We start from the raw sequence: 55,163 nt of genomic DNA, 5'->3' as shown, positions 1-55,163 counted from the left end.
TTAGCTACTAAGGCTTAGGGATTTCTAACCCTTCCTCGTTCTCAAATCAAGAGACTTAACTCTTGAGATGAGGGGTGAGTTTACTAACTTCAAGAGATGGTTACAAACCTCCCGGGGCTGCCACACAAGTTGGCAAGCTCCACGGGCGATGCTCTAGCCGGCAAGGAGCCAAGCTCTAAGAGTAACAAACACAACCACCGGCCAAAATGTGAACCAAGTGCTCTTTAGAGTTGGGGAATTAATGGAGCTGCTCTCTAATTGAGTTTTGGACTCTTTTCCCTCAAGTATTGATGGAGAAATCAATGGATTTGCTTGGGGCTTAAGGTCAACAATGGAGGGAGAGGGAGAGAGAGCTCCTGCTCTGTTTTGAGCGTGTTGAAGCAAGGAAGAAGAGGTAGAGAGCCATTGGGGAGGAAGGGGAAAGATATATATACTCCCCAACCCCCAACGGTCACCGCACCCAAGGGGTCGAGCGAGATGGAGCCTATGGCCTCAAGGTTAGGTGAGATGAAGCCCACGACTTTGGGTGAGATGGAACCCGCGTCCTTGGGGTTGGGCGAGATGGAGCCCGTGGCCTCGAGGTCAGGCGAGACAGAGCCCGTGGCCTCGAGGTCGGGCGAGATGGAGCCTGCGACCTTAGGGTTGAGCGAGACCTTTTAATATGTCTTGAGCTATCTGGAGAAGTCAGCATGGGCGCTAACTTCCTTATGTCGTGACTCAAGTGCGGCAGTGCCGCACTGCGATAGTGCCTCTCTTCAAGTGCGGTAATGTCGTACCACGCAAGACAACAAGGGTAATAGTGAAGTATAGACTATGTTGGCTGTGAATCTGAGGATGCATGTGGTTGTTTGAGCGCTTGGTAGCACATGTTAGCTTAAGCATTGTGTCCCCCTTTATAGTATGACTTTTCCTATACTCAAATTCAAAATATAAAAGAATTTAAATCTCCTTTGAGTTTGAAGCCATCTACATTTATAATTGGGGCTCCTCCATTTCATGTAGCATCCTTGAATATAAATTCTTTGCTTGTTATATCGATAAATCTTATTAGTTCTCTAATTGCGTGGTTATTATCACCAAAACCCACAATTAGGGCTTGATTGCACTTTCAATCTCCTCCTTTTTGTGATTCATGACAACCCAATTAGAGCTTACAAAAGATATGAAATAAATACTGAGATTTTTAAGCCATGGGTGTAAAGCCTCCCCCTAAGTATGTGAATAGAGAATTGAATTCTCAAATTGGCATAAGAAGCCAAGATTCACATTTTAGTGAAAGTGGTGGGGCTCCCCCTACATCCATGCACCTATGGGGTGCTGCATACTGTGTCAAGTATGTAAAACATGATGCAAATGATAGTTTATGCACAACATGGTTTGATGTTGTAGCTGGGTGCGGCACTGTCGCACTTGTTGTAATAGCACAGATCAGAACAAACACCACACAACATGTGATACATATAAAGATATACATTCTACCACAATTGTATCGCAAGTGACAGCATAGATTAATATATGTCCATATCCCACACATATAAAAAGTACTTAAGTAGCATTATTGCATAAATTGAGTTTTTAATGGACTCTCAAACTCACACCTAATGAAGACTACTCTAAATGGATACAAACATGACTCTAGCTGCAGCAACCTCCATAGCATCGAAAAAGTTGTTGACCCCTCTAATTTCTCCTCTTTTGGCATAAGGCGCCAAAAAGAGAAGAAAAGAAGAAAGACCAACACTCACTCCTCATCCTCTTGGATGGTGTCCCAGTCGATATCATCGCCACCAGCAGCTCCACTAGCACCTGCAACGTCCTCCTCTCCACCATCATCATCGTCGAAGGAGGAGGAGGAAGAAGAAGACATCATCGCCCTCCCTTGGTGATGAGTGGTCGAAGTGTGGTGCTCATGCCTGGTGCTCCTCCTCATGGACTGCAAGGTGGATCTTAAACTGGTGTATGGATCAAGCTCTGGATGCTCCTCCTCCTCCTCCTCATCCTTTGAATCTATGTCGAATAGGCTAGGGAGGTCATCAAACCTCGGCGGTGACTGAAATAGAGAAAAAGGTGGTAGCCCTGCATGCTCTCTAGCCTCCCAGTTGGCTTCACGGTTCTCCAACCGGTCTTGATATGCGGTCCTCACTGCATAAGTGCATGTGGTGAAGATGGCCTTGATCCACTTCCCAAATTTCTCTATCTTCTTTTCCTTGCGAGGCCTAGAGCGGGACGACTTAGGCACGTCCTCAACTGATGGAGAGTGTCTCACTGCCCTGCTAGTACCTGCTCCTCGGGTCTTCTCAATCTTGTAGATGGTGTGAAGACCATCTTTCTCAAATTTGTAGCTAGAGACCCTCTCAATCATAAACATGAGATAGGGGCATAGGGTATCCCCTTTCTCCCATCCACCATGGCGTTCCTCAGCTCACGCCACATGAAGCGAGGGACATTAAACCTGTCACCTCTAGGAGCAAATCTAGCAAGCACATTCCTAACATAGCCATTAAGATCAGAGGTTGCTCCATCCTTGGGATTGATAGTGTGCTTGATCAATTTGTTTAGAATGTAATAATAGCTCTTCAGGCCCACTGACCTTCCCATCTACACTTCTCCTATCAATCCACATATGTGCAATGTCATGGATCTCAGCTCTAACCTCATCATGAATGTAAGTGAAGCCCCACTCCTCTCCAAAACCAAGGATCCGGCTAAAAGTCACAAACTCTATAATGTCGTCCCTCAATCATCCACTAAATCTCATTAGTATAGATACTATAGAAGAAAGTGGCATGGAACTTGGCTAGCACTTCCTCATTCCAATTATATCTGAAGCTCATAATATCAGTGAGGCCAAATAACTCACAAGCCTTGATCACCTTATTGAACTCTGGCTCATTCTTTGCCTTCATCTCCTCCCAATCAACATACTGCATCTTGACAACTTTTGATTTCTTGGAGTTGAAGTTCACAGATGCATAGAAGTTGGAATGAAACTCATTCCAAAACCTATAGTCAATCTCTAAATCATTTGGCTGCTCATAGGGATTGTTCTCATGTGCTTTCTCCACCATTTTTAGCTTTCTCGCATAGTTGAGCACGGGATGAGCATGTGTGTCAATAGGACGCCTCATGACTAGATCCTCATAATACTCTCTGATGTAGCTTCTATCAAACTCCTCAAGATAAGGTGGAGTATCTAGGCAAGCACCTAGAGGAATAGTGTGGCCAGCCCTCTCCATGTTTTCCTCATCCTAGATCATCTGATCTCTCCTCCCCCTACCTCTGGCAACATCTCTGCCTGTTGCACTATTGCTACCCCCTGTGGTCCTACCACGACCATGACGAGGCATCTACTTATCCCGAGGCTCTATCATCTTCCTCTTCCCCCTCCGGTCATCATCACCTCCGGAGGCCATCTTGGTTCACACGGATTGAGGAGGAAAGAGATGAATTGACTCTATCCATGAGCTAGGGCTACTGATGATGACGACATTGAAGAACAATAGTAGGTTGTTGTAATGCTGGAGGTGGCAGTGTGGCTGGATAGAGTGGCGGCAGTGGTTATGCGTGCGTGGAGGAGAAGAGAGGCGGTGGCTGGGAGATAGGACAGGAGAGGGTTACCTGGGGCCAGATAAAATAGGTAGAAAAGATGGGCCCCCACGGTAACAGCTGATATGGGCCGAATTTCTAGTTGAAATTCAAAGTGCGGCACTGCCGCACTCCCTAGATCAGCAAGATTTAGCTACTAACTAAATACCTCTATATATATATAGGATATGGACACATATCTTAAGCACACTATGATTAGCAACAAATAATCAATACAAACAATGATCATAATGCACTTATTTCTTATGATAAAACATTTTAAGCACAATATTTATACTTTTGCAATTCATTTCTCCTATCCATGCTAGTTTATCAATTAAGGTGTGCTATAGTTCAAACCATGTTATGAGAATCAAGTATATTTAGCTCACTACGCAAAGCACAAAACCTTGACTCATCAAGAGGCTTAGTGAAGATATCGGCTAGTTGCTTTTTGGTGCTCACATGGTGAATTTCGATGTCTCCTTTGGCTTCGTGGTCTCTCAAGAAATGATGTTGGATGTCTATGTGCTTAGTTCTTGAGTAGCTTATGGGATTGTTGGCTAACTTTATGGCACTTTTGTTGTCACACAAGAGTGGGATTTTTATGAAGTGACATCCGAAATCTTGAAGGGTTTGCCTCATCCAAAGTAGTTGAGCTCAACAAGCACCGGCTGCAACATACTCGGCCTCGGTGGTGGAAAGGGCTACACAATTTTGTTTTTTAGAACTCCAAGACACTAGGGATCGTCCAAGAAATTGACATGTCCCCAAAGTGTTTTTTTGATCTACTTTGCAATCAACATAATCAGAATCTGAATACCCAAGTAGATCAAACCTAGAGCCCTTAGGATACCACAAGCCAAGGTTAGGAGTATGTACTAAATATCTCAAGATTCTCTTAACCGCCACTAAGTGACACTCTTTCAGGTTAGCTTGAAATCTAGCACACATGCACACACTAAGCATAATATCGGGCCTAGATGGAGTAGATGCGCACAAATAAAGTAGAGAACCAATCATAGAGCGATATACCTTAGTATCCATGACTTTCCCTTCATCATTGAGATCTAGATGTCCATTGGTTGGCATGGGAGTTTTGATAGGCTTAGCATTCACCATTTCAAACTTCTTGAGCATATCATGGGCGTACATCGTTTGGCTAATGAAAGTTTCATCCTTCACTTGCTTGGTTTGAAATCCAAGGAAGAACTTCAATTCACCCATCATGGACATCTCAAATCTCTTGGTCATGATCTTACTAAATTCCTCACAAAAAGAATGATTAGTACTACCAAATATTATGTCATCGACATATATTTGGCACACAAATATATCTTTGCCAACTTTGTGAGTGAAAAGAGTAGGATTGGCTTTGCCTATTTCAAAGCCTTGTTTAAGCAAGAATTCCTTAAGGCATTCATACCATGCTCTTGGTGCTTGCTTAAGCCCATAGAGCGCCTTTTGAAGTTTGTAGACATGGTTGGAAAACTTGTGATCTTCAAAGCCCGGTGGTTGCTCAACATAGACAAGTTCTTAAATAGGGCCATTGAGAAAAGCACTCTTCACATTCTTTGATATAGCTTGAAGTTATGATGAGCGGCATAGGCTAGAAGCATTCAGATTGCTTCAAGTCTTGCCACTGGTGTATATGTTTCTTCAAAGTTCAAGCCCTCTACTTGAGTGAAACCTTGAGCAACCAACCTTGCCTTATTCCTTATCACCACTCCATTCTCATCTTGCTTGTTGCGGAAGACCCACTTAGTGCCAATGACATTGGTATTGGGTCGTTCCACCAAAGTTCACAATTGATTTCTTTTGAAGTTATTTAGCTCTTCTTGCATGGCCATCACCCAATCTGGGTCTCCAAGTGCTTGTTCTACCTTAAGAGGCTCTAAAGAGGAAACAAGCAAGTAATATTGACAAAAGTTTGCTAAATCTGAACGAGTTGTTACCCACTTTTAAAGACTCCCAAGGATGTTATCAATGGGATGATCCTATTGTATTGTTTGCCTTAGGCTTGGATGCTCAATGGCATCTTGTTCATCTTCTAGATCTTCATCATCATCTTGCTCAAATATGGGTTGTAGGTTTTGTCCATGAGCTAAAGTCGAATTAGCTGTTGCTGACTGTGTAGGTGCAGCACTACCGCCCTCAAGTGCAGCACTGCCATGCTCTGGAGTTGTAGCAGATGCTTGCTGTAGTGTAGCATCAGGTACGTTAGCAAAAATAGGTGTAGCAGCAACTTGAGGAACCTCCACTTTAGTGACTTCTTCTTCTTGTGGTCTAATATCACCAATAGCCAATTGCTTGATTGCTTCACATGGTGAATCCTCCTTTCCTACAACACTTGAATCAACTTGCTCTACTTGAGAGACATTAGATTCATCAAATATCACATCTACCGCAATCTCAACTCTCCTAGAGGTTTTGTTGAAGACACGGTAGACATGCTTATTTGATCTATAACAAAAAAGAAAACCTTCATCAACTTTAGGTGCAAACTTAGAGATTTTGGGTTTCTTATTCAGTATGAAACACTTGCACTCAAACACTCTAAAGTAGGACACCTTAGGCTTGTTACCGGTTAGAAGCTCATATGAAGTTTTTTTCAACTTCTTGTGTAGGTAGAGGTGGTTGATGGCATGGCAAGCGGTGTTGATGGCGTCACACCAAAAGATGTCCGATGTCTTGTACTCATCTAGCATTGTTCTTGCCATATCAATGAGTGTACGGTTCTTCCTCTCTACTACACTATTTTATTGAGGGGTGTATGGAGTTTCAAAACTCATGCTTGATGCCCTCTTCATCAAGAAACTCCTCAACTAGAGTATTCTTGAATTCGGCCCTATTGTTGCTTCTCACTTTCTTGATGGGAAGATAGAACTTCTTTTGAGCTCTTCTAACAAATATCTTCACCTTCTCTTGAACTTGGCGCTTATCATGCAAGAAAAATACTCAAGTGAAACGAGAATAATCATCAACAATAACAAGACCATATTTGTTACCCATGATACTTAGGTAGGTGACCGATTCAAAGAGATCCATATGTATTAGCTCTAATGGTTGCTTGGTGGTCATGATGCTCTTTTAGTGGGTGAGGTGCTCCAACTTGCTTTTCGGCTTGACAAGCGCTACAAATCCTATCTTTCTCAAAGTGAACATTTGTTACTCCAAGGATGTGTTCATCTTTTAGAAGTTTGGTCAAGTTCCTCATCCCAACATGGGCTAGTCGGCGATGCCAAAGCCAACCCATACTAGATTTTGCCACTAAACAAGCCTCAAGCTTAGCTTTACTTTTATTGAAATCAACTAAGTAAAGTTTGTTCTTTAATTGACCCGTAAAGATAATAGAGGAATCCTCCCTTCTAAAGACTTCCACACCCTTATCCAAAAAAGACAATTGTAGCACATCTCACATAATTGAGAAATGGACAACAAATTGTAACTCAATGAATCAACATGTAATACATTTGTAATTGAATGCTCAAGGGTTATAGCAACTTTACCGAGACCAATCATATCCCCTTTTGAATTGTCTCCAAAGACAATATTTTCATTTGAGTGCGTCATCGGGGAATATGATGAGAACATACTCCTTTCTCCGGTCATATGATTTGTACATCCACTATCAAGCACCTAACTTGATCCACCGGAGGAGTATGCCTACAAAGCAAGTTTAGTTGCTAGATTTAGGTCCCAAATTTGACTTGAGGCATTGCATGTTAGTCACAAAAATCTTAGGAACTAAATAGAAGTATTCCTATATATGTTGGTTTCCTTTCCAACATATTTTGCAACCACTTTCCCACTCTGTTGTTCCTTAAAACAAAGCATGATGTCAAGCTTTGTCGATGTGCATAAGTCTTTGGTTGATAGGCATACTTATTCTTGGTGGCCCACACTGATTCTTTAGGCTTTTAGAAAACCTATCTCTTCTGGTACACCTTCTTAGGCATAGTTTGATCATAAGCAGAATTGGTAGCCTTCCCATTTTTGCGGGGCATGGCACAGTCGCCTTTCACATCGGCACTGCCGCTCGAGGACGCTGCACTGCCGTGGTCTATGCAGGCTGATTTGTACCAATTTTACTCTTCCTCTCAAACTACACACACTCATAGCCATTTACTATCCTTCTTCCATTTGTCTTGGCTCCTTTTATGTGTCCAAGCCCATGCTTGATTGAGGGATGCCTTTCTTATTTGAATTGTGGCCCTTTTGATTCATCATTCTTCTTGTCATTGGATTGTGTCTCACCCATCCACCATTTTCCAATGATTTAATTGAGCCTAGCAATCTCCTTTCTCATAGCCTCCATGTTTGCAAGGTTAGTGGAATAGGCATTCAAATCAAGATTAAAATATTTTTCACAACCTTGACTAGTGGAGGGAGTAGAGGTTTCCTTTGCCTTAGGGAGATATGAGTTGCTATCCCAAAGAATGCCATATTGCATCTCAAGTTCTTTGTGCTTTTCATCCAAGTCACAATACTTTTTCTTGAGAGCTTTATTTGCTTTCTTTATGATAGCATGGTCCTCTTGCTCTTTGGCCAAGGCCTTGCGCAAGGATTCCACCTCACTTCTCTCTAATGTAAGAACTTCTTTGCTAGCAATGTAGAGATCCTCTTGTTAGATAAGAGTCTCTTCTCTAGATTCTAGCTTGGTTTAGACACTCTCTAAATCCTCCATTAGCTTAGTGATGAATAATTTGGTCTTTCTATTCAAATTTTTAGTTATCATATTTATTTCTTCATCACTAGAGTTATCACTAATATCACTACTAGAGATATCACTAGGAGGTGGAGAAGATTTGGTCTTTGATTTAGATTTTACCTTCTCACGCTTTGCCATAAGACAAATGTGAGGGGAGTAGTAGTCATCATCGGACATGTCGTTGAAGAGACTTGGTGTAGGGGATGACTTGTGAATAGCAATAGTTGCAACCTTTTCATCCTCCTCACTTGTGCTCTCTCTAGTTGAGTCCCATTTATGCCCAATATGAGCCTCTCTCATGTACTTCTTGCTCTTTATATGGTCGGCCTTCTTCTCTTTTTTGTCCTTCTTGTATTTGTTGTCCTTGATCTCATATGGGCACTTGGCAATGAAGTGATCGGTACTTCCACAATTATAGCATATCCTCTTTTTCTTGTTTGGAAAGCTTCTCTTCACTACCTTGTAGCCTTGTTTCTTTAGTCTCTTATGAAATCTCTTCATAAAGAGAGCAATATCATCAATCTTCTCATATTGATCATCATCATTTTCACTTTCACTTGAAGATGATGTGGTCTCTACTCTTTCTTAAACTTGCTTGCTTGTTTTGGGCTTGCTAGTTGAAGCTTGTTGGTTGATCTTGGACTTGCTTATAGAGCCTTGCTTGCTTGATTTGTTGGCCTTGAGAGCTACATCTTTAATCTTGATGCCCTCTAGCTTTGCTTGCAATTCTCCAAGTTTCTTCCTCTCATTTGCTTCTTCTCTTTGCATGTCAAGGGTTAAGATCCTCCCAAGTACATCATTTGGTGTGAAGCACTCAAACTTCTTGTCTCTAATTAGAGTCACTACGGTCTCATTTCAAGGTGAATAAGCCTCCAACATAATCTTGACAACTTTGTGATCATCTAGCTCATCACAATCATAGCCTCTAATCTTGCCCACCATTGTCATCAATCTATCAAACATCTCTTGTGGCCCCTCTCCATCCAAAATCATAAATCGGTTGAGCTTTGACATCAACAAATCAATTCTTGCCTTTCTCACTTTGTCAACCCCTTCATGTGCTAGGTGCAAAGGGTCCCATATTTGCTTGGCAACATCAACTCCAATCACTCTATTATACTCATCACCATCCAAGGTGAAGGGGACCGTTACGCCTAAGAGGGGGGGGTGAATTAGGCAACTTAAAATTCTAATTCTAAACTATGGCTTATTTTTCTAACCTTAGCAAAATCTATACAAAAGATAAACTATCTAAATGTGCAACTATAGTTTTGCTAGTATGTTGCTATCTCTACCACAAAAGGAGTAATACAATCAATATAAATGCGGAAGCTAAAGAGCAAGGTAGAGATATGCAAACTCCTGTCGACGACTCCAGTATTTTTACCGAGGTATCGAGAAGCACGCAAGCTTCCCCCTAGTCCTCGTTGGAGCCCCTCGCAAGGAATCCCTCGCAAGGGCTAAGCTCCTGGTCGGGTAACTCCGTGGATAGCCTTGGGCCTTCCCCACGTGCAAGTGGGTCTCCGACGTGCCTTCCGGCAAGCCTCTCCTGGATGCTCCTCGCCGTCTTCACTATCAAGCTTCCGACCGAAACGCTGCGGGCCTTGTTCCCTCCGGTACACGGTGGCGGCCACACCACAATCACGGTTGGTGTGATCTCGCAAGACTACAAGCCCCTCCGATGTACAACAATGGTGCGCGCAAGCACCGAGTGGTAAGAGGTATGCAAACCTCACTAAACACTAGGCCTAAACCTAGAGCAAGCGCATAAGCGGTGGTCAAATCAACCTAAGTACTTCACAAAGCACCTACGCTAATCACCTAATAAAACACTAAGCACTATGCAAGTGGAGATCACTAAATAGTGTATCAACACCCTAGATATGTTTCCTCAACTCCACACCTCTCATTTGGCCGGTTGGGGTTATATTTATAAGCCCCACTGAGAAAGTAGCCATTGGGGATGAAATCCCACTTTTTTGCTACTGACCGGACGCTGATCATGTCTTGACCGGACACGTCCGATCGTCCTGACCGTTGGAGCCACGAATAACTGATCAGACACTGCCAGCGTCCGGTCACATGCCACCAGACACGTCCGATCGCATTTTTGCTGCTCTGGAACCTTCCTATACTCGACCAAACTCTACTATCCTATGTCCGATCAATCTACCACCAGTGTCCGGTCTAGCATCCGGTCATGCCTATTGCTGAGCATCTTGATTGGAGCGTCCGGTCACTTTCCTCCAGCGTCCAGTCACTTCTATGAGCTCGTTTCTTTGCGATCTTGCGTATGGCTTGGTTTCTATCTTCATGCTTAGACTTTGCTTGATATCTTGGGTCTTCTCTTGTACTTTCTAAGGTCTTGCCTATGGTGTTGATCATCAAATCATCACGTTGCCTTCGTCCAAGTCACGTCTTGCATCCTATTGAACTACAAAGCAATCACTTGCAAATTTATTAGTCCAATTTGGTTGTGTTGGTCATCAAACACCAAAATCCAAAGTAAATGGGCCTAAGGTCTATTTTCCTTACACAAGGCACTAAGCAACACACTTGTGGATTGACCATTGAGGTGAATGATTCTCATCTCTTCTAGTGTTGGGTTCTTGGGATCAACCCGTGGCTCAAATCCATTGCAAATAATCTTCCAAATACTAGGGTAAAGACTAAAGACCTATAAGATAGGCTCTCATCAAGTGCTTCCACTTGGCAAAGTTAGTCCCATTGAAAATGAGGTAACTTGCCCGTGGGCACATTGATGAAAGACCTCCGATCATGGTTAGTCATATGAATAGAAGAATAGTTAAAGGATACGGTAGCATATTTGTTGTTGTCGGCCTTGCCCTTTCCTATCTTCTTTTTTGACACTTGGTATGACTCATCATCATCTTCATCTTTGGAACTACTTGATAAGTCACTTGATGATGCATTTTTTCCTTCTCTTCTTCTTCCTTCTTCTTCCTAGCTTCTCTCTTTTTTCTTCTTGCTTCTCTCTTGAGCCATCTTTCTTCTTACCTTTGCTTCTTCTCCTCTAACCGTTGCTTCTCCTTCTTCTCTCTTGCTTCTCTTTTTAGTTTTCTTGCCTCCTTCCTTCTTCTTCTCTCATTATCATTGAGAGCTCTTTTGGCATCGGTAGCCTCAAGATGTGGTAGTGTGGTGTTGCTTGTTGTCGACGTGCTCAGCTCGCTGCTATCCGTGTCGACATCCACCCGCTTCGCACCACTAGTTCCTCCTCTGAGCTCCATACCTCACACGGTGAAGCGTATATGAGGTAACCTGCTTTGATACCACTTGTAGAATCTCTGGTTGGCCTAGAGGGGAGGTGAATAGGCCTATCAAAACAAACACTTAAACTTTTATCAAATTCACCCTGTGGCACTGCTGGGCCAAAACAGCGGCACTACCGCACCTACAGACAACTTCGAATCATAGTTCAAAATCCATGAACGAAAACTTAGATCGGAGAAATTTCCTAGCTTACTGTAGGTACAACAATCACATATCAGAGCTAGAAGTGGTAGGAACACCACACACAAGTAGATCGACTAGAAACCCTAGAAATCACCTCAACTACAATATGTCATGCAAGTAATGTAAATCAAGCACAAGTGACACAATGATTTATCCCGTGGTTCGGCTCGCCACCAAGGCTTGTTTACCTCCACGTTGTTGAGGTTAGCCACTAAGGCTTAGGGCTTTCTAACCCTTTCTCATTTTTAAATCAAGAAACTTAACTCTTGAGATGAGGGGTGAGTTTACTAACTTCAAGAGATGGTTACAAACCTCCTAGGGCTACCACACAAGTTGGCAAGCTCCACGAGCGACGCTCTAGTCGGCTAGGAGCCAAGCTCCAAGAGTAACAAACATATCCGTCGGCCAAAATGTGAACCAAGTGCTCTTTAGAGTTAGGAAATCAATGGAGCTACTCTCTAATCGAGTTTTGGACCCTTTTCCCTCAAGGATTGATGGGAAAATAAATGAATTTGCTTGGGGGCTTGAGGCCAACAATGGAGGGAGAGAGAGAGAGCCCCTGCTCTGTTTTGAGCGTGTGAAAGCAAGGAAGAAGAGGCAGAGAGCCATTGGAGAGGAAGAGGAAAGGTATATATACCCCCAGCCCCTAATGGTCACCGCACCCAAGGGGTCAGGCAAGATAGAGCCCACGGTCTCGAGGTCGGGCGAGATGGAGCCCGTGACTTTAGACGAGACGGAACCCGCATCCTTGGGGTCGGGCGAGACAGAGCCCGCACCTAAGGGGTCGGGCGAGACGGAGCCCGTGGCCTCGAGGTCGGGCGAGACGAAGCCCGTGGCCTCGAGGTTGAGCGAGACGGAGCCCGCGACCTTGGGGTCAAGCGAGACCTTTTAATACGTCTTGAGCCATCCAGGGAAGTCAGCGTAGGCACTAACTTTCTTATGCCGTGACTCAAGTGCGGTAGTGCCTCTCTTCAAGTGCGGCAGTGCTGCACTACGCAAGACAACAAGGGTAATAGTAAAGTATAGACTGTCTTGGTTGTGAATCTGAGGATGCATGTGGTTGTTTGAGCACTTGGTAGCACGTATTAGCTTAAGCATTGTGTCCCCCTTTATAGTACGACTTTTTCTATACTCAAATTCAAAATATAAAAGAATTTAAACATTCTTTGAGTTTGAAACCATCTACATTTATAATTGGGGCTCCTCCGTTTCGTGTAGCATCATCGAATATAAATTCCCTGCTTGTCATCTTGATAAATCTCATTAATTCTCTAATTGCGTGGTCATTATAACTAAAACCTACAATTAGGGCTTGATTGCACTTTCGATTTATTGGCATCTAGATTTTTTGCGAAAAATAACTCGTTGTGTAATACTTACTTCTTAATTTCCATACTAACATGTGTTTAAATGGTCATTATGGCCACATTTAAAGATTAGATTACTTGGAATTATAAATAAACTAAAAGTAAAATCATGTTTTGTTTACACATCGAGAACTCCATTTGTCAATTGTTATCCTACCTATCCATATCCATGGATGTTATTATAGAGGTACTATGTGATTCAAAAACATATGTTGCATGTCGTTTTCCCGTGTGTCTGTGTCTGTGTGGCTCTAGCATTAATCTGTACTATTTAAACAACTTTAGCAGGCAGACAGAAACCCTAGGCTCCGTTGGGCCAGCCCATGACCCAATCAGGCCCATGCTCGGTGGCTGTGGTCCTTGGTCATTGCAGAGCTTTCTCCACAAAGCTCCGAGCTTGTTCTTATCTGGAAGCGGTTTCGTTGCTTGACGAAAAATCTCTCTCGGTGCTTTGTTTGTCCTCTCTCGTCCGGGTCGTTCCGTGGCATCTGGAGCACAGCTAATCGGTTGCTTGGTGTTTCCATGTCCACTTGTAAAACCAGGAGCCAAGCGCACGGTTTGCAAACACGACCGTACACATTTCTTTCCCTGGCTGGAAAACACCAGTACTCGGTAAGAACAAATAATCGTGGGAAAAAGTCTACTTAACCCCTCACCTATTATACTTGGTCTACTTCACCCCTTCAACTATGAAACTGTCTGTTTATCCCCTGAACTATCTAAAACCGTCTGCTTTACTCCCTGGGGCGGTTTTGCTACAGTAACATCGGGTTGCTACAGTAACGATGTGTTTGCTACAGTTCATGTGGTTTTGAATTTTCCTTTTTTATTTTTGGTGAATTTTTGAAAAATTATAGTAAATCATAGAAAAATCATAAAATAAAAAATCTAATTTTATTGGACTCCACGTGAGTAGATCTACATAGTGAATATATAATACGGTATACTTTAGTACAAAATTTTTACTGTAGCCTTAGATTAATTGAAAAATCTAATTTTGTCTGTAATTAATTGGAATAATTCATATCTGCAGCTTCTATGGTCCAATTGTGGTGAAATTTTTATGGCACGCTAATTATTGTATGCTTGAACTATAGTAAAAATTTCGTACTCATTGGACTATGTATAACTTAGTTATAGATAAATTCTAATTAATTACAGACAAAATTGGATTTTCCAATTAATCTAAGGCTACAGTAAAAATTTTGTACTAAAGTATACCGTATTATATATTCACTATATAGATCTACTCATGTGGAGTCCAATAAAATTAGATTTTTTATTTTATGATTTTTCTATGATTTACTATGATTTTTCAAAAATTCACCAAAAATAAATAAAAAAAAGGAAATTCAAAGCCACGGATACTGTAGCAAACCCACCGTAACTGCAGCAAACATGCTGTTACTATAGCAAACCGCCGCTGAAAACCGCCCCAGGGGGTAAAACAGACGGTTTTAGATAGTTCAGGGGGTAAAACAGACGGTTTTATAGTTGAGGGGGTGAAGTAGACCAAGTATGATAGGTGGGGGGTTAAGTAGACTTTTTTCAATAATCGTGTGTCCCAGAAGTATCCTTTAACAGTTGACACGAGTGTGTGTATAGTCGCAGCTGTTTCAGGCGACGCGTCGACTGAGGCCCTGTTTGATGGGCTAAACTTTGGCCTATGCTAAAGATTAGTCCTTAGAACGAAGGGACTAAAGTTTAGCCTATGGCCTGTTTGATTTACCTTATAATTCGTATTATGCAGTTTGTTTTTTCAGCCGGAACAGTATTTTTCTCTCACAACAATTCAGCCAGACCAATACTTTTTCAGCTAATTCAGTCAAGTTTCAGCAAGTCGAATGGGGTCTATGAGGCTATTTGGATCCGGGGCTAAAAATTAGCCCTATACCAAAACATTGTTCCGGCTGATTTGTTGTGAAAGAAAAATACTGTTTTGACTGAAAAAATAAGTTGAAAAAGACGGATTACCCATGACTCATTTGTCGTAATTAATACCCATGCACAGTCATACATAGAGATGGGTGGGGGCAATATGTGTCTTTTGCTCCATAGGATTACTTTTAGCCCTCTTTAACTCATATTGCAAGGGCTAATAAAAAAGGATGGGCTAAAGTTTAGATTTCACTTTTAGCCTTCTTATTTGGATCATGAAGGCTAAAAGATGACTAAAAGAGGTAGATAACTAGTGGAGGCGATAAAGCAGGCGAAGCTGCTGCTCTCCTCGATCCCAAAATAAATACTTGATTATTTTTTTAATTTAATTAAATATATAAAAATATTAATATTTATAATAGTGTAATTCGATTGAGCTTTCATAATAAAATAGCCTAGAGATATAAGTAATCAATATTATTTTTATATATATCTAGTCCAAATTTAAAAAGTTTTACTTCTCTAGAATTGAGATATATATTTATTTTGGAATGAAAGGGAGTATTGGTTATTGTTATGAATTAAATTTCGCATAACTAATAATAATAATTAAGGCCTTGTTTTTTAAGGTGAGAGTTTTTCTTCTAAATCAATAAACCATATTGGAACTAGACTATTCTATTTTTTAGTTTTCTATATAGCTGTTATCTTAAAATTAAAAAGATAGTACTAGTAAAGTTTGAAAGGTTATAAACGACGTGTGTTTGTACCTTGGTATAAAGCTTTGAAGTTTGAACAGAGTTGCTTACTGCAGGCTAGAACAGGATAAGGTGAGTGGTCCCGGTCGCGCCGTTTTTTAACTCCGGACCTGCTGGACCCTGGTGGGTGGAGGAAGGGCTGGCGGGTTCTCGTTCTACGACCGTAATTATAGTTTCAGAAATGCTAACATATACATGTTTTAAGGAGAAAAACACATAGATTTTTTTCTCTTTGCTTTGGTTGTATGTCTGTTGTTTTGGCCGGCTGAAACAGTCCGGCTGACGCTGACGGAGAAAAATAAGAACTTGTAACAGAGCATCGACGACGGGACGATGGGACCATGACCCTCCAGATGTAATGTCCATACGACGTACTACCACTAGTGAATAATGCTATACCTCTATCTACGATTTGTGATTTGTTCTTATATAAAAAAAATTGTTTTTTATGATCTGTGGATTTGTGATCTTGTGATTTGTGATTGTTTGAAGGTAGAAGAAGGCTGAACATAGAAAAAGGATGGAGACTATTAGATCTTAATTCTATGATGTAAAAAAATTTATGTATTAAAATTAAATAAAACATATAGTTGTTGAGTAGACACACAAGGTGCTGCGCTGGTGGCATGCTCGTCTCTCGATGACTGGATCCTGCCTCCCGACGGCAAATATCTCGTCTCTTGATACTGACGTGCGCTCGTTTTCTTGGCCGAGATGACGCGGTTTCTAGCTGCTCCATTGCTCCAAGGAGGCAAGGACCAAGGGCGGCGGCGCAGCTCAGCAGCACATGCACATCTACACATGAGACATGACAGCCAGCTGAAATATCCGGCCACGAGTCGGGTCCCTTTTCAAGCTCGGGACCCCGAGCCCAAATGCACGAAGACAAATCGGTTTGTACTACTCAAGAACAATAATACAATTCTAACGTAATGGCATGACCAATTATAAATAAAAAGTATCTATATTTATAATATTAAGTAAATATCATTAGATTTATTATGAAATGTATTTTTATAATAACTTGATTTAAAGTCATAAACGTGAATACTATTTATTAGAAATTTAATCAAATATGAATCGCTTTAACTAACACGCAACACGTAGTTGTATTTGTTTTGGGACAGAGGTAGTAGTTTGTTTTTTTTAAATCATAGTAGTTTGGTTTTCTGTTCATGCATGAATGAATTTTCTTTTTTTTCACACATGTCTCGTACATCAGAAGTCCATAGATCATCATCATCAGTCATCTAAATAGTGGTGGGGACGAAGCGGACAATGAGAGGAACGAAAGAACATTACTCGCATCAGTAGGAGACGATAATATTTCGCGTGAAAGTATGTGGCTCACCAGTTGAAAGGAACGCACAGTTCAGGCATATGATATGATGATGAATTTCCACATTTTCTCTGTTTTTATTTTTAGAATAAGTATAAACTAGAGTGCTACCCCATAAACGGTGGCGGAACCAAAAGTTTTGAGTAGCGGGTCGGCCAAATATGGTCGATCCATCGTAATGCACATGATGTTGTATTCTGTAATCACATTTTGGAGATAATAGCACAGTTAGATTTTTTTTTCACTTGACATACTTTAGCATACAAGCCATCAGCTAATGTAATTATCGTTGCTTCTATTGCAATCTCTTTCTCCGGGTAAATAATATAAAATACCTTCCTGTCTAGGTTAAACATGTTTTTTTTTCTTAAATGCATTAAGACAAAACAAAATGGACTATGCGCGATGGCTTAACGTGTGATTCACATGTGTCCTGTCTGCCTGACAGGCTGAAATTGCTTGGCATGTTAGCTAGCGTGATGCATTCCTTGTTGCAGGCAATCTAGGCAAAAGTCTCCCAATAGTCCATGTTAATGCTATGGATTTTTGTCTCTCTGTTTTGCCTGTGGAGCCATTAGAGAAGACTCACCCCCTGCTCGGAACGGGGGCAGCAGTGATGCATGCACCGCCGTTGCCCATCGAGGCCATGAAGAAGAAAAAAAAGTCGCAAGAGTTCATTCCAGACATGGGCGGCGGCAGGGGTATGCACGTGTGTTCCATGGAATACCTAACTTTTTGAGACAAAAACAAATACATATTATACATATACGTTTACAGCTATTGTAAAAGTTGCAAAGTTAGCCCATAAGCCCATCTAGAAGCCCATGATGTTACAGAAAGGCAGAAACTCCTCTGAGTCCCGTCCCTGCACTTCGCTTCTCCGACGGCCAACGGCGGACATTGCAGCACCAGTGTCTTTCGCCTCTTGCTCGCATCGGCGGGAAGCCTGGGATCTACGGAAGGACGGAAGCGGTGGCGGCTAGCGGCGTAGGCACGTAGCAGCATGGCAGCCTCCCCTTGGCGCCGGCAGCCTGGCACGCCGCCGCCTCGACGTCTCCCCCTCTACCGTCGCCGCTCGCCCCTCCCCTTCCTCGGTTTGGTAGTTCCCTTGCCCTGCGGCGTTGCGTGAGCGGTCCGGTCGAGGCGACGAGCACGACCTGCGCGACTGCGGAACCGTTGAAGTTGAAGCAAGGTGAGCACAATAACACAGCAGTATCATATCCATTCTTCAGAGTTAAAATTTAGGATTTCGTTTTCTATTTTTTTGCATTGGATTCTTGTAACATAGATGATGAAGAAGGGTGCTAGCATATTTGCATTGTGGAAGAAAGCTGCAAAGGCAAAGAAAATAGCTTCCACATCCACACCAAATCCTCCTCCTGTTGAGGCTGAGAGCCGGTCCCTTACTGAGAGCAATCTGCAGCTAGCAATTGTGGAAGCACATGATGATGGTGAAGCAAATGATGAAGCTCGAGCTCCCCAACCGGACACGGAAAGAGTTCTCCCAACTCCAATAGTAAAAGATGATATCATTAATCAATTCCAAAAAGGGGACCCTAGAGCTATATTTTAGTAGCTTTGATGTTTTGTAATCTTTCTTAATTATTAGAGATAATGGCACTATGCCACTGAAAAATTGTAAAAATGACACTCGAAAGATTGACTCTTTGATTATGATGACACTCGGGTAGATGACAAGTGGATTTATCTGTGTCTATGAATATGGGTCCAGTGTTAAATCTGCAAACGACCGATGTTTTGAGTCTCATTTTTATAAATCGCCCGCCTGCCACTATATCCAGAGGTTATACTTTGTTTATTATTGTTGCATATTTGTATTGAATTTTTTTTATGTACGCGGAATACCGGTCATGAAATCCTGCCTCCGCCACTGATTCCAGGAATACGGATCTCCGGGTGTCCATCCCCGTGTATCCGCGATGGGCTAGAGAGTACAGTACTATTCGACTATTCCTCGCTGGACGGCGGCGGTTCTGTCTGCATCTCAACTCCACGACCGATTCTCGAGAGAGAAAGGAGAACCACGCGCGCCGTTGCTCCATGTCCCGCCCGGGCGGGCCCGAGTGACGCTCTGTTTCCCCCCGACGCAGACGCCCAGCGGCCTAGCACGCTGCATCTGAGTGACCGAGTCCAATCAATCACCGGAGACGAGAGAGGGAAAAGGCAGGTGGGAAGGGAGGGGAGGGGATTCCATTCCATGATTGGGATTGGGAGCACCGCCCGGGGCTTCAGCCGTCATCCGTCAGGTAATGCGACCCTCCCCCTCCCCTGGCGATCGAAAACACGCATGGCTAGAGGCCTACAGCAAATCCGACTCCGTGCTGTCACAGTAGGAAACGGTTAAGAGACGAGACCTGAATCGTTTGGGGGCGTTGGGCTAGTGACGATAATGCCATGTGTATTCTGCAGAGTTCGTTCTCGCGGGAAATTAACGATTCTGCGATATGAAGGTCTAATCGCTTCTATATTTTCGTATATTCCGGATCCTGCTTAGATGCAGGATTGCAGCTACAGATTAAAGGGAGGGCTGAAGCCAATGCAGTAGGTTCATAGGTTGGATGGTTGGTTAGTTCGTTAGGATAAATATGTATTCAACCGTGGTAGTGGCCTAGTGGGTGTATTGATGATTAGCTTAACCAGAAGATCAGGAATCTGTTTTGCGTTGAATGTGGTTGGGTACAAATATATATACTATCATCTATATACATCTTCAAATAATTACAATTTTCTCTGTTTCAGTCAATCAAAACAATCGAAAGAATGATATCAGGGTATATCCTATATTTCCCTTTCTTTGTAGGCATTTTCCCACCCAAAGTTATAAAAAAAAATGGAAGAAAAAAAACCACAACTCAATCTGTGCGCTCCTATAAAAAATCTTCAGTTCTCTGTAACTTCACAAGTAACTGTACCGTTTTACTCTTTATATCTGTAAATATCAGTCAGTCTGTGAGCTGCTGCAGAAGAAAGTGAAACTGAGAATTCTGCCTTAGTAGTGGGGGCGGTTCCACATCGGATGGATCAATGTCACCCATCAGTCGAGCTATATCATCCAATGATATTGGTATGCTGCATTTTCATTCATTTGGGCGTTAGATGAGTCATAACGGTTGCAGATTCAGTTGTGTTATCTACTGCATGCATGTTCACATCTTAGTACTGAACTACTGATCATACCTTGAGTCGTCATCTAGCAAGAAAGAACTATTTGGAGTAGTTATTGAGTCATCTGTTGTCATCGTTCTCATCTTTCCAATGACCTGAAATAAAGTTGACTCTTGTTAAGATGTTCTCTTTAGCAACGCATAGATACATTTCACGCATTCAGTAAGCTGAATGTACTTGGAATTGCGTATATGTTTAATCATGTGAAGTTAGCAGGCATGCACTTACCTCTTGAGATAGACGTTGTGCACCATACTTGTCGTCCCAGAACATCGTTGCTATGCGATATATTTGAGTTATGCTCAAAACCTGTGAAAACACAACATTTCGTACTTGCTAGCTTGAAGAAAATCTAAGCACTTATAAGATGCTTTCTTTATAGCTTACAGGGCAAAGCTCATTTGTGATTTCCTCCAGGGTTTTGTGTGACTTCTGATGCAAAACCTGTAATATGAATTCATTTAATAAGTAGACAGATCAAACTAGTATAACCGTTGAAATAACTGCATGTTTTCAGGCATACCAGGAACCCGACTGCCTGCCTAATGTGTTGCAATTCATCCCAGGATGTCCCTACATACTGCATTATGGACAATATTTCAATTTAATTAGCACTCTCTTGCTGATTATAATTTCTGTCTTGTTAAAATTACCAAAAAAAGAGGAAAAATATTCACCTCTTCAGTTGTTCTAGAGCACCACTGCTCCAGGTCTTGTAAACCAGCCTTTAAGAACTCCCCATTGCTAAAAGAGCAGCATTCCCGACGAAGTAGCAAACTAAACAAAAAGGGTAGAAATTTGATACAGTACAGAATCAACCATGTAAAGCATTTACCAAGGATATTTTGGTGACCCATATGAACTTGTGCAGTCAAGATGTGCTAAGACTTGGAATGATATATAGCAATACCTGTTGAAGAGTTGCACATTCAAATATGCAAATACTTGGCTCAATGTTTTCCTTATTATCACCGGTGGCACCTACAAAATTGAAATTATATTCAGCAATGCATTTGTGCAGTTCCCTAATTGTAAGACAGCTGAAAAATATTAAGATAGACTCACATAGTTATTTTTCATCGTTTCCAGTGTATGATCCAGGCACTTAACAATGTTTTGCCAATGTAGACTTGATGCTTGCCTAGCTAGTGCATTAGAGTGTATGCTTTTTAGTGATCCCCGAGATGGTCTCACACGGTTAGCTCTTGGAGCCTATGAAAATCGACAATTGTTAGAAAATTCTATTTCCTCATATCCTGGTAATGGAAATGGCTTAGTTGCTGTACCTGTATGCACATAGTCAAGAATGGACTGATTTCCTTCTTCAGGTTATCTCTGATTATCCCATATATCTTCTCGACATATGCTGTCAACTGTTGCTTGAACCGAAGTGCTGGATATTTTGCCTCTACCATTGATGCAGTGTCAGGCCTTCCCACCATTCCACTGTATCCACTAGGTATGCCTAATCCTGATGATGTCCTGGCACTCTGAAATGAAAGTTATGGGGTGTAAGCTCATGTTTGATGGATAAGTCTCATGTGTGGCTGGTCTTTGTGGGGCTATGATGTTCACATGGTCATGGTCCTTGTAGCTGTTTTTCTGTTTTTAGGACAGCATCTTAGACTAGAGGACAGCATCTTAGAGGACAGCATCTTAGACTAGAGGACAGCATCTTAGACAGCATATTAGCATCTTAGACTAGCATCTTGGCATATGCTTGGCTGGCTAGCAGCCTATAAATATGTAACCCCAACCCCTTGGGTTGGCATGGCATTTGTGTGAGCTTGTGTGAGAAATAGACAAGAAAATTGCCCCAACTCCTAATGTCATCCTCTCTCGATGAGAGTAAGAATTCTCCTACTACCAAGAGTGAGAATTCAGCGACTAACAAGTGGTATCAGAGCCGTATTATCCTGTAGCCTGAGCATCTCTTGCTCATCTTCTCTCCCAGCCCCACAACAGCCCCAGCTGTTGGCAGCAGCAGCTCCTCCGGCCGCTCCTGTTCACTCCTCTCCCAGCTCGTCTGAAGCAGCCCTCTCCCCACGCAGCAGCCCCCTGGTAGCGCGTCATGTCCGCAGGGCAGTCTCAGCGCTCGGTCGCCTCGAGCACGCGGCGTCGGCAGGAGGCCGAACTTGCCGCGGCAGAGGAACGCGAGCGAGCGGCGGCAGAGACCGTTGCGGCGGCGGCAAGGGCGTCGAGGCTAGCAGCGGCGGAGCTGGCAGCAGCCAGAGCGGAGGCGGAAGCAGCGGCGGCGGCGAATGCAGCGCGTGCGGCGGCGGCGGAGGTCGAGGCTCTGCGCGGCAGCATCGGCAGCTCCATTTCCGCTGACGACACCGCCGACGCGGACCTCGAGCTGCTAGAGAGGGAGGCAGCACGAGCGCGGGCAGCGCAGTGGACAGCCGCGCACGTCCACGAGCGTGGCGGCAGCCCAGACAGGCGCGGACGCGCTGGCGGCGCTCCTGGAGGAGGCGCGCACGGCGGTGGCGCTCCTGGAGGAGGCGCGCACGGCAACGGTGGCGGACGGGTCGATGGAGAGCGCGGCCTTCACAGGCAGCGTGGCTCTCTCTCCCCGGATCGGTACCGACGGGTCGATGGAGAGCACGGCCTTCACAGGCAGCGTGGCTCTCTCTCCCCGGATCGGTACCGTGGTTACCACGGGCTCCAGGCTATTGTCAGGGACGTCGGTCCCGGCGGTGGGTGGCCTACCCTCACCAAGACCAACTACGTCGAGTGGGCTGCGGTGATGAGGGTAAAGCTCCAGGTGCGGCACATGTGGGAGGCAGTCCGGTACGGCGACGTCGACTACGACCTAGATCGACGGGCGCTGGATGCTCTCATCGCTGCAGTCCCGCCCGAGATGCAGTTCTCGCTTACCAGCAAGCGGACTGCCAAGGAGGCTTGGGACGCCATCGCTGCGGCACGCATCGGCAGCGACCGCGCCCGCAAGTCCACACTGCAGGCACTTCGCAAGGAGTGGGAGAACCTGGCTTTCAAGCTAGGTGAGGACGTTGATGACTTTGCTCTCCGTCTCAACACTCTGTTGCAGAAGATGGTGCAGTTCGGCGACGACACCTACGGCGAGGAGAGAGCTGTCGAAAAGCTCTTCCGCTGCGTCCCCGAGAAGTACAAGCAGATGGCTCGCTCGATCGAGTCGCTGCTGGATCTCTCCACGATGTCGATCGAGGAGGCGATAGGTCGCCTCAAGGTCGTCGATAGTGATGAGCCACAGTCCCTCTCATGGCCCATCACCACTGGCGGGAAGCTCCTTCTCACTCGGGAGCAGTGGCTTGCCAGCCAGGGTGACCGGAGGAAGGGGGAGCCTTCTTCCGCGACAGGCGGCCGCAAGCGTGGCAAGCCACGCAAGGCGCGCAGAGACACCCAGGCCGGGGCGCGAGGACGTGCCGAGGGTGATGCCCGCGGAGGCGCCCAGGGCGGCGCCGCCGGCAGGCACAAGCCGGCACGAGACGACGCCTGCCGCAACTGCGGCCAGCTTGGCCATTGGGCCAAGGACTGTCGACAGCCACGACGCGGCCAGGCCCACGTCGCACAGGCGGAGGAGGAGGAGCCGGCTCTGTTCATGGCACATGCCAGCATCGAGCTACCTCCAGCGGCACCGGCCGCAGCGGCTCTCCTCCACCTTGACGAGCCAAAAGCACACGCCCTCCTCGGCGACAGCTCCGGCAACGACAAGACTGACGGGTGGTGCCTCGACACCGGCGCCACCCATCACATGACCGGTCGACGGGAGTTCTTCACCGAGCTTGACTCTAGCGTCCGAGGCTCCGTCAAGTTTGGGGATGCCTCCGGCGTGGAGATCAAGGGCGTCGGCTCCATCATCTTCACCGCCGTGTCTGGTGAGCACAGGCTGCTCACCGGAGTCTACTACATCCCCGCGTTGAGGAACTCCATCATCAGCTTGGGACAGCTGGATGAGAACGGTTCGCGCGTGGTGGTTGAGGACGGAGTCATGAGGATTTGGGATCGTCGTCGTCGCCTTCTTGCCAAGGTATCCAGAAGCGCAAATCGACTCTACATCCTTAACGTGCAGGTGGCACAACCCCTCTGTCTCGCTGCTCGTCGGGACGACGAGGCGTGGCAGTGGCACGAGCGTTTCGGGCACCTTCACTTTGAGGCCCTGAAGCGGCTCAGTGCCACGGAGATGGTGCGAGGCCTGCCGTGCCTCGACCATGTGGAGCAGCTCTGCGACGTCTGCGTGTTGACGAAGCAGAGGCGACTCCCCTTTCCCCAGCAGGCGAGCTTTCGAGCCAAGGAGAGGCTCGAGCTCGTGCACGGGGACTTGTGTGGCCCGGTGACACCGGCCACACCGGGAGGACGACGCTACTTCCTGCTGCTCGTCGACGACCTCTCCCGCTACATGTGGGTGATGGTCCTCGGCAGCAAGGGAGAGGCTGCGGACGCCATCAGACGCGCACAGGCTTCTGCGGAGGCGGAGTGCGGCCGCAAGCTGCGCGTGCTGCGCACCGACAACGGCGGCGAATTCACGGCGGCTGAATTCGCGTCGTACTGCGCTGACGAGGGCATTTAGCGCCACTACTCCGCGCCGTACAGCCCGCAGCAGAACGGCGTCGTCGAGCGGCGCAACCAGACGGTTGTGGGGATGGCTCGGGCCCTCCTCAAGCAGAGGGGGATGCCGGCTGTCTTCTGGGGAGAGGCGGTGGTGACGGCCGTCTACATCCTCAACCGCTCGCCTACCAAGGCGCTCGACGGCAGGACGCCGTACGAGGCTTGGCATGGGCGCAAGCCGGCGGTCTCCCACTTGTGGGTCTTCGGCTGCCTCGCGTTCGCCAAGGAGCTTGGCCACATCAGCAAGCTCGACGACAGGAGCACTCCGGGAGTGTTCATCGGCTACGCGGAGGGCTCGAAGGCCTACCGCATCCTCGACCCGAAGACACAGCGTGTGCGCACGGCGCGCGACGTTGTGTTCGACGAAGGGCGAGGATGGGCGTGGGACAAGGCGGTGGACGATGGCTCGGCTCCGACTTACGACGACTTCACTGTCGAGTACGTCCACTTCGAGGGAGCTGGGGGAGTAGGCAGCTCTTCTTCGGCGAGCGCGTCTACCCCAGTCCCCGAGCCTCCACCGACCCCGGCGCCTGCTACTCCGACAGCTCCACGCTCTCCAGCCAGGACCTCGGCTGCGATGAGTTCTTCGCCGGCTTCACCACAGCTGGCAACGCCACGCACTCCAGCACCGACAGGCACCTCTCCGGGCACGTCTACTCCAACACCAGCTCGTGTCGAGCATAGCCCGGTTGAGCTCGCTACTCCGCTCTCTCACGACGAGGAGCGCATCGACGCGTACCACGACGGCGAGCCGTTGCGGTACCGTACGATGGAGAACCTTCTCGGCGACCAGTTGGTGCCGGGACTGGTGCCTCATGACCTGGAGGACCTGGAGGCGCAGTTGCACCTTGCGTGTGACGACGGCGAGCCTCGGTCGTTCGCAGAGGCCGAGAGACACGCGGCATGGCGCGCCGCGATGCAGTTGGAGATGGATGCGGTTGAGAAGAACCGCACCTGGGAGCTTGCTGACCTTCCTCGTGGTCATCGCGCGATCACCCTTAAGTGGGTGTACAAGCTGAAGAGGGATGAAGCCGGTGCCATCGTCAAGCACAAGGCTCGCTTGGTGGCACGAGGTTTCGTGCAGCAGGAGGGGGTCGACTTCGACGACGCCTTTGCTCCCGTGGCACGGATGGAGTCCGTGCGACTCCTCCTTGCGCTAGCTGCCCAGGAGGGCTGGCGTGTTCATCACATGGACGTCAAGTCGGCGTTCCTTAACGGCGACTTGAAGGAGGAGGTCTACGTGCACCAGCCGCCGGGATTTGCGATCCCCGGCAAGGAGGGCAAGGTGCTCCGCCTGCGCAAGGCCCTCTATGGCTTGCGGCAGGCACCGAGGGCGTGGAATGCCAAGCTGGATTCCACGCTAAAGGGGATGGGCTTCGAGCAAAGCCCGCACGAGGCGGCCATCTACCGACGGGGCAATGGAGGTAATGCCCTGTTGGTGGGTGTCTACGTCGACGACTTGGTGATCACCGGCACTAAGGATGCGGAGGTGGCGGCATTCAAGGAAGAGATGAAGGCCACCTTCCAGATGAGTGACCTGGGGCCTCTCTCCTTCTACCTGAGAATCGAGGCACACCAGGATGACTCTGGGATCACGCTTCGACAGACCGCCTACGCCAAGCGCGTCGTTGAGCTAGCTGGGCTCACCGACTGCAACCCAGCTCTCACTCCGATGGAGGAGAGGCTGAAGCTGAGCCGCGACAGCACGACGGAGGAGGTGGACGCTACGCAGTACCGGCGTCTTGTGGGGAGCCTTCGCTACCTCGCCCACACACGGCCGGACTTGGCATTCTCCGTCGGCTACGTTAGTCGGTTCATGCAGCGACCGACGACGGAGCACCAGCAGGCTGTGAAGAGGATCATCCGCTATGTTGCGGGGACTCTCGACCACGGCCTCTACTACCCGAGGTGCCCTGGGGCGGCACACTTCGTCGGGTACAGCGACAGCGACCACGCCGGCGACATCGACACCAGCAAGAGCACGAGCGGGATCCTCTTCTTCCTCGGCAAGTGCCTCGTTAGCTGGCAGTCGGTCAAGCAGCAGGTGGTGGCCCTGTCCAGCTGCGAGGCCGAGTACATAGCGGCCTCCACCGCTTCGACTCAGGCGCTCTGGCTCGCTCGACTGCTTGGTGATCTCCTCGGCAGAGACACTAGAGCGGTGGAGCTCAGGGTGGACAGCAAGTCCGCTCTGGCCCTGGCAAAGAACCCCGTGTTCCACGAACGCAGCAAGCACATCCGGGTGAGGTACCACTTCATCCGAAGCTGTTTGGAGGAAGGGAGCATCAAGGCGAGCTACATCAACACCAAGGACCAGCTTGCGGACCTGCTCACCAAGCCCCTTGGGAGGATCAAGTTCCTTGAGCTCTGCTCCAGGACCGGGATGGTTCAACTCTCCCACAAGACGACGCACAAGACTTAGGGGGAGAATGATGGATAAGTCTCATGTGTGGCTGGTCTTTGTGGGGCTATGATGTTCACATGGTCATGGTCCTTGTAGCTGTTTTTCTGTTTTTAGGACAGCATCTTAGACTAGAGGACAGCATCTTAGAGGACAGCATCTTAGCTAGGACAGCATATTAGTATCTTAGACTAGCATCTTGGCATATGCTTGGCTGGCTAGCAGCCTATAAATATGTAACCCCAACCCCTTGGGTTGGCATGGCATTTGTGTGAGCTTGTGTGAGAAATAGACAAGAAAATTGCCCCAACTCCTAGTGTCATCCTCTCTCGATGAGAGTAAGAATTCTCCTACTACCAAGAGTGAGAATTCAGCGACTAACAATGTTTACCATGTGAACATCAGTCCTCTGTACTAAATGAAAGTTGACTAGCGAAATCTTGACGAGAAAAAAAATACATAGTACAAAACACATTCTATCTTTGAATTTCAATGGGAAGCTTGAACTATGGCCTCAACCACTATGGCATTGTGCTCTACTAGTCTACCAGTGGCCTTGGCCTGTATGGTGGACCACGAGGTCAAACTTGACGTTGCAACCTCAGATAAGAACCTTAACTCATTCTAAAAGAAAGTCTGGATGGAGAACTTACCTGCACCATTCTACTGAACAGACTGCCTGTTGTGGGCCGGCTGTGATTTGTTCCTTTACTTGATGAACTGTTAGCTTTGAGAGTGTTTTGTAATAAGTAGAGGAGAGTTGATGTTGTCGACAACCAATATGCAAGCTCTCCAGAACTTTCTGCTCCCTGTAAATTAATGTACTCAGGTGATGAGTTTCTCAAGTACTTGCTTGCCAACATTGTCTTACTTCAATGAAAAAGTTAAGTGGTATACAATGTGAATAGCAACCTCAACTGATGACCTAATTGTTTGGATGATACGATCAAATATGTTAGTCTTCTCTGCTTCAAATGAATGCCAGTGTAGGAGTGATTTGTAGACAATGCATGCTGCAGCGGATTTTTTGTCGTCAAATCTCCTGTCTTCTATCAGACTTTTAATCAGGGCATCGTGGTTTTCCTGTGAAAGGATGAAGGAAGAACAAATGGTGAGAAATCAATCTTCAGTATGCTTCATTGTCTGTGTTTTTGATTCACAGAACTTGTTTTTTCACATTAATGCTAAAAAAAATAAAGCAGGGACCATACTTGCTGTCGATCCGTCAATGATTTTTGTTTGCTTAGATTCTTTACAGGAGGCACAACCACCTGCTCCTGCATCGTAGCATATGTCCACATTAATGTGATATATGGATGAGATTTTGCAGTATCTTATATAAATGTTTGCCAGGTAAAACTTATAGCACATACATTGACTGTTTTAACTTCTTCAAGCTGGTGTCCCTTGTCAAGTTCCTGAATATGAGTGAGGTTTTAGACAATTAAATGCAAATGTTTTTACTTATCAAATAGTTAATGCTCCCAAGTAGTGTTTTTGCAAAGTTCTCTTCAAGGAAATTTACCTCGATTACTGTTGTCTGATTAATTTCAGGAATGACCACTGCCTGAACAGCTAGTGCAGAATTACTGCAGAGAAACTCGATCTCTGACTCCAAGGTGGCAATCTTGCTTTCCAATCTAAACATATCATTTTTTTAGTTTGTGAGGCTTTCTCATAGGTCATAGGACATGAGTACAGCCCAGAAAGGAAAAAAATGTGAACGTGAAGTATGCATATTGTAGAATGTACCTCTCTATCTGTTTTGATTTATCCTCATCAGCTGATGTAACAACCAGTGATTGTTGTCGTAGAACCTGGTTTTCAGATTCCATACTGGATAAACTTGCTTCAAGCCTGCACCACATTGTGGAGGTAGTATGTGGGCAGCGTTTGTAATATAAACGATTTAGTTTTACAAAGAAGAAAAATTCTTAGTACCTTTCGATCAGCTCTTGAAGTTGAGCAACTTTGGATGCTTGTTCATGTGTCTCCTGTGACAGTTCATCAGACTGTTTTTGCAACTCAAGAAGCTTATTTTCAAGATCCTCAGCCTTCTGTTTAAACGTACTTAGTTCATCCTGGATCCAAATGTGTATGTGAGAACTTTTCTAAAGAATTAAATTATGAATCTTATATCTGAATAAAAATGCAGAACTTAATGGGGATTACCTCAAGTTCTTTATTTTGAGTTGTCAACTCCTCAAGTTTTGCATTGTCGACAACTGGCACTTCTACTATCTTTGGTGGTGCCTGTTCAATCGCTAACTTCGCAGCTTCTTTCTCCTTTACTACTGCTGCATGGGCTTCCTCGAGATTTTCTTGCAATTTTTGCAGTGCAGATTGTAGCTTTTCAATTTCATGGCCCTTGGCTTCTTCAAGGTCAGCCTGCCGGCAAGACATAGTAGATAAACTCATTTTGGACCAAGTAACATACTAAACACTGCAGAAACTACTATATTGATCCAAGTGAATTACCCTCAAACGCTTCTCGACGTCTAACCGCCATGTGAGTTCTTCTACTCTCTTTTCTAGCTTGTCTTTTGCTTCTTTGAGTGCGCCGGTCTCTCTTGCTTCCTGTTTACATGGTTATGCTTACTTTATGAGCATTAACAATGAATGATGTGCTTGTGTTGAAGATGTGTAATTGTACAGACCATTCTCAGTTTCCGAAGTTCCTTTCTTGCAATGCGTGCCCTCCACAAGCACTGAAGAATCAAAGCAGCTCTCTTTTGTTGCTTGTAAGCAACATAAGCTCTGTGTTGGCGCCATCGAGTCTGTGATTCAAGGAACTGTTAATTATGGTTTTCCTATAAAAACTATTTGCAAACCATGATAGGCATAATAGTGCAAACCTGGATAATTATGGATGCCTTGGTCTCTCTTCGGAACCTGTGTTCGTTGCGAGCTGCCATTGCTCGTAATCCTGTCTGTATTACTATAGCTGATTCATATACTTGCACGTACGCTTTTCTGGCAGAATGGGTGCGCACGTGCTTTTGTATCCTAATTGAAGCAGCTTCTCTCCTCATATACTCAAAAAGCTTTTTAGCTAGTCGTGCTGCAGGATTTTGATTAAATTGTATGTCAGTTTCAGGTAAGGCCAGTTTTGCTGACAACTGACATTGAGGGCACAAAGTGCTCAAAGCGGTGCAGAAATACCTCTCCAGAACTTCTGAGATTGAACTGAGGCTTTTCGTAAGTTAATGAATTCCTTTCGCATAAGATGTGTCTTTATACGCCTCTGGATTAGTCGCGCGGCATTGGCCAAAATTTCTGCTCTTCGAGCATCCAGCTCTGCCATCTGACCAGCTCTTAGGAATACCTTAGCTTTCCCTATCTGATATATATAAAAAAAGTCTGATTTGAGGTCTTGAAAAAAAGTTATGTCTTGAAAAAAGAAAGTTTTGTATAAGATTGTTTTATTTCCCACATCCACCCATCATAGGCTACCTGATATCCTTTCAAACCCATTCTATCACATATCGCTGCACAGGCGGCCTTCTCATCACTGCAAATGCATTAAGCCCACTTTAATCTTCTTTCAAAAAAAAATCAGTGTAACTAGTATACATATCTCACTTAAGAGTTCCAAATCGATTTACATTGTCTACTTAAATTCAACAGCTAGAGCATTATACCTGTCGACAAGCTCCGGTGCAAGCATTCCAAACCGATCAATGAACTCATCGAATGTCCTCTTCGTTGGATAACCAGCACAGCTAATCCGAATTGCTTCCAGGACACCCTGTACCACGACCATGTGCAAATGCCAAACTGATTGAGATAAAGATTCAGTAAACTAGTGCAAATTGCAGTTGTTAGAGTAGCATAGTAAAACAAATTTCACATACATACCCCACATCTCAACTGATTCAAGACATTGTAGTTCTCAAAAATGCCGGGTTTCAGTACAGCATTAGGCTTGACACATCTGATGTAGTGAGGTTCTGTTGTATTCAGTGTTTCCATGAGGGATTGCAGTTGTTGCTGCACATATATGGATTAGGGTTACTGACCATTCAAAAGTCAAACATAGAGATCTAGCTCAATATGACACACCTTAAAGCGAGTACCGATTGAAGAGAATTTGGACTGTTTAGAAGTTTCCTCAGGTAATGGAGGAAAGAGGTTTGCAACAAAAGGGCACCTTGAAGAATTTAGTAGAGCTTGGTGTTCAGCTACCACATAGTCTTTGTTCTTGTCAAGGAACTGATCCGCTTGATATGTCACCTGTTTTGTTGAACTGCTTGTTAAAAATCTGTTGCTGGTTGATTTCAATTTCATATAGTAACTGAATAGTTGCTTACATCTCCTGCGTAGTGGTTGATTGTAAAGGCTGTCCGAGCAAGTTTGGGCTTGCTGAAGCGCTTATGTGCCTTATATGTTTGGTACATCTTTTGAGCAAATGTTTCATGTGTAGACTTCGGAAACATGCTGCATGAAAGACATGCCATGCTTATATTTTCCTTCAAATTGCATGCTATGGAATGTTCTTTGCTAGGGAAAACTATGCTATGTTAATATTTAGTAACAACAAAATATACTGAAGTATGTTTTCAAATTTGTGTCAGTTTGCACATAAAGCTACATGTTTATCAAAGCTCTTCTCCATTTTTTTTTTATAAATGAATCTCTCAAAGTACCACAAGTCATACCATGCCTCATCCAGGAGTGCAATTATTCCTCCAGGTTTCTGCATGCAACGTTGAAGTGTTATTGATCAACTGATACTTGATTATTCTTCTGTATGTGTAGTCCATATACCACTTCCAATATGGTCCCAGAAATTACCTTTTCAATCAGGTCCAGCACATCCTGATTGTCTACAAATTCAACATAGCTCCAGTCTATTTCCTCCCTGGTGTATTCTTCTTGCTCCATCTTAAATACATGCTGCAAAAGGAACTCATGTGTTTGATGTTTTAGATGTTTCCATAGTAATTGAGTATTAATTAATTGTTCTCTTAGTATCTACTAATCTTGTCCAACCTGATTGAAGTGCTGCTGCAACTTCTCGTTTGTAAAATTGATGCATAGTTGCTCGAAACTGTGAGATGAGCAGAATTTAAATCCTGAATCAGCTTTTCAGTAGGTACTAAAAAAAGGTATAATAAAACTAAAAAAATGCATAGCTATATACTTGCAGTACCAGACAGTACCAAACTACTAACGGCAAACCTGTTAATCTTGAAGCTCTCAAATCCATAGATATCAAGCACACCTATTATATTGGTCGCATCTGGATCCTGGCCAATTGAGTTATTGATCTTGTCTACAATCCTGTCAAACAAAATAAGAAAATCCCCTCATTGTTTAGATGGATTCCATTACTAGTGTTGCTAAGTCTGAATTGGTAACTAAAACATCCAGCTCGTGGTCTTTACATATACTGACAGGTAGGGGTGCAAGTGGGTATGAAGTAGGTAGTTCTGGTTTACTGCATTACTTCATTTCTCTTCCCTTTTCCTTGCTTTGAAATCTGGACTTATTCATTTTATTTATGTGTTTTGGGTCGATCTAATGACCCAAATAAAAGTAAGCTTGTATCCATATTTACAGCCAACAGTAGTAGCACTTGAAATTTTCCCCTTTTTTTATGCATTCATGAACATGATATCATCATTCTTACCAGTCAAACAGTCGTGAATACACTGTCTTTGCTAAGGCATCACGACTTAATGCTGCAGAATCTGGATCAAGGGGTTTCGTGATATTTCCATCAGGTGTCACAATAACACGCTGGCAAAGGGAGTCTTCAAGGGCCTTCTCATCACACCTGAAGATAAGTTTATGCTTTAGCATACCAGAAAGATTCAGATAACCAAAATAGCTTTTGAATGACTTACATTAGCAGTTCTGCAACTGTTTTCAGGTGATAGACTGATTTATCATCTCTCAACTTGGATGAGTCAATTTCCTGCCCTTTGGAGAAGTTAATGTTTCCTAGGTGAAGGATTGCCGCTACTACTCTGAAGATTGCATCCTTGAGCAGTGAAAAAAAAAGATGAATTAGTTCTTGGCTCAGCAGTCTATTTGCTATTTCATTTCAAATCTTCTTTTAATATATGATGTACCTGTTCCTCTTGATCAATGCCAACAATATCCATAGCATTTCTAGTTTCTATGTACTCTCTTGCATCATCCACATTGGCCACTTCATAGCAGTTTGTTTGGTTCAAGTAATGGAATGATCTTGGGTCTCCCACCTTAAACCTTTTTACATCCTGAAATCAGTTGGCCATTATGAAGAAGTTGGTCTTCGGTTGTAACCACACAGTGACACAGAAACCAGAAATTGTACTTAGGCTCTGGCGCTATGCTTGGGAGTTACCTCAGGGGGTGCAGAACAAAGCATGTAAAAGCAATGGTAGTTCCTCTCAGGATCAGACACCTGACATACTCGTGATCGTTCAAGGAGGTATGTGCGAACAGCAGCCCCTGATATCTTCCCATACTTGTCGAACTGGATTTCAACAAACTTACCAAATCGACTGAAATGGCAGACATGTTTAAGCATATGGTAAAAGAAGAACCAAACAATATTTTGTTCAAGTGCAATTGCAGTTATTACTGATCCAAGAGTCCACCTTGAGTTATTGTTCTTCACTGTCTTTGCGTTACCAAATGCTTCAAGTACTGGGTTAGACTATATGAGCATAGTACAAAAATAAAGAAGTTAGTGCGGACGCTCTGATCAAAAAGGAGAGAGGGAGAAAAAAAAAAGGAGGAAATGGCAAGCTTTTCCTACCTCTAGAACCTGCTGCTCAACCGTCCGTCCCTCGGTACCGGACCTTCCTCCCATGAATGCGAGATACCTCATGAGCATCTTGGTCGTCTCCGTCTTGCCGGCACCACTCTCGCCACTCACCAGGATTGCCTGACTCTCCTGATCATTGATCAACGCCCTGAAATTTTTGCATTATTGACACAAGGAAGAACGCCGATCAGCTAGCCTTCAGCCGATGAACCGTATCGTATCTACAGAGATTATGGACCAGAACACGCAGACCTGTAGCAGGCGTCTGCGATCGCGAAGAGATGCGGGCTGAGCTCCCCAAAGCTGGCGCCCTTGTACTGCTCCATCATGTGCACGTCGTACAGGTGAGGCAGCCGCTGGAAAGGGTTCACCGCGATCAAGATGTTCCCGGTGTACGTCTGTCAGGTCGACACGCGTACGGTTTGTTAGCTGTAGCGGAATGGAAGCCTTGAGCAGTTCGGGACAAGGACAAAACCAAGTGTACATACTACTACCTCCGTCCCTAAAACAATACTTTAGGTTCCACGAAAAGTGATTTATATTTCACTAAGTTTCTAGTAAATAGTATTCACCATTATGGCTCTAAATCAATTTATTATGAAAATATATTTCATAATTAATCTAATTGTATTAATTTGATACTATAAATATTTATAATTTTTTTTATCTATAATTGGTCAAACTTGATATACTAAAACACGACACTGTTCCAGAATTGCATTCTTCTGGGGACGGAGGTAGTACCTCCGTTCCTAAAACAAGTGTCGCCATGTAATCATGTTGGTGAAACTCTTTTAAATTTAACTAGATTTATAGAAAAATATTAGCAGTATTTGTATCTTTAAATAAGTTTATTATGAAAATAGATTCAACGATCTATCTAATGATACTAATTATGTATTATAATTTTATAAATATTATTTTTTTACATGTATTTAGTTAAAATTAAAAACATTTAACTTCTCGGAAGACGATAACGATGTTTATATTGGGACGGAGGAAGCACGAAGCTAAGGATCCCCATCCCGGATGGCAAAATTAAATTACTCACGTATATCTCGTTAAGGCCGTATCGGCAGGAGAGGTTGTGCAGGACGCCCGGCTCGTGGAGGTACGCCAGCTTGGTCATGTCGTCCACTCCTGACGGCGGCGCCTCCGTGTCCTTGGGGTATATGCTGCCAAGGCTCGCCACGACCTGAAACGGACGGCCAGTTAGTTGCGGGTTGCGGTTGCGGCTCCAATTATTTCTCTTACATATACATGCAGAGCAGTAGTCGACTCGAAAGTCGAAATATATACTATACCCCGGCAGCAGCCAGCAGGATAGACGACGACTGAAGAAGGATTAACCGAGAGAGAGACGAATAATAATCAAGGTGGCGCGCGGAGTACAACGCACCGTTTTGCCATCGGTGGTGGCGATGGTGGCGTCGCCGCCTTTGATCTCGGTGACGACGCCGTCGACCCAGGCCTCGCTGGGGTCCTCCAGCCACACGTGCGAGCCGACGATGATGTTCACCGGAGTCCCCTGCATGATCGATCATCAGGCGACGATCGAGGAACGTACGGATTACTACTCCATAAAGCACCAGACAGATCAACTCGCTGTCTAGCTATAGCCAGCAAAGCAAGGTGGGGAGACGACGAACAAACTGACCATCTGGTGGCCGATCCGCCGGCGGACTTGGATCGATCAGCTCGTCGTCGTCGTTGGCCGTACACCGGCAGGAACTAACCGCGCATAGGGGCTCGATCAGTCGATCGGAACTGCGAGCTAGCAAGAGAGAGGAGGATATAGATCGATCGATGTGCCGGTGGCTGGCTGGCTGCGCGAATGCGCACGCGAACAGGTGGAAAGGGGAGGCGCGGGGGCGGGCCGCGGCCTGATGGAATGGAATGGAACCACGGAAAGCGTAGGGGGGAAGGAATATACAAGCTGGTGCACAGGAGCTGAGTGGGGTGGCGGTTGCCGGCTCTGAGCTGGTTCGCCTCTCCCTTTTGCTAGCTAGAGGGAGGGAGCAGGGAAAAAAGAGAGAGACGACTATTGGTGCAGACTATTTGAAGATTTAATAGCATTTGATCTGAAATTTAGCGATTCTGTGCTTTGTAAATCCCGTATGCATATCTTTGTAAAACGATATTTCTGATTTGGCCTACAACTACAAGCCATTAATAAAAAATTCAGGACACACACACACACAAAAAAAAGAGAGCCAGGATCGGAATCGCTACGCCCACTCGATCAAGCGCCGCCCCCTGAGCGAAGAGCGAACACCCAGCACGTGCAATCCGGCGCAAAATGACATTCTGCGTGTTCTTCAAAATGCATGTCTGTAGAAAAAATTCTTTTAATTTTTGGACGCTCACTTTCATGTTTGCGGCGTAAATAGCCTGAGCGTATATTGGTTAATTAGGATAGGATGCGCGGTTATTGTCACCCAACTTGCTTGTACTCGAAGAGACATGCTGACTTGGAGATGGCAGGAAATGTGATCGGTGAAGTGCCACAAATAGGCGTGAGAAATGAAACTTGGAAATTCCACCTTTATGACCCAAAAACCCAAAATACATATACAACTTGCCTGCACTGCTAATAACTAACTCTCTCACGTACAATAGGGTAAACCCTTTCCAGGAAACATAGGTCGCCTGTTTCCAACTGGCAGAACTATCAACTCGTAGTATATCTTTTCGGTACCTTCATCATCATCAGGAAAGAAAAGAAAAAAAGAAAGAAGGCGTGGAAGCACAAGCGGTGGGTGGCTTGGCCAGCTCGGCGTGCCTGTCGTGCGGCCCCGCTCTGAGCGAACTCGGCTTGAGGACAGCGGCAGCCTCGGTGGGCGCTGGGGCTGGGCGGTGCCTTCCCTCGCTTCTTTCGGCCGGTGGGGGAAACAAAAGCGACGTCCCACGAAAGCGGGGGGAGGGCCGGGCAAAAACGTGCCTTTCGGCCGTCGCTTCGTTGGACTGGCTGGGCGACTCGGCGCTCGGCGGCCTTGGCCAGTTCGCCCCCCGATGCCATCGGTTCGATCAACTCACCGCCGAGAACTGCCCGAGGTTCAAAAAAAAAAAAAAGAGAGAGCTGACTGGCGCGGCTCACTTGCGGCGTGCTGCAAGTTTGCGACAGGGACTCCCGTTCGAAAGATGGACCTCCTCATGTCGTGTCTCGTGTGTCGGTGTGTGCCCCGGTCGTCGGTGTCTGGCGGACCCGTGCGCTGCCCTGCCGACGCGCGACGCTGCACGCACGCAGGCACGTGATCCAATATCTATGTTTTTCGCCCCTGATGTTTAGTGAAATTAAACGCCGTCAATCGGGAAAAAAAAAAGAGGTTTTTGTCTTCCGATCTTGTTGTTCCTGATGATGATGAGCTGTCTGAATCAGTCAGGTCATCAGCTAAGCCAGCTTGGATGCCGATGCTTCTCCTTGCTGAGCTTCGGGCCCGGGCATTGCTGGTGGCCGCCGGTTGGCTAGCGTCAGGGTTTGTTTGTACTTTGTACACACCACATCATCACAGGAACTGAGCTGCCAAAGGCCCTGTATTGCATGTCGCGGATCCGGCCACTGCTGGACCCAATGGGCCGTCCCATGCTTTTGATTTTTTTTTTACCGCAGAAGACTGTGGGGGAGATCCCCACAGTGATAGATTTTGTATTTACTAAAAGGTAGGGATTAACTAAAAGCATCAAACCAAACACAAAAGGATGACCACAGGTCATCCTTGAAACGAACAGACTGTAAAAAACATTAATTTTTAAAGTTTGCCAACTAGGCCGATGGAGTTGGATCACGCCTCTGAAAAACCTTGTCATTGCGCATCTTCCACAACTCCCATGCTGCTATTAGGGCTGCCTCCGTGAAGAAAGAAACATTGTGAACCTGTCCCGCCTGTACCAATCTATCCGAAAGTTGCAGCGTGTCATTCCAGTCAAAATGGATGATTGCCCAACATTCCTTCGTGAAGGGGCAGTCGAAGAATAAGTGATCAATGGTCTCCTCTTCACCATGGTTGTACATGACACAGATGTGAAAGCTCTAGTTTAGTTTTGATGAATTGATGAAACCCTAAGTGCTAACCTAGTTTATCAAAGTGATTATGAGATAGGTGGCACATTCCAAGTGATGATACAAATAAAGATCATATCATGATGATAGTGATGCCATGGTGATGATCAAGTGCTTGGACTTGAAAAGAAGAAAGAGAAAAACAAAAGGCTCAAGGCAAAGGTATAAGTGGTAGGAGCCATTTTATTTTAGTGATCAAGACAATTAGAGAGTGTGATCACATTTAGGATCGATAGCCGTACTATTAAGAGGGGTGAAACTCGTATCAAAATACGGTTATCAAGGTACCGCTAGATGCTCTAACTTATTGCATATGCATTTAAGATCTAGTTGAGTGCTAACACCCTTGAAAACATTTGTGAAAATATGCTAACACATGTGCACAAGGTAATATACTTGATGGTTGGCACATTTGAGCAAGAGTTAGGAACTTCACCGGCGGAGTGTCCGTCCGTAGAGTGCGGACATTCCGACGGTGCCACCGGCGCTCTATACAGAAAGACGGAGGTCACTGTAAGTGACCGGACGCTGGTCACGGTAGGACCGACGCGTCCAGTCAGTGGAAGCGTGAAGACGCTGGCGTCGGTCTTCGACCGGACGCTGGGTCACTTAGTGACCGGACGCTGACGGGGTGCGTCCAGTCCTGCTAACGTGGCAGCGCACAGAGGGGGCGCCGAGTGACCGGACGCTAGGTGAGTCCGGTTGAGCATGACCGGACGCGTCCGGTCGTGATTTTTCGCTTCTGGATACTTACTGGAAACGACTGGACACTAGGGTCCTGCGTCCGATCACTTCGAAGCAGCGCGTCCGGTCACAACTTAAACGTACTGATGACCGTTGAGATCGGGCGATCAACGTTTGAAGCACGGGACACGTGGCACACATCGCGCGATCGTACGTTGGGGTCCAGCATCCGGTCGATCTGACCTGCGCGTCCGGTCGCCCCGTTTTTCCGTGGACTAAGGAGCCAACGGCTCTATTTCGTGGGGGCTTCTATTTAAGCCTCATGGCCGGCTCAAGCTCATACTCTTGGCCATTTGCATTGACATAGCAACCTTGTGAGCTTAGCCAAAGTCCTCCCACCCATCTCCATCATTGATTCATCATTTTTATGAGATTGGGAGAGAATCCAAGTGCATTGCTTGAGTGATTGCATCTAGAGGCACTTGGTGTTTGTGTTTTTGCTGCGGGATTCGCTTGTTGCTCTTGGTGGTTGCCACCACCTAGACGGCTTGGAGCAGCGGAGGAGGATTGGCACGAGTTGGTGATTGTTCGTGGCCATCTCCGGTGATTGTGAGGGAATTTGTACCTTTCCCGGTGGAGCGTCGAAAGGTAACTCTAGTGGATTGCTCATGTCATTGAGTTACCTCACTTGTGGGTAGGTTCTTGCGGTGTCCAATTGTATGGACGAGGTTCATGCAACACCTCTTAGCCATCGAACCACCAAATGTTGGTCGACACAACGGGGACGTAGCGTGTTGGCAAGCATGTGAACATCGGGAGAAAATTGGTTGTCTCTTGCCCTTTGGTATTCTCCCGATGATTGATAAAGTATTCATCTTGTGATTGGTTCACTCCTCTACGCGGCGGTATAATCACCTCACTTACTCATTTACATTTCCGCAAACTAGCTATAGCAAGCTCTTTAGTGTAGCTAGAATTGAGAGCTTGCCTTGTGGATTAAGTTCATCTAGTGGAGCTCTTTAGTGTAGCAATTGTGAGATCTCTTAGTGAGTAGTGACCTAGTGGATTGTGTGCCTAGTGATTATAACAACTAGAATTATTGGATAGGTGGCTTACAACCCTTGTAGAGCTAGAGCAAGTTTGCACTTCACTATTTATTATACTAATCAAATTGCTCTAGTTGATTTGTAGATTTTAAATAGGCTATTCACCCCCGTCTAACCATATTAGGACATTTCAAGATGTTATCATCCTGTATGTTCAGATGTCGTCTCTGGAGCATAGACTTGGTATTCAAACGGTCCACCAGGACAAGCCACGCAAAGAATTTCACGCGTGGAGTGCATCTAGATTTCCAGATGGCTTTGAAGGTTGGATGTGCTTCCATGGTACTAAAGACATGAGAGTAGAAACACCGTGAAGTATACACATTGCCCTAGGTGGGCAGCCAGCAATCCTTGGCATCAGCATCGTATGACAGGTTCTGTAGTTGCAGTTGCAGGACTTCATATTTCTCAAAAGCTTGCTGCGAGAGCGGGAGGAAGAAAAGTTCATCAAGGTCTGTTGCTTGCATGGCCTCCAACACTGAGGCATTCTCATTACTTGCAAAGTATGCTAACCTTGGAAACTCTTGGGATAGAACGACATCAAACCACATATCATCCCAGAAATAGACTGTCGAACCATCCCCAATCTCACACTTGGCAATGCCTCGGAAGATGATGCTGAGACGAAGAACATCCTTCCACCAGAAGGAGCCAAATTCCCTAGATGCATGGGGTACTTTGGTGGTATAATATTTGCTCCACACAAGGTGCACCCATGGGGTGTCAACTTTGTTATAGAATTTGAAGAGATGTTTGAGTAGTAGCGCATCATTTTGTAATCTGAGGTTAAGAACTCCCAGTCCCCCTTTCTCCTTGGGCTGCATAACAACTTCCCATGCAACTAAATTCCCCCTTTCTTTTGGGCATCATTACCTCTCCAAAGGCATTGCTTTCGTGCTCTGTCGATGTTGTCAATGACCCCTTTTGGTAGCTTGATGGTACACATAGCATATGTGGTGATGGGGGTTATAGTCGAGTTAACCATTTCCAACCGACCCGAGTAAGAAAGCTATGTGGAGCACACAGAGAGCCTCCTCTCTATTATGTCCATCATCAGGGTGAAGTCCTCAATGTGTGGCTTGGTCGTGCCCATGGGCAAACCCAAATATTTGAACGGCATAGAACCAATATCACAGCCCAATGTGTTTGCCAGATGGGTCATCTTCTCCTCATTGACGTTGATGGAGTACATATGTGATTTACTGTAGTTAACTTTAAGCCCGGTTGACTCCAAAAAGTTGTGGAACAAAGCCTTAAGAAAGATCAGCTGGCTAGCCTCGGCTTGCAACATCATCAACGTATCATCAGCATACTGAACTATTGGAAAATCCCCAGTTGGTTGTGGAATTGGAACTCTGAGCAAATTCATAGCAGCAGCCCGGTTGATTAAAATCTGCAGAAGTTCAGCCGCTATAACAAAGAGGAGGGGCAACAATGGATCGCCCTGACGGACCCCTCTCTTGCACTTGAAAAAATTTCCTAGGACGCCATTGAGTAGGACAACAGATGAACCTGAAGAAAAAATGGCTTGAACCCAATCCAACCATCTCTGTGGGAACCCCATGTGAGCCATAACTTGCACAATAGCTGAATGTTCCACTATATCAAATGCTTTCTCGAAGTCTAATTTTAGGATGATGATCTCTCTTTTCGACTGATGGCACTGGTGAATGTACTCATAACTCCATGCTAAGCAGTCTTGAATCGTGCGAGAGCGAATAAAACCATACTGATTTTGATGAACAACTCTCAAGATGACAGCCTGCAATCTGTCAGCTAGAATCTTGGTGATGGCCTTGAGCGAGATGTTCATTAGGGAGATGGGGCGAAAATCATTTACTGTCTCTGGACTGTTCTTTTTAGGAACCAAGGTGATATAAGAAGTGTTGATGCATTCAAGATTAATCTGACCCGAGAAGAATTTTGAGCAAATGGAGTAAAAATCACCTTGATAAATTGCCAACACTTTTTTAGGAAACGACCGTTAAAACCATCAGGGCCTGGAGCCTTGTCGGCCGGCATACACTTCACCACCAAATCCACCTCCTCCTGCAGAATTGTGGTAGCAAGAGAATCTAGGTCGTTGACTGGCGTGACAAGGCTGGAGAGGTCAAAAAGCATAGTAGGTGATCATGTGGTACCCATGCGATTTCTGAAGGAGTTCCAGAGAAGGCATGCCTTCCCTTCATGGTCGTGGATCCAAATGCCTTGGTCATTCATGATCTGTGCAATGGAATTTCTTCTATAAGAAATAGTAGCCATGCCATGGAAGAATTTTGTACACTCATCGCCCAACTTTATTCTATTGACTGTGAAATGATTCCTCCAGTAGAGATTCTTGTATCGCAACCAAATTTGAAGTTGTTTCTTGACAACAGCCCGTAGGTTTGCTTCTGCATTAAAAAGGCCTCTTATATCCTCCAAAGCAGTGGCGGAGCTAGGGAACTTTTACGACTAGGGCCAATATTATGAACCACTAACACCAGATCACATGCTAATGGACAAAAGTAATGCTAGTATATAGATTTAGGTGGAAAAAACAAAGGGATTACTCTAGGTGTTTTTTCTCACGCCTAGGGCCATGGTCATACCGGCCCTAGCCTTATATCCGCCACTGCTCCAAAGCATCTAGAAAACCAATGATTTGGTTGCAGTTGCTGATGAGCATTCTTAGATTTGATAAATGCTTGCTCCAGTCCTTCAGTCTAGCTCTTAGGGCCTTGAATTTGGAAGAGATGGTACGAGCAGCATCACTGTTAGCTGGCGTAGAGGTCCACGAGTCATATACTGTGTCTATGTCTAGGAAATCATCTTGCTCTGTCCAGAAATTCTCAAAACAGAATAGAGCTCTCAAAACAGAATAGATTAGCTCTAAGAATTTTTGTGCTAATCACCACCTTGCATGGAATATGATCCGAAGTGATCTTTGCTAAAGGGAGGACCTCTGTGTTGGGGAAGTCGATGGTCCAGTTGGTGGACGTGAAGAACCAATCACGTTGCTCAAGCAACGGATCGGATTGCATATTGCTCCAAGTGAATGCCCGATCCTTCAAAGGCAGCTCAACTAAACTAAGATGGCCAATCGCATCATTGAAAATAAAAGTGTCAGCAAGATTGCCACCGAATCTATTTCGGTTATTCAAAGAACGGTAGAAATTAAAATCTCCGAGCAAGATCCGATTCTCGGTAGACTTCAAGCATCCGTGGTATAAGCCAGACCATATCAGAGTGCTGCAGATAAGGTTCTGAATTGACAGCCAATCATAGGCTCACCAAGAACAAGGTACGTACGAGCAATCAGCATGTTCGCTGGCTCGTATCTGACTTATAAGTTATGGCTTATCAGCTAATGAATAGTATTTTTCTCACATCAAACCAGCCAACGATACTTTCAGCCATGGCTTATAAGCCAACCCAGCCCAAACCAAGGCGAATCCAAGCATCCGTTGCTTCTGCATTGCAGAGGCCGTAGCTAGGATCAGCAATGCCTTCCCCTCCGCAGCCTCCGATGTCCACCTTGCACAACTGCTGCTCGTCGCCGTCGCGGCCACCGCCTAAGCTGCAGCGAGCTCCGGACAGCAGGCACAAGCCTATCTGTACGTGACTCATCGTCACCACTCTCCCCTTCCCCTCCTCTCCTCGGTCCTCTCGCATTTGTTTGATTAACTCTCGCGTGCCGTCGCGCAACAGAGCAGGCGGTGGAGCCTGCAGGTTGCCGATCACCAGGAGAGCTCACGCCGCCTCCCTCCTCCTCCTCGGCCTCGCGGCGGTGTCGGCTTCGGCGCCGGTCAGGGCGGCGGAGGAGGATGGGAGCGACGGCGAGGAGGGCGTCCTCGGCGCCATCAAGTCCATCTTCGACCCTAACGAGAAGACCAAGGCCGGCAAGACGCTGCCCAAGGCGTACCTCAAGGCGGCCAGGGAGGTGGTGCGCATGCTCCGGTAGTCGCTGCAGGAGGACGACGGCGGCGACATGGCCAGGTTCCGGCGGAACGCCGACGCCGCCAAGGAGTCCATCAGGGAGTTCCTGGGCGGATGGAGAGGCCAGCAGGCCATCGCCGCCGAGGTACATGAACATGAAGCTCCGCTCACCTGAGTAATGCGTGGCATGGCGAGCTGTGAATCTGTGATCGACCGTCCCTCCATTGGTCCATTTCTTACCCCGCTTGTTTCGCTGCATTGCAGGAGTCGTACGTCGCGTTGGAGAAGGCGATCAGATCGCTGGCGGAGTTCTACTCCAAGGCAGGGCCATCCGCCCCGCTTCCACAGGACGTCAAGAACAAGATCCTCGATGACCTCAGCACCGCAGATGCCTACCTGTAGATTTTGCTTGTCAAGGTCAAGGGGCATTGTATTGCATGCACATCTCAATTCTCAACGATGAGGGAACAGTGATTCCGCTCTAGTATTTTTTACCTGCAAAAGCTTTTCTTCACAGGAAGAACAAACACATTCCAGCACGATGCAAAAAGAAACCATGGCCGCAAAGCGAATTCTTCCACAGGACCAAAACAGGGATTAGGTAACCAATTCCGCATAACGGATCAGGTGGACTGTTTCTAGCTTGCGCATACATTAGTTTGTCTTACAGAGATGAGAATTATCATACAGAAATGAGAGATGCGCTAGCGGAAACATAAACCTATTAACAAAATAACAACTGGTGTAACATTTACGACGATCTGGTGGCTGCATTCGCCCTCGGAAGTTAACGACTTAAAAACAAAAGAAGGGGGAACTATCCTCCAAATTCTACATGCTGACTTTTCAGCAGCACATCAAGTCAGCTGGCTGGAGTTAACGCTTTTGAGTACTGCACAGGCTGATTCTTCCCAGGCCGACGGACGAGTCAATTGAACCGTCACAGGGGTGCCCCAGCAACCAATAATCTGCAAAAAACCGCAAGCCTCTTTCTGCTAACGGATGGATGTCATGCTAACTGCTGAGTCAAAACTCAAGAGGTACAAAAACAAATGGAGGCTTCGTCCATGTGAAGCTTGGGGCCCAGAAAGCTTGCAACCAAATCTTACCATCTGCAACAAAGATAAAAAAAAGGTCATGAGACACATGTAATGGTAATGGAATGATACGAACATTTACAGCTATCTTGTGGCACCCGACAAAGATATCTACCACCATCACCCTACACAGCAGAATATTTTAACTAGACTACGAAATAAAACTAGGTGGTTTGTCTCAACATTGTAATATTTACACAATTGTATCAATATCTCAACCAAACATGTAAGCTTTACTTGCACTTACCAAGAATGGGGAGATTGTTGTGAAACAGCACCGTTGCAAGTACCATCAGCATTTTTGCTGTTGTCCCCATGCTCTTTGACCCCCAAACCTAGGGGATCAGCACTTGCATCAGAGCAAAGAGAATCTTCATTGGCTACATCAGGTGATTTCTCAGTTTTGTCTACAGAGGAAACAGCACCAGCTGTATAAATGTCTGATGACCATTATACAGAAGGAAAAGAAAATAATTGGATATCAACAAGGAATATGGTGTCTGCTCTGACCTCCTTGAGAACTTTGATCTCCGTTAGGTAAGGACTTCAGCAATGGCTTTTGGAGAAGACCTGTACCAGGAAAAACTAACATGCTAACAGATTTCACTTCTTCCTTCTCAGAATCCTCAAGTGGACTAAATCCAAATCTAGATGTCCAGGTGTCCACAAGTTCTGTGATAGCAGGAATGATCAACTTCTCAACATTGAGAGAGCTCAGGATCTGACATAGAAAACAAGGGGCAATAATTAAACACCATCAGAAAAGTGCAACTAAGCAAGATATCAGATCAGTTAATCTAACCTACTATGGTAATCATCAATGTAAGGTGTATAGACAGGACAACTATGCTAGACTGGTAGCTGCAGACATTTCTGAAAATACAAGTAATGCTCCATGTAAGGCGTAGACTAGTTCAGCAGTACAAGGATTGTACGAATCAGAAAAGGCACACATAAGCTAAGGAATACCTTTGTAACATGCAAGGGGTTAAGCAATCGAATTCTATATATCGTGCTGGACTCATACTCCTATATATAACGCCCATGGGGCTACTATTCAATACAAGTGCTACTAATAAAACTAGGGAACTATCACCGAAGGATTAAATGCATTTTCTGCAAATAATTGCTGTCCTACACTAGCAATAGCACCATCAAGCATGCATACCATTTCGATTCCATCTACAAGTCGGCGGCACATTCCTTGTCGCCTATACATATTCCGGGTACCAATGAACGGCATCTCAGCTAACTTGGTTCCATGTACTCTGTTCCAGGATAAGATATGAAAACAAAAAAAAATCATATAAGGGCCCAGCAATTCAAGAATAGTAACTTACCTAAAAGTAGAGAGCCTGTCAGTTTATGTTAACTGTTCATCCAATGATGTAACAAGACAGCCACAAAACAGCTACAGAAAGTTCATGTACGAAAAAAAATACAAGGTATATAACATGCCTTGACAGATGTGTATTAGCAAGCTACTGAAAGTTCACACACAGGCATGATTAATTATGCAAACTATATTCGTGAAAACATGAAATGAACCTTCCTAGAAGAAGCATTCAAAACTTCTTAGTTAAGAAAGATAAAGGGAGGTTTGCCTCCATGAGACTGCAGATACCATAGATTATTATTCAGCGCCAAGCCATGACCTGTACAGCAAAATACTAGGCAAGTAGGCATTCCAGTAAGGATGTTCTTTTCCTTCAAACTGGAATATACAATGGTTACAACAATCATGTAAAGTAATTCAAGTGAGTAACGGGTACAGCTCTATACTAAGTTAGGCACTAAACAAGATCACCAGTACTAGAAATATGCAAAGTCAAGTCACTGTGTTTGAAAATTAGAAATGAATTGATTCAATTCAAAGAACACCGGTCCCCGCCATGGTTGCTTGTTTAGAATATCTTTTGCTGGCACATTGGGACAAACTTTGGTTTGTTCAATGGTTTTTTAGAGCCTATAGTATGGTTCTTTCTTATCCGTTTCACCAAACTGGTATTCAGATCTATATAGCTTGGGTATACATCTCACTGGATACAGCATTCAGCGCCATATAGATGCCTAGACAGTCACAAAACATAACAAGAAAAAGAAAACAAGAGGAAACAACACACCGGACAGATGCTGCAGCTATTATTTCATCTCCACGTTCTAAAATGAATATATAGAATCCACGGAAATCCAATCGGGCAAAATTTGATCTGCATGCAAGTTAAGACAAAAGGAGCAATTAGTTATCTCCAAACAAAAGTTGCCACGGCAGCATGGCATCAATACAGAAAACTGTAACTGTTAAAAGAATACGCCAATTTACACATCAACCAAAAAAAAAAAAAACGTTCCAAGCAATAATGAGGCCATTAAATCAACCAGCGACCCATCAACCGCTTTTTTGATAGATTACATTAATAAATTGGAAATGTGGGAGTTACATTTTGATGGTGCCACTAATCGCATGGTGCATTGCTTCCTTTTGTTATTTGGTGTATGTCCAGGTGAAAATTTGGTGCTTAGAGCCTTTGCTTCCTTTTTTAATCTATATATGATGTATATTTGGCACGTATCACATATCATGGTTCCATGAATAATAATTTTCTAAGTTCGATCCCACATAAGGCCACATACCACTTCCACTTAATGGTACTACCCATTCATACCTATCCCTAGCTAAACTACCATATTAGGAACTTTTCAAAGTTAGGATTGCATCAAGCTGACACCCTGGAACACCTAAGCATGAAAGGACTGCAAAAGCCAGAACAGAATGGCAGGTTGTCAATGGACTAACGGAAAGGCTGCAGGTCAACAGTGGTTAAAAGCACAGATGGTGTTATGTGCATTGTATGCATTGTCTGGGTTTACTTCAGTATATAGTTGAATTTCAGTACGTAATGGAGCAAATTAGTTTAAATTATCTCATACATACTACAATATGCCAATGGCCCCCTATACCATAAGGATATGATCTAAGTTGTTACAGATGAAAATAGCGAAAACGATGAAGATTGTTATATTATTAGAATAACCAAAATGACTCAACGTCCAGAATTAACAGGGCTAAAATCTTTACTATCTCCAGAACACTAAAAAGCAGTTAAATTTATGACGAGGAAACCCATTTAATATACGCAGGTCAATCTATGAAGAGCTATGCACTTCTCCATTATGCACAGAGATGATAAGTTAACAATGAGCAATAAGTTCAGTAATATTGTCTAATCAGCTCATCCTGATAGCCCCACCAATACACAGAAGGTGGGTGGGAGAGAGAATAGTGTGGAATGAATTAAAAGGCCATAGTATCAACAGCTTGCACGTTGTACAAAGGATACTTGAAACTGCATGGATTACGGTGACCTTGTAGAAAGATAGATGCATACCCACAGCTATACACAACATTGCGTATCAAGTTGATGCCAGTTCTCTGGTCAACAATCGGAAGGAAGCATTCATCCATTAATGAAAGTGCAACAGCAATCTTGGAGTTACACTCAACTCTTATGTCCAAAGGAAGGACTTCTTCTGGTACATCTTCATGAATGCGTTGAACAACTCTGCATGAATATTCTGGTTCAAGATCCTTCTTGACTGCAAGAAGATTCTGCAATTCCTCAAACAGCTGCATCACAGAAATAGAGATTTTAGATTCTGCAATTATATCATTGGAACTTCTTGGGTCAGTTGGGGCATAGGAGGGTATACATACATTAACAAACGAGAAGATAAATAAAACAACAAATAGATATAGAGCATCTAGACAGGAAGTGTGTTTGATGGTAAAAAAAACTAGTGGTCAATAGAGCATTTTCGAAAAGACAAAACTTCCATGGTGCTTTCGCATTTGACATTTCTTAAGACTAAATACCAATTGTCTAGTTTCAAAAATAGATATATAGGCACTAAATTCAGAAGAAGAGTAGAGCTTTTAATAGTTGGACTGAAATGACAAGATTCTTATGTCACTAAATAAGAGTTCAAATACCACACCCATACAGTAACTTACTATATGTAATCACTTATAGTAATGGAATTCATGCAAATAAAAACCAGTGGCCTGAATATCTGTACGTTGCACATGAGATTGGTATTATATCAAGTACAGATACTTGGACATAGAAGGAAATAGCATATATGCATAATCAAGAAAGGAAGCTGACAGAGTAGAGAAATGAAAGATGGTGCATATATTTAATGACTGAGGTCTCAAACATATAACAACAGCAAAGTCTTTTAGTCCCAAACCCAACATGAGCCACTAACAAAAAGGAAACGGTGTCTGCCTCAAACATCAAAGTAAAATAGCAAGTGTCACCATTTGAATTATGCTCATGAAAACCACAAGGTAGTATATCCAGAAACAAGGTCAAGGGAAAAAGAACAATAGTCTGACAAGCGTTACCAGTCTGCAGCTTTGTTGGCAGAATAAATTGCCTGTCTGACTGGAAAGGTTAGTTATGGAATCATTCTCAGGAGAGCAGGCTTCATGATCTGCAGACATTAGTGTATGGAATACTCAAAGACATGATTGAGCATCAACATAATATAGTAAGATAATAATGAAAATGCGGAATAAAAAGTATCAAAGACTTCAAAATTCGAAAGAACTACTGAAAAAGTATAAACAGGGATCACATACACTGCTCTTCGCACTGGGAACAAGTATGCAATGAAGAATCAACATCAGCAGTGTCATCAGCACCATCACTAGAATGTTCATGGCAAAATTTACATGAACAGTTTGCACAACACCAATAATCAGAGGGAAGTTCCTGCAAAATTGGAAATTCAATAGATTAGAGAATGATGTGCCGAAAAGTTTTAATGAGTCTTATCAGTACAGAAAACTGGGAGCACTATTATTGGGCATTGCAAGTTTTTGATCATGTCCTAATGCAGTAACAGCTAAATTTGAAAGAAAAAAAGGTACATAAATTAAAATACTGCCATTAGTTGATTCAATCAAAAGAAACGTTACGGTTAATGAAAAACAATTAAGACAACAGCCAATAACAGTACTCGTGTGAAAGGCATAAATGCATACCTCCAGTCCTAGACAACTCATGTGAAATGTCGAGGGGCATCCATCGCAGCAGATCAAATTGCCTCCATCGCCGCAAATACCACAGGTGTCATCATTGGGGTCATCGCCCTCAATGCTAACAGGAAAGAAATCTTGCCTTTCAGCATCAGACTGCATATTCCATGCATTAATGAGACAATGCAAAAGGTCAATGTCTAGCCCATCCACAAGTATGTTTCTGTATGGCTTATTTACTTCAGAACCAGCATGAGCCACAAATTCAAGCACTGAAAGGACCTCGCTACAGCAGCTGCAGTTAATCCCATCCCTAGTGACAATACCCTCTAGTAAAACCTTTGAGTGGCTTTCATCCATACATTTCAGCTTAGTGTTGACTGATAGAACATCCAGATCAATCAGCCAGGAGAAGATTGTACGTTTCCATTCATATGGAACAAAACCATCAGTGCCGCTGCCAGACTCCTTGTTCGATCCACGAACGAGTAGAGCACAACCACCTCGTTTTTTTCTTTCATTGCCTAAGTGCAGTCTTCTTGAATTTGTAGTGTTCTTCTTCTTTTCCTTTTTGAACCTTTTCTGTCTCAACCTTTGAATTGCTACTTTGGTTGTTCGTTTGTTTACAACAACTCTTTTTAATTTGCTAAGGATATCCTCTGTTAAAGTACAACCTGAAGAACCAGAGACCTGCCTATTGCCGGGGCTACCGACAGATTTTTTTGTCGAAGTCTGGTCTTTAGAACTTTCCTTCTGCTCAGATTCCATACTTGCACAAAACGCATAATATGCTTTTGTGACTGACCAGTAAGACCCTTTGCCACTAGGAGGTATATACACGGAATCCATGTAGTCTCTACCATTCCTGGGTCTTAAATCAATCGTCCAGCCAGCATCTAGAAGCATGGCCTTTATCTGATCACTTATTTTTTGCTTTTCTTCACGAAGAGTTCCTGTACCTTCAGGCACCTTCGTTTTCCCTTTTCCTGGCTGCAGAGATAAGGAGCTAGATTCAGATTTGACCAGAGGAGGTCTACCCAAACGACCTGCTTTGGAAGGACCAGAAGTATGCTTCAACTTAGATCCAGCCCTTTGTTTATGCACAGATTTCTTCCGTTTCCGCCGATTCTTTTTCATAACAATAACTTCTTCAGAATCACTGGAGTCCTCTTGTTTTGGCACGACAAGACGGGCAGCACCACGACGACGTCCGCTACGAGTTCTCCTGTAGGAAGTATCACTGCTGATCTCATCATCATCAGATTGATCCTGAGTCTGCTTGATAGCATTTTGATTAGAGTGGTTAGAAGATCTGCTTGATAAATTTGTTTGATTGCGATGCTGCCGTTCCCTCAGAACACGTTTATTGCCCAAATCACAGTTATTCACAATAAGCTTCTCTCCAGAAGACTTATCTGGTTGGTCTATCTCAGGATCAGAAGACGTATTTCTTGTCTTTTTCATGGCTGGCAAAGCAATTGGTGACTTTCCAGTGATTTTATCAAGCCCTGCTTCCAATATCCTCTTCTTGCTGGCAACAATCTTCGCACCAACAGACAGTAGTGGTTTCTGCGCAGGAGTCTTATTTTCAGATTTAACTCCATCAGAATCAGTATGCTCCATATCATTTCTCTCAGTGATAGCTGAACCAGAGATATTCTGATCCACCGCAGAAACAGCTGCTCCGGTTGTTTTCTTAAGAATGCTGACACTTCCCACAGGTGGTTGTGTCTTCAAATTGATCTCTGTTTCATTTTTTGATTCCTTATTCTCTGTGGCATTCACATGATTATCATTCTCAGTGACACCTGAGTCTCTTCGATCAACCACCTTTTCTTTCACTGTTTGCTTCTCCATACTGGTATTACGTTCTCCCAGCTCAGCATGGTGACCTTTTGGAGATACTGCACTGCTCACTTTCCTCGTATAATGAGCAACAATATGTCCCTTCCTCCCTCTGCTTCCTAGTGCAGCCTCATTTGTGGTAGTTTTACGTGAGCTTCCAGAAACTTCTCTCTGCCTAACTGTAGCTGACCTTGTAACTCGCTTCTCAAACCACGACTCCTCTCCACATGTCCCCTGCTTTGCCTCACATGATTTTCTACCTCTCCTTGTAAAGACAATGTCATGTGATGAAACATCATTGGCTTCGTTCACGGGGCTTCCCCTCTCCTCCTGCTTAGTGCACCCAGTTAGATCAGTGTGGTTATCTACTGCGCATCTTCCATTCTCAGTCAAAGAAATCTCAGTTTCTGTACAAACATCGTCAATGTGAGAATGCTTCTCAACTTTCGGATCACTACTGTGGAGTATCACTTCCTCGGTGTGAACCACATTATTCTCCTGTTTACTATCCTTCTGCTTAACAGATTCTGATCCACCGGTAGGGATGATTTTGGTTAAATCTGTACTTGTGTTGGCATCATTAGCAATTGCTGAGTCTATGACCTCACCCTGACAAGGCCCATGTCTCACTTGGTTATCTTGGGCCTCATCAACACTCAAACTGCTTATTCCAGCTCTGGAGTCATTCTGCTCTGAATGAGTTACAGCGGACACCTTCTCATCTGACTTGACTGTCTTATCATCTGATTCTGAATTGCTACCTAAGCCATCACCTTGAGAAATATCTGTTGCATGAACACCAGGCATTCCCATATTATTCTCAAAACACCTAGCTGACTCTTCTGAGACATCGCTCGTGTCCAAGTTAACCAATCCGTTGGCTTCCTCACCATTGCAAGTAACTTCCATCAGCACCCTGCCTTTGCAAGCCTCAGCCTCCACAATAGCCTCACAGTGTTTCGTCTCCAAACTGTCAGTTTTGCTAACCTCCGCACCCACTCCACAGGCTGCCTCAGCCTCAGCACGCAGCTTCATGGCATCAGACCTCAACACCCTTTTTGTCACACCACTCCTGTCCTCATCCGCAGAACCCCTCCGGTCCTTCCTTTTCTTCCCAGTCAAGGCAGGCCCTCCGCCAAGATCCTCATCACCAGAAGACTTGTTTTCCTCCAAGGAGGCAGGAGCCTTCTTCAAATCCTTTGCCACACTTCCTTCCATTCCTGGCATTGGAGCTCCCTTAGTAGAGCCTTTGTTGCCCATTCGAAGCCCCTGCAAGAGATCAAAAACCTCATCAGATGATCAAACTCCACTATTTCTCTCATCTAGAGTTCACGAGATGGTAAACCAACTAAACAGCACAGTCTACCCTAAACCCTAGTTTAAACCTACTCCGACATGATTAAGAAATTTCGGACAATGCAAAACATAACGGGCAAAAAAAATGCACCACAAGTGACTACTTTAATTCGTTTCCCAGAAAAAGAAAACAAAAAGGTAGTCTGAAGCAAAGACTCCGCCAGCAGCAACCTTACCGGAAAAGGAAGAAAGCAAGCAAAAACATAGCCCCAATAAAGAAGCGTAATTCCTGGGGAAATTTGGGACAGGAAGCAACTCACAGTGGCGTTGGGCATGGGGGTTCGGTTGAACCCCCAAAATTTCTGGGGAATTCGGCAGCACGAAGCCCTGTGGCGTCAACTGCTTCCGTCTGCCGATCTCCAGCGGCGAAGAGCAACCACCTAATCAAACCACCCGAACGGAGGAATAGATCAGTACGGCACCACTCGGCGCAAAAGTCCGCACCAAACCGAGCAGGAACAGAGGGAGATTTGGATTCCTTCCCAGAACAAGGAGACAGAGGAAAAAAACTACTCCTTGAACAGGGAATCCATCCACCCCTCCCCAGCGAGAGCCGGGACGAATCACTCACCAGCGGGAACGGGAGCAACCGGCCGACCTCCGCGCTCCCGGCGGCTGGATCTCCGGCCAGGCGCCGCGGCGGGTTGAGCAGGAGCGGCGGGTGGAGGATCCAGCGGCGAGTAGTGGGAACTGGGAGACAAGGGACCGGCGGCCTTGTGCTGTGCTCTCTCGCGTTTTCCTGGGGGGTTTATTTGTTTTGTTTTTGGGATCATCCGGCGCTGCGGCCTGCGTTGCTAGTGTGCCCGTTGGGTGGGTGGACAGCGGTAACTGACGCGCGGGGCCTGCGCCGCAGCCGCGGCTGCGGCCGTGGAAACGCGGGCCGAGGCTGCGTGCCTGCGTGGGGGTGGGTTGCGCTGAGTGGGGTTTGATCTGGTTTCGTGCCTGAGGAGACCCCGGGGAGGGTTGTGGGGTACGAGAGGTCAGTGTCACGATTTGTTTTTTGAATGTTGGACTGACATTTTCCCTCCAGTTTTCAGCTCTGGTCGTGGTCGCACTAGAGTCACCGCTGCCCGCTGCGTATAGCTTGGACGGGGAGACAAACAAAGCTGGATTTGAGGTTTGAGAATTCCAGAGGAACAGCTAGTTCTTTTGATCGACAATTGAATTCGTCTGCTGGTGTTTAATGACTTTGTAGACAAGTATGTTTTTAGGGTTTTAGCGATGTTCTTATACGCCACGTTTGGCTTAACGGTCGACCACTAACTCAGATCCAAAGGATTAATTGCATGGCGGGCATGCATAGTTAGGTAACGAATACCGTTATACGGTACTCATTCATATCAGCTAGTTCAACGGTCGGTGACTCACTCGTATGTTTTAGTTAACGACTTTCTGTCAGCCTGTTCGGCTGGTGCTGATACGATCGTATACGATTGTGGATTATTACTGCTGGCTGGTTTGGTGTGAGAGAAAAATACTGTTCTGGCTGAAAATTTACGATCGTTTACGATCAAACGAACATGCTGTGTAGTGAGGTCTGCATATGGACGAGTAAATCATAAACGATGGCATCATAACTTGTAGAAAAAAAATTACACAAGTAAATAATGCTCTTGGATGTACTACTATTACATGAATTGATGATGTTCCCCCAATTGATATATGCGTGGAACTGTGTTGAAGTTATTAAGTTTGTAAAAAAGGGGGGCACAACACTATTGAAAGGTGTGATTGGAGGAAAGAACAAGCAATAGAGAAGGAAAGCTTTGGAACCTATTGATAAGGACATGAGCTCCATGCATACGACCATGCTTGGAGATAAAGGACGAGGAGATCAGCGAGGGTATCCTAACCGAGAAGGAGGCTCGAAGCTCATCCGGTTCGAGTCACCAAGGTGGAGGCCCCCAAATCGAGTTTAAGCCCATCTCGGGTTCCAGGACCAGTCTGTCATAAACCTAGTCACACGGGCGCATCCGGGCTCCGTTTTTTAGTATCCACATATGGATAGAA

General features: G+C 45.0%; 2 protein-coding genes and 1 pseudogene across 5 annotated transcripts; 1 reads left to right on the top strand and 2 right to left on the bottom strand.

Moving 5' to 3' along the window:
* Nucleotides 1-19,032: 19,032 nt before the first annotated feature.
* Nucleotides 19,033-36,005, bottom strand: LOC136462058 (myosin-12-like). 3 transcript variants are annotated; one of them, XM_066461385.1, is made up of 40 exons: nucleotides 35,701-36,005; nucleotides 35,443-35,571; nucleotides 35,095-35,238; nucleotides 34,296-34,441; nucleotides 34,035-34,191; nucleotides 33,874-33,932; nucleotides 33,618-33,777; nucleotides 33,361-33,510; nucleotides 33,133-33,269; nucleotides 32,916-33,062; nucleotides 32,465-32,566; nucleotides 32,276-32,333; nucleotides 32,078-32,179; nucleotides 31,942-31,979; nucleotides 31,594-31,720; nucleotides 31,346-31,516; nucleotides 31,142-31,273; nucleotides 30,925-31,031; nucleotides 30,737-30,794; nucleotides 30,446-30,623; nucleotides 30,139-30,344; nucleotides 29,941-30,060; nucleotides 29,762-29,860; nucleotides 29,456-29,671; nucleotides 29,225-29,364; nucleotides 29,036-29,140; nucleotides 28,809-28,923; nucleotides 28,657-28,701; nucleotides 28,495-28,554; nucleotides 28,196-28,366; nucleotides 27,937-28,092; nucleotides 21,585-21,788; nucleotides 21,364-21,510; nucleotides 21,209-21,279; nucleotides 20,976-21,075; nucleotides 20,822-20,878; nucleotides 20,686-20,742; nucleotides 20,527-20,607; nucleotides 20,311-20,393; nucleotides 19,033-20,202 (listed from the first exon to the last, which is right to left on the bottom strand). In XM_066461385.1, the coding sequence occupies exons 1-40, from the start codon at nucleotides 35,701-35,703 to the stop codon at nucleotides 20,076-20,078; spliced, it is 4,665 nt and encodes a 1,554-aa protein (XP_066317482.1). In that variant the 5' UTR covers nucleotides 35,704-36,005; the 3' UTR covers nucleotides 19,033-20,075. The 3 variants fall into 3 exon arrangements, with proteins under 3 accessions (XP_066317482.1, XP_066317457.1, XP_066317454.1); XM_066461360.1 differs by having other exon boundaries at nucleotides 28,495-28,560; nucleotides 35,701-36,004; XM_066461357.1 differs by lacking the exon at nucleotides 35,701-36,005 and having other exon boundaries at nucleotides 28,495-28,560; nucleotides 35,443-35,577.
* A 7,353-nt stretch (nucleotides 36,006-43,358) lies between these two features.
* On the top strand, nucleotides 43,359-44,309 carry LOC136461931 (photosystem II D1 precursor processing protein PSB27-H2, chloroplastic-like; annotated as a pseudogene).
* Nucleotides 44,310-44,423: 114 nt separating this feature from the next.
* Nucleotides 44,424-53,860, bottom strand: LOC136461532 (uncharacterized). Of its 2 annotated transcripts, none has more exons than XM_066460837.1 (11): nucleotides 53,725-53,860; nucleotides 53,414-53,533; nucleotides 49,959-53,066; nucleotides 49,554-49,686; nucleotides 49,317-49,405; nucleotides 48,298-48,536; nucleotides 47,032-47,118; nucleotides 46,077-46,176; nucleotides 45,419-45,629; nucleotides 45,156-45,336; nucleotides 44,424-44,923 (listed from the first exon to the last, which is right to left on the bottom strand). In XM_066460837.1, coding segments are annotated over exons 2-11 (4,164 nt in total). In that variant the 5' UTR covers nucleotides 53,429-53,533; nucleotides 53,725-53,860; the 3' UTR covers nucleotides 44,424-44,922. The 2 variants fall into 2 exon arrangements, with proteins under 2 accessions (XP_066316934.1, XP_066316988.1); XM_066460891.1 differs by having other exon boundaries at nucleotides 44,426-44,923; nucleotides 45,156-45,315.
* Between the last annotated feature and the right edge of the window lie 1,303 nt (nucleotides 53,861-55,163).

The sequence above is a fragment of the Miscanthus floridulus genome, chromosome 1 (assembly GCF_019320115.1).
Source record: "Miscanthus floridulus cultivar M001 chromosome 1, ASM1932011v1, whole genome shotgun sequence".
NCBI classification, from domain to species: domain Eukaryota; kingdom Viridiplantae; phylum Streptophyta; class Magnoliopsida; order Poales; family Poaceae; genus Miscanthus; species Miscanthus floridulus.
This window is presented reverse-complemented; position numbering and strand designations above follow the sequence as displayed.

Bases quoted from the DNA above. Each gene is read 5' to 3' on its own strand.
- LOC136461532 (XM_066460837.1), bottom strand. The intron at 49,406-49,553 runs GTATGTGATCCC...TAATGTCTGCAG, and splicing joins TTCCCAGTGCGAAGAGCAGT to ATCATGAAGCCTGCTCTCCT. The intron at 45,337-45,418 runs GTCAGAGCAGAC...ACATTTATACAG, and splicing joins AGATCAAAGTTCTCAAGGAG to CTGGTGCTGTTTCCTCTGTA.
- LOC136462058 (XM_066461357.1), bottom strand. From the start codon at position 35,577: ATGCAGGGGACTCCGGTGAACATCATCGTCGGCTCGCACGTGTGGCTG. The intron at 32,180-32,275 runs GTTGGACAAGAT...TTCCTTTTGCAG, and splicing joins TGCAGCAGCACTTCAATCAG to CATGTATTTAAGATGGAGCA. The intron at 31,032-31,141 runs GTATGTATGTGA...GTCGTGGTACAG, and splicing joins TGAATCAGTTGAGATGTGGG to GGTGTCCTGGAAGCAATTCG.